The 72089-nt window shown below is 38.2% G+C and overlaps 2 protein-coding genes across 2 annotated transcripts; both read left to right on the top strand.

Annotated features, from left to right (window-relative positions):
- The first annotated feature begins 20417 nt into the window (after positions 1-20417).
- Positions 20418-50157, top strand: LOC145135540 (protein PHOSPHATE STARVATION RESPONSE 3-like). Its single transcript, XM_079069803.1, has 6 exons — positions 20418-20545; positions 20706-20782; positions 20967-21006; positions 21415-21472; positions 48733-48802; positions 49638-50157. Exons 1-6 carry the CDS (start codon positions 20440-20442, stop codon positions 50040-50042), a joined length of 756 nt encoding a protein of 251 aa, XP_078925929.1. The 5' UTR covers positions 20418-20439; the 3' UTR covers positions 50043-50157.
- An 8159-nt stretch (positions 50158-58316) lies between these two features.
- Positions 58317-60608, top strand: LOC145139549 (heat shock 70 kDa protein 1-like). Its single transcript, XM_079073337.1, has 2 exons — positions 58317-58515; positions 58966-60608. Exons 1-2 carry the CDS (start codon positions 58317-58319, stop codon positions 60606-60608), a joined length of 1842 nt encoding a protein of 613 aa, XP_078929463.1.
- Positions 60609-72089: the final 11481 nt, after the last annotated feature.

Genomic DNA, 72089 nt, shown 5'->3' with positions numbered 1-72089 from the left:
AAATGTAAAGTTTAAGGTTGAACGCAGTTCCAAATCATCCCCCAAACAGTACAAAAAAATTTCTGACTTGCTATATTTTCAGATTAGATTATGACATAAACAAGTAGATAAATACCAGTGTTTGAATCTAAACTTACAATTGCAATACTTGGACATGAAATGGGCCTTTCATAATGCCACGATCCAAACCAAATAGTCCCTCATACTTTCTTTAAAATACCATTTTCAGAGAGCGTAATCATATGTAAATTCTCTTAAACTGTCTAATAGATGAGTTGTAATTTGGCTTACTAAAAACATCAGTTTTCACTGTGGTGCCCAAATCAGTGGACTATAACTCAGGGACATAATCGTTAAGCAACTAATATTGTGTTGAGTAATCCCCAATGACATACTTTTTATCTTTTTCCTTAGCCCGAAACATCTTATGAACAAAAATACCTATTGCGTATTAATATTGATACTCTTCTTATAAAGCTCTAACTGAAACTATGGGGGTTAATTCAACTTGTATGGTAATTTGTTTTGATATGAAAGTTGATGGGCAAGCTCTAAGCTTTCTTGACTGCAAGAAGGTGTGGTTGCACTTGTCGCTTTTCACAAACTAGTTTCCATCTTTAGCTTACCTAGAAGCATACAGTTGGCAAGTGAAAATAGATAAGGAATTAACTACTTTTTTCCTTGCTTTTATTTTCTTTATCTATCCCACCTACCATGCTTGGACCACTTGACCCATTAACCACACTTGATCCAATATCATTGACTCCAGGTACAACACATTTCCAATAATCCTTTAATCTTGCTACGCCATTCTTTTTTAAAAAACCAAATTCCTCCTTGTTTTAAGTGTATGCTCATCCACCTTGGTTTTAATATCTTCTTTGATTGGAACATTTTTCCAACATAAAAACTGATTTTGTAAACCTCTCTATGCGAGCATGATTTTTCCTTTACTATATCTCTTGAAAATACTCTTATATTCTTTTTATTATCTGAATCTTCTCCCAAGGACTCACATTTGTCACGACCAATTATTTCGACATCTTCCCTTTCATCATACTTATCCTCTCCAAATTCATCATGTAATCCAAAGCCTAGGCACTCAAAATCTTCATAAATATTCATTCAAAAAGTAGACATGTCAACATTGATGTCATCAACTTCATTATCCTTTTCAAATATATCACTAACACTATCATTTGAGTGAACCTCTTGTGAGTTTGTTTGTTATGATTGTCTTTCTTATGAGTTTCTATCTTTTGTTTTCCATCTTCTAAGTTTCCATCATGTTGATCATAATGCATTGTTGTAACGTTTTTTTCCTGTTGTTTTCATTTTCATGAAACCCAAAAAATGATTCAGTTTCCTCATATTCTGGTAATTGTATACCAATCCCACCTTCACATATTATTGTTACATTCATCGAACCATTCATGAATATCCATTGGTACAACCCTTATTTCTCTATCAACACCATGTTATTATGGTACTACTCCACTAACCTCACCTCCCCTATTTCAGTAACCAATATACATTGTCCTAAGCAAATAATGCTTCAATATTCATCTTCAACCTCTTAAAACATGGCCTAGTACCGTGACTTGGCATCCAAAATTCTTGTTCTCCTTATTTATGGTGAAAATGATTTTGACGCACCTCCAAATACCACTAATGGAAATGATGAACTACCATGTTGTTGTTCATGTTGGTGTTCATTGACAAGATCATTAATAACTAATATTTCTTGTTCTTATTGTTGGAAATTAGTGTCTAATGTCATAACTAAATTGATATATAACGTTGGGAATAATAACAAAGATTGTTTTTGGTTGCCCTCAAGAGCTAAAATAGCTAGAAAGGATTTAAGAGAATGAGATGAATTGTTTATTAATTTATCATAACTTGATAAATTAATTAGAAACTTGTTAAAATTAATTTAAATTAGTTAGGAATTAATAAGAATTAATCAGAAATTGATTAAATGTGTATGGACTGAATGTTAATTGTTCAAAAGTTAAGCAAAATGAAATTTTTTGAACCCCTTAAGGGGGTGGATGGTTTTGGAGCTCTAGAAGGGTTCTAGAATCGATCCTAATAGCTGATAGGGATAAAGATTTGAATCTAAATTAAATTTGATTATTTAATTGATTCAATCTGCTTTGTTTGCAAGTTACCTCAGCTATAAATAGACCTTAGATCCTTGAGAATTTCGTTCCTAACCGTTCCAAGAGTGAGAATTTTGTTCTCATGGTTCTCTCTCCTCTCTCCTAAATATTCTAGGGTTTTAGTCTTTTAGGTGTGAGCCATTAGAGACATTCCTACTTTGGGTTCTAGTCCTTCCAGGTGATTGCAAAGAGTTCGAGATCTAAAAGTGGTCAAAGGACATTATACGCCCAGACCTGGACACGACGTGCTTTCTGCTAATTAACAAATTTGGGGTTTTAATGTTATATTTTTGAATTTATGATTTATCTCTAGTTTAAGTTATTGTCTTAATCTGCTTAAAACGGAATAAATAAAATAGGAGGATAAATATGCCTAAGTGATTTGAATTTATAGATTATATCTATATCAATTTAGATTATATATATATATATATATATATATATATATATATATATATATATATATATATATATATCATCTAAATTGATGTAGATATAATTAGTTTAAAATTAATTAATTTGTAACGATCAAATTTTCAAAAGAAAATTTTCATTTTTAATTATCCAAAACACATCTTCATCATCCACAAAAACCAGTTACAATTGTTTTCAAAAGCATGTCAATTACAACTTTATTTCAAAATATCAGAATGTCCCATAGAATGCCCGAGTGAGAGTGCACGCCGCGTCATCAAGCCTTGCCCTTGGGCTCGGATGTACCTGAAACAAATCCACAAACTGTAAGCTAATGCTTAGTGAGTTCCCCAGAGCATACCCACAGATAAACCACATACAACATATCAAACTAGGTATAACAGCTACACATATCACATAAGCCATGCATACAACAGATAGGGATGCCGTGGGCTCGTCCCTAGGGTCTAACTCTAGAATGCCATGGGCTCTGCAGATGGTCTTACACCTAAGTTCCGTGGGCTCTCCCATGGTCTTTGATAGGAAATCCACGGGCTCTCCACATGGTCTTACATCCAAGTGTCATGGGCTCTCCCATGGTCTTCCATACAAACATACCACATATACCACTAACATACTTCCTAGCTCATATCAACTAACATGTCACATAATACAATCTCAGCTAGGATACTACATATCATAAAATGGGCCGGCCTTGGTGCCTTAGATCCATTGGTATGGTGAGGAGACTCACCTCTGTCCGAAGAATCCGAAAGTTGCTCTCCTAGCAGTCCGTAACCACCCGCACTGAACAATGATAGCATTATTTAATGTTAGGATCAAACCCCATCTAAGTGGAGAACCCAAATCCCCACGTCCCTCCATAATGGCCGAAAAGTCTTCCTTAGTTAATGGGCCCAAATTCCATATCCAAAATCATTAATGGACCTCATGGCCCAATAAAGCCCAACCATAACATCCATGGGCCAAAACAGATAAACTGACCCACTAACCCCAAAACGTGGCCAGGCCTAATGAATAATTGAGGCCCAAAGCTCAAAGGCCCAAAACAAATCCAAGTCCAACTGTTGTGCGTACGCTTGGCGTACCACCCTGGTACGCACAACGTACTGAGTCCTTGAGCAGTACGCGCGACGTACACTAACTTACGCCCAACGTACAAACAGATTAAGCACTTCCTTCCATTAAGTTCTTAATACTCGATGTTCTAACGTCCAAAACCAGATCTGAGCTCATTAAGATGTCCTAGGGCATAAAGTTGGTAACTTTATGCCCTTGCATGCTCTATGGGACTTAAAAAATTCATTCTTCACATTAGAACTTCATATAAGGCTCCAAACTCTTGCATGGAGTTTAGATACTCCCCAAGCTAGCACCTTTATGCATCTAGAATGCTTACAAGGCTCAGATCTAACCATTTCAGCCTCTAGAGTTGCTCAACTCTCAAGAGGAGGTCCAAAACCAAAAAAAGGGACCATAAAGAAAACCCTAACTAGATCTAAAGAATAAGAAGGCAAGATAAGAGCTTTATACCTCCAGATAGGGATGAGATTTAGAACCGGAAAACCGGATCGGAACCGGAATCGGACCGGAACCGGAACCGTTAGAACCGGAATATGTAAAACCGATTCGGGTCCCGGGTTTAAAGAATGGCTCTATCCGGGTTCCGGGTAATCCGGGTTTCGGGTCCTTCGGGTCCGGGTAAATCGGGTTTAAGAACCGGAACCGTGTTAGGAACCGAAACTGGTTTTAAGGGCCGGAACCGGTTTCTATGAAAAGTTTAAAACATGCATATGTCATTTGTTTGAAGTCGGATTGGCATGAGGTTTTTTCCATAGTATAGTTTATAATTTTAACATGATTTTTGACTATAATTTTGTCATTTTTGGGTTTATATTCATTGACTTATAGTCTCTCAAATTCGGGATATCAAAGCTGAAAATTTTATGTTTTTCAGCTTTTTTTTGTATTCTGTGATAGTTTTAAAACATGCATATCTCATTCGAAAGTCTGATTGGCATGAAGTTTTTTCCATAGTATAGTTTATAGTTTGTACATGATTTTAGACTATAATTCTGTCATTTTTGGGTTTATATTCATTGACTTATAGTCTCTTAAAGTCGGGATATCAAAGCTGGAAATTTTATGTTTTTCAGCTTTTTTTATATTCTGTGATAGTTTTAAAACATGCATATCTCATTCGTTTGAAGTCGGATTGGCATGAGGTTTTTTCCAGAGTGTAGTTTATAGTTTGTACATGATTTTAGACTATAATTTTGTTATTTTTGGGTGTTTATTCATTGACTTATAGTCTCTCAAAGTCGGGATATCAAAGCTGAAATTTTTATGTTTTTCAGCTTTCTTTGTATTTTGTGATAGATTTAAAACATGCATATCTAATTCGTTTGAAGTCGGAATAGCATGCGGTTTTTTCCAAAGTGTAGTATAGAGTTTGTACATGATTTTAGACTATAATTTTGTCATTTTTGGTTTCATATTCATTGATTTATAGTCTTCTAAAGTTGGGATATCAAAACTGCGAATTTTTTTTTCTCAGCTTTATTTTTGTATTTTGTGAAATTTTAAAACATGCATTCGACCCACTTTACCCCGTTCCCCGGGTTTTTCGGTTTTAGACCCACTTTACCCGGTTCCATTCGACCCACTTTGATATTTCCGGGTTTTCCGGTTCTAGACCCACTTTACCCGGTACCTTACCCGGAACCGAACCGTAATCGGTTCCTATATACCGGTCCGGTTTCCGGTCCTAAAAAATCTCGTTAACCGGTTCCCGGGTTTTCCGGGTCCGGGTCTACCGGTCCGGGTTTGGACCCACTCTCATCCCTACCTCCAGAAGCTCCTCAAGGTGAACTAGATGCAGATTCTTGAAGCCCAAAGCCACTCCAAGCTTGCTTTAGCAACTCCTCCTTCTTGAATGGACACTAAAATGGTCACAAATGCACTCTTTAAGCTCAAAATACACTCTCTACTGGTTTTAGGGTTTTCAGAGACGTTTGAAGGTGAAAGAGGCTGATTAGGGTGAGGCTTAAATGAGATAAGGATGCTTATATAGGGCTCAAGTCCGAAAATTAGGGTTTGGACATCCGTTACGTACGCCCAGTGTACGTGCTGCCCCTCCGTGATCATTAATACATAGTACGCTAAGCGTACCCATGAGTACGCCCAGCGTACTTAAGGGACTACTTATGCAACATTTTAAAGTTTCAAGGGATTCAAAGGAAATACCTGGTTTGGAGTGTTACAACTCTCCCCCACTTGAACTAGACTTTGTCCTCGAAGTCCGTAGATAAAAACAGATCGGGGTAATGCTCCCGCATCTCCTCCTCCGGCTCCCATGTCCATTCGGAGCCCTTCCGGTGCTGCCATTTCACCTTTACAAGCTTCACTTCCTTATTCCGAAGACCCTTGGTCTTGCTATCCAAAATTGCAACTGGCCTCTCAATGTAGTTCAGGCTCTCGTCCACCTGAATGTCGTCCAGAGAGACGACCGCAGCCTTGTCCGTGATACACTTCCGAAGCTATGACACATGGAAAGTGTTGTGAATCTGGCTAAGCTCATCCGGTAGCTCCAAGCGATATGCTACCTTGCCCACCCGGGCTGTAATCCTGAAAGGCCTATATATCGTGGCCCTAACTTGCCCCTCTTTCGAAACCTGATGACCCCCTTCCAGGGAGACACTTTCAATAACACGAAATCCTCCACCTGGAACTCAAGATCTGATCGCCTCCGGTCAGCATAACTTTTCTGACGGATCTGTGCGACTCGCAGTCGTTCGCGTACCTACTGAATCAGTCCGGTAGTGTGACAACCCGAAATTTCTATCTTGTAAAGTCAACCAATTCAATCAAAATTCAGAATTGTATCTGTTACCTTTTAGCCTTGCTAAGGGTTATTCTATGAGTTTTTAAGCCTTGTACACTTAGGATTAGATACTAAGAAGTGTGAGTAATGGATCTATGGAATGCATTCGAGCCAAGAACATCAACAAGGGGTGTTCACGACCACAAACTAGGTTCACGGCCGTGAACCCATGTTTGGCCGTGAACCCCTCACTACACATATAGATTTCCTTCATGTTTCTTGGTTTCTCACATCTTTCAACCAAGAACTCTCAAACTCTCTCAAGTATCATCAATGGAAACCTCCCTTTCTCTTCAAAAACGTAAGTGATTCATCCCGATTTACTAGTTAATCTTCAAATACAAGTTGTAGCACCCGATTCCTGGTATGTATTTAATTAAAGAAATTCATGTGTTTTCTCTGGGACTCGACGAGTTGGTGGCCCAACTCGTCGAGTAGAGTCGTGATCTGCGGGAGTTTAAGTGACCTACTCGACGAGTCGGGAGACCGACTCGGTGAGTAGGCACTGTTTGAGTGAAACCCTAAATTTGAGGGTTTGCACCCTATTTAAACACCTTATCTCAGCCTCCATCGTCCCTTATACTCCCAGAGGACATCATATCGAAACCCTAGCCGTTTTTGAGTGCTCTAAGGCCATTTTGGTGCTTTTTGGTGGGTTGTGAAGCTTGAGAAGAGGGAAGGAACTTGTGAGACCAAGGGGAAACAAGAAGATCCAAAGTTTGAAGCTCATTTTCAGCTTATTGGAGGTATGAAGCTGAACCTTTGTCTATATATCTTGATTTTTTTGGGTCTTTTCCTTCATCTTTCTAAGCCCTAGAGAGGTTGTATTCGGGATTTAGTGTTGGAAGTCAGTGTATGCTTTAGATCCAGGTCTATTGGGGGGTTTTATGGCACAAAGGCGCCCACTTTGTTGCCATGAACACCCCATGCACTTTGGAGGCCATCTTTTATGGCTTTTTGGGCCAAAGATCCCTTGCATGTGTACCAAGTTTGGAACTTTATGTGTAAAATGGACATTAGGAGGCCAGATCTATGGTTTTGATGTGTTAAGACCTATTTAAATCGACTGTATAGTGTTGGTCAAGGATGGACTCGACGAGTTGTTCTTGGAACTCGGCGAGTCGCGATGTAGTTGACCACCAAATCCTTTCTGTGGATGGACCAGTTGTTAGGGAGGAAGTCCCTTAGTTGTTTAGACGCGTAAAGGGACCTGGGAATCATAAGACTCGGCGAGTGTATGAACAGACTCGGCGAGTCCAAGACAATCTCCCAATCTTTGAAGATGACTCGACGAGTTGTTCATACAACTCGGCGAGTCATAGGCTAGACGCATTCTTATGAGGGAGATGAACTCGACGAGTTCAAGGTCGAACTCGGCGAGTCGGATGAAGATGGCCTCGATGGTATGATTGAAGAAGAACCCGTCGAGTTCTTGCTAGACTCGACGAGTTGAGTCGGGGATTGGTTCGAGTTAGAGGGATATGGACTCGACGAGTTGGTTGACCAACTCGGCGAGTCAGGTCAACTGGATGTTGACTTTGACCAACGTGGACTTTGACTGAATTGAGTTGACCCTGGTTTTGGATTGCATGTTCGAATTGATGATTTAGAAGGGTTGCCATGTAGGGATTGAGGAGTCAAAGGGAGTCGACTTTCACGCCGAGGACATTTCAGACACTACACGACATCGAGGTGAGTTACCTTCCAGTAGCGGTGGGTCTACGATCACAATGCCGACCCACCAGTAGGAGTTGTATGTTGGATGATTGTCTTTGTGATATTCATCTGGGTTTGCTACTATCTGATATGTTTATGTGCTAGCATGATATGTTATATGTGATAGTGGTAATAGGGGGGATATAGTCCCCAAGTTCGGTCGTTAGGACCGAAGGGTAGGTCGGGCACCCCAGAATTGTCTGACAATATGTTTATGCTATGATATTATGTGGTAGTAGTAGGAGGTGAAATAGTCCTAGTATGTCGGTCGTAAGGACCGACGGGTAAGTCAAGCACCCCAAAATGGCTTGACCTAGGTAAGTCAAGCACCCCAAAATGGCTTGACCTGGGTAAGTCAAGCACCCCAGAATGGCTTGACCTGGGTAGTCAGGCACCCCAGAATTGCCTGACAGTATGTTATTGTATGATGTGTGGTATGATGGGGGAACTTACTAAGCTTCGTGCTTACAGTTGTCAGTTTTGTTTCAGGTACCTCTTCAGCGAAGGGGAAGGAGCCGGCGCGATAGCGACACATCACACACACGCATGATTTCCGCACTATGAGATTTCTTGGGATTGTACTCTGATTTTTTATTACTATGGATGATATGGTTTTGAGACACGTTGTTACAGTTTTATAAATTGATTTGACGTTGGTGATGTTTTTGGTAAACTATTTTATGAGTTACTTAATTAAAAATGAAATTTTTGGCCTTGAAAATTGGGATGTTACACAAGTGAAACCCTTTGATAACATCCTTGAATTCATCACTTTTCCTTCAAGATCTTCAAATCACCATCTTCTTCACCAAGAACATCAAGAACACATACTTGTTCTTGGGTCGTGAACACCTTAAAGGCTTCCAATAAGTAAGTATCTTATTCATATACTTGTTGTCCATTAGAAGCACTTGAATCCCCAATGAAACAAACACCTAAATGCATGAATCTTCAAGAGTTCACGGCCGTGAACCCTTCATTGGGCCGTGAACCCTTCATAAATGCAAGTATGGCTGTGAACCCTCCTTCCATGGCCGTAAACCCTTCTTAAGACCAAGCTTGGGCCGTGAATAGTTCAAGTGTTCTTGGCCGTGAACACTCCTAAGGCCGTGAACACTTCCTTGTGTGGCCGTGAACTCCCTTCAATCAATCATATGTGATTGTAACACTTCATTGCAAGTGTTTCCTAATTCCTAAGGTTGTTTACCTTAGCATGTTAGTTGTTATATACACTAATTATATACATATATATATATATATATATATATATATATATATATATGTATATATATATATATATATATATATATATATATATGTGTGTGTGTGTGTGTCATTATATGCTTAATAGGATCCGTTTGTGCTCAAGACTTCACTTGACATTCTTAGCATCCTATATCGATCTTTCATTCGAATCACTCACTACAAGTGAGTTCATACCCCTAAATTTACCTTTTAATGATTTTAAATGCTTTTATGGGGGGGGGGGATACAAGTAGAAAAAAATATAGTTGTATAATCAATCACATATGATTTATAACTATCAAACCAAGAGATTCCTTATACTTCAAAACTGTGTTACCAAACAAACTGTTTCAAATCCTTTTATAAACTGACATCAAGTCATCAATAATCATTCAAATGGTTAAAACTTTTTATACGACAAACTCTTTACATATTTTACAAAACTCTTTTAAACTTATATATTGTCAAAATCATGTCTATATAGATATAGTTATATAAATAAGGTTTAAAGGGCTTAGGACTGATAATTCGCTTTATTTCCTTTTCCTTGTTTGGATGTGGACTTAGGGTATCGGTTGTTTTTCCGAATGTCGTTTAAATCTTAGTTATATATTACGTATATGTATGTAGATATAAAAGTACTTCCAATCAGTTCAATACCTTTGGGTAGCAAAGGTGTACAAACATGATCAGTCATTCAATTACAGAGCTTACTAGTAAACTATAATAGGTATAGTTTAGAAGATTACCACTTAATATTTCTAGAACAATGAAACTTACATGAGTTAGTTCTTACATGAGTCAGTTCATACATGAGTCAGTTCAAACATACTATAACTAGAACTGGAAGAAACATACTATAACTAGAACAGGAAGAAACATACTATAACTAGAACAGAAAGGAGCATACAATAACAAGAACAGAAAGGAACATACATCCTTTTATAAGAACAAGATAACATTAATGTGAGACCACTACTTCACGGCATAGCAATATACTTGTTATGTCGCGTTTTGTAACCAGAGTCTCCTGGAGGGAGAGCGGGCATTGTGTGTATAGATCTATACAGGACTGACAATCCCACATCCCAACTGTTAGCTACAGTCCGGCAGACAAGCCAAGGGGTGACAAATGTCACATCAGTTTCGACGCCAGCAGGTCGTCGTGTTAAATACTCGTCAATCAGTATGGTTATAACCACATCATATTTTAACCTTAATTAACAAATTGATTTTAAGGTAGTTAGTGCTTCAGTAGTTACTTTGTACAACATTACTATACACTTTCATTTTCCCATTACATTCATATAGTGATATTCTCACATAAAAGATAATGTAAGCTATTTTCTAGTAATGATAGTCATAAACTTGGGAAAACACTCACTTTTACAAAAGAACAAACATACAAAACAGTCGAGTCTTGGTAGAAGACTACTTTACATTTTAGTAGAAAATATAGGATGTTCTAGGAAGTATACAACACTTTTACATCAAACACTTACAAACACTTACATCAAACACTTACAAACATTTTCATCAAACTTATGAACTCACCAGCTTTAATGCTGATCTACTCTTTCAAAATAACTTGTATTCTCAGGTCACCAGTAGACAGGTACACTGGACCAGGTTTTGAGAAGACGGAGCATGTTCAAGACTCGTCTTTTATTTTGATATATATATTTTTGGTGTCTTACAAATACATTTAGAACACACTTGTATTAATTATATTATTAATGCAATGGATGATGTTGTTGCTTGTTTTACTATTGTGCATTGTTATGATTCTGAACATGACGTCCTCCGCCCCCGAACGTTTCCGTCGTTCTGGTTTGGGGGTGTGGCAGGTAGTCTTGAGCACCACCTCAGTGCTCCCCATGACTCGGTGTCAAACCTCATCCCAACAAACCGGAGTCCTACATCTCCTGCCATACAACATCTCAAATGGAGGTCGGTCGATACTGGCATGGTAACTGTTATTGTATGAAAACTCTGTCAGTGGAAGGTACGTATCCCAGATCCCTCCAAAATCCAACACACATGCTCGTAGCATATCCTCCAGTGTCTGGATCGTTCTCTTGCTCTGGCCATCTGTCTGAGGGTGGTACGCTGTACTAAAATGCAACTGAGTGCCCAGTTCCTTGTGGAACTTCTTCCAGAACCTGGATGTAAACTGAACATCCCTATCAGAGACTACCGATACTGGTACCCCGTGTCTAGCCACCACCTCTCGTACACAAATATCCGTCAAATTCTCAGCGGATATACTCTCAGAGGTCGGAATAAAGTGGGCACTCTTCATCAGTCTATCTATGATCACCCATATGGCGTCCACACCTCTTGCCGTCCTCGGTAACTTCGTAATGAAGTCCATAGTGATATCTTCCCACTTCCACATGAGAATGGGTAGTGGCTGAACCTTACCATGAGGCCACTGATGCTCGGCCTTGACCTTCCTGCAGGTCAAGCACCGCTCCACAAACCAGGCGATCTCCCGCTTCATGCAGGGCCACCAGTAACTCAGTCTCAAATCTCTATACATTTTTGTAGTCCCTGGATGTATAGAGAACTTGGACTTATGCGCCTCCTCCAATATCTTCTGCCTCACTCCTCCAGTCACCAGTACCCATACTCGGCCACACTGTGTCAACAGGCCACGACTATCCTTAACAAACAAAGGATATTGCCCCCAAATCCGCTCTATCTTCCAGTTCTCCTTCTTTACCCCCTCGACCTGAGCCTACTTGATCATGTCCAACAATGGAGAGATCACGGTCATCCTCAAACAAACGTTCCTAATCGGAGAACCTGCCGCCTTGCGGCTCAAGGCATCGGCCACCATGTTGGCCTTCCCGGGATGGTATAAGATCTCACAATCATAGTCCTTCAGCACATCCAACCACCTCCTCTGTCGCATGTTGAGGTTAGATACTTTAAACTCTTGTGATCAGTGTAGATGGTGCACCTCACTCCATACAATTAGTGCCTCGAAATCTTGAGGGCAAACACCACTGCCCCCAATTCCAGGTCGTGAGTGGGGTAATTTGCCTCATGAGGCTTAAAATGCCTCGAGGCGTAAGTTATCACATGCCCCCTCTGCATCAACATTGCACCTAATAACCCTGAAATTGATGCGTCACAGTACACTACCAAATCATCTAACCCCTCGGGTAGTACTAGAATCGGAGCCTCGTATAACCTCCGTCTCAGGGTCTCAAAAGCCAACTGCTGATCCGTACCCCATCGAAATGTCACATTCTTCTTGGTCAAGTGGGTCAAGGGCACGTCAATCTTGGATAAATACTGGATGACTCTCCGATAATAGCCCGCTAGACCCAAGAAGCTACGGATCTCAGAAGCATTCTTCGGTACTTCCCACTGCATCACTGCCTCAACCTTCGTTGGATCAACCGAAATACCCTCCTGGTTGATGATGTGCCCCAAAAACTGTACCTCCCGCAGCCAAAAATCACACTTGAAGAACTTGGCATACAACCTCTCCTCCTTCAGGGTCTCCAATACCTCCTTCAGATGCTGCTCATGCTACTCCTTGGTCTTAGAGTAGATCAGGATATCATCAATAAAAACGATCACTGACCGATCCAGCATCGGTCTGCACACCCTGTTCATGAGATCCATGAACACTGTTGGGGCATTGGTGGGCCCAAATGACATCACCACAAACTCATAATGCTCATACCGAGGCCTGAAAGTTGTATTCGATATATCCTCATCCCGAATCCTCATCTGATGGTATCCCAACTGAAGATCAATCTTGGAAAACCAAGACGCACCCTGTAGCTGATCGAACAAATCATCGATCCTCGGTAGCGGGTAACGGTTCTTCACCGTTAGTTTGTTTAGCTCTCGATAATCAATGCACATCCTGTGTGATCCATCCTTATTTTTCACGAACAGGATCGGAGCTCCCCACGGGGAACTACTCGGACGGATAAACCCCCAGTCTAGCAGTTGCTGAAGCTGCGTAGATAGCTCCTGCATCTCGGGCGGTGCTAGCCGGTATGGTGCCTTCGCTATCGGAGCGGCACCCGACACCAAATCAATACGAAACTCAAACTGCCTCTCCGGAGGCACTCCTGGTAACTCTTCGGGAAAAACATCCCGAAATTCCTGTACAACCGGCACACTGCCCATATCTGTTGTGGTCTCAACCCTCGTGTCCGAGATATAAGCCATAAATCCCATACATCCTTGCTGCAAAAATCTCCTTGCCCTTGCAGCCGAACAGAGGGTCGGCCCCTGCGAGGCCCTCTCACCATGTATGACTAGTTCTCCCCCACTTGGGGTTCGAACCCTCACTAACTGGCGCTCACAGTCGATCAGGGCCCCATTGGCTCCAACCAATCCATCCCGACAATCACTTTCAGCCCTCGCAATGGTATCGGAACCAAATCAACGTGAAACCTCTCTCCAAGCACATTCAGGACACAGTCCTGATACACCCTCACAGCACTCACGGTGCGGTCGTCAGCAATCTCTACCTCAAGCATGGAATCCAAAGTTCCCGGCGCATCCTGAAACTTCTTGCTAAGTGCAAGAGACACGAACGATCGGGTAGCGCCCGAATCAAACAAAACATGAGCCGACATACCATTGACCAAAAAGGTCCCTATACATAAACACAATGCACATATAAGCAATACAAATAAATAGAGAGCAGAGAAGAATAAATACATACCAGCCATGACGTCTGGCTCTGCCCGAGCCTCCTCGGTAGTCAGCTGAAAAGCGCGGCTCCTCACCGCTGGAGCATCCGCCTTAGCAGGGCGGCCATCTATGATCCTCATCGTGGCAGGAGCAGGCGCCACCACTGCTCCTCCCCCTCCCTGCAACCTCGGACAATCGGTCTTTTTATGGCCACTCTGGTTGCAGTGGAAACATATCAAGCCCTTCTTGGGGCAATCTCTGATCACGTGGCCCGATTGGCCACAAGCATAGCATCCCGAGCCTGCCACCTGACAAGCCCCACTGTGCGGTTTACCGCACTTGGCACACCGGCCACGGCCCTTCTGGCCCCTGTTGGAAGTGTCTGAGGTCTTAGGCTTTTTAGCCTGACCCACTGCCGCCTGTGCCTGCTCAGGCTTCCGCTTGGTGCGGAAGTCCAACTCTATTTCCGGCTCACGGGCCTTCTCCACCATCTCGTTCAGGGTTTTGCACCTTGTAAAGCTCACAAACTCCCGGATATCATCCCTCAGCATGGAATGATATCTCGTCCGCCTCATATCCTCATCTGTAGCGTACTGTGGGATCAAAAAAGTTCGTTCCCGAAACTTGGCGGTGATCTCTGCCACAGTCTCGGTGGTCTGCTGAAGGTCATGAAACTCCCTCACAAGTCGTTGCACCTCAATAGGTGGTGCAAACTCCGCATCGAATCGCCGAACAAACTCGGCCCACGTCATCCCAGCCACACCGACTGCTCCCACATGGCTGGTCACCTCTCCCCACCAATCTCAGGCTTTGTCTCTCAGCATACATGAAACAAAACCCACCTTTGCCGCATCAGGGCAAGAACTCGTGCGTTGGGCGTTCTTAATATACGCCACCCAGCGTCAGCTAACAATGGGATCCCTGACCCCGAAAAACTCTGGCGCTCCACACACCTTGAACTCCCGGAACGAGGGAGTTCGGGCCCCGACCTGGCCCGCAGCAATCTTGGCTCTGAATGACCTGAGCCTCTCCTCCATAATCTCCATAATCCCCTCCTTGACCGTCCCAAAGATCACTGGGGTGGCGTCAAGGATGCCCTTCGTAACCTCGGCTGCAATGATCTCGCGCAGCCTCTCGTCAATCGGGTCAGTACCGCTGCCTGATCCGGATCCTGATCCCCCTGTCCCGAATCGTGTCACCACCATGTTGAACTGAAATGTCATAAACCATAATAATTAGGTCATATATATAGGGGATCTTCCCACTCCGGTCCTCTTTAGAGCTGTCAGATCTGGCATTGGTTCGGGTACAGGTCCTATGCTTTCAGTAGTACGGGACCAATACTACCTTCCACACCTACATGTACCTTTACTCAAGGCTCTACCTGATAACTCCAATTTGTCCTACAATAAACCATATCCCACAGACTACCGCATATCTCAAATCCCAGGCTGTTCTAAGATTTTCTCTACTCACAACAATCAGACCAATCATAACATGTTGCCTTTATGCATGCAAATTATACACAGAAAAGGATCAAATAGACTTTCGAATAAAAGATTCTTCCCTAGGACCACAACCAGACAAGGAACATGAAATAAGGCCAAGTCAATCATTCTAAGGCTATAAGCTCCTAACCGTATACAATTTTAAAAGCATACACATAGCAAGTTCCATACGATTATCATAGCTCAAATATCAGTATAACATGGCTAACATAGTGGGGAACTACTTACTTGGCTCGGCTGATCACGCGTGCTGCACTCTCCTATTTTCCAGTTTCAAAAGTTTTTAACTTTTATTTTTGAAAACAATTTTACCATATCCTTAGTTTGAGTCCTGACACACCTAAGAGTGTGCCCGAATCCCTCAAACCAAGGCTCTGATACCAACTTGTAACGATCAATTTTTCAAAAGAAAATTTTCATTTTTAATTATCCAAAACACATTTTCATCATCCACAAAAACCAATTACAATTGTTTTCAAAACTATGTAAATTACAACTTTATTTCAAAATATCAGAATGTCCCATAAAATGCCCGAGTGAGAGTGCACGCCGCGCCATCAAGCCTTGCCCTTGCCCTTGGTCTCAGATGTACTTGAAACAAATCCACAAACTGTAAGCTAATGCTTAGTGAGTTACCCAGAGCATACCCACACATGAACCACATACAACATATCATACTAGCTATAACAACTACACATATCACATAAGCCATGAATACAACAGATAGGGATGCCGTGGGCTCGTCCGCAGGGTCTTACTCCAAAATGCCATGGGCTCCCCACATGGTATTACACCTAAGTGCCATGGGCTTTCCCATGGTCTTTGATAGGAAAGCCATGGGCTCTCCACATGGTCTTACATCCAAGTGCCATGGGCTCTCCCACGGTTTTCCATACAAACATACCACATATACCAATAGCATACTTCCTAGCTCATACCAACTAACATGTCACATAATACAATCTCAACTAGGATACTACATATCATAAAATGGGCCGACCTTGGTGCCTTAGACCCATTGGTATGATGAGGAGACTCACCTCTGTCCGAAGAATCCGAAAGCTGCTCTCCTAACAGTCTGTAACCACCCGCACTGAACAATGATAGCATTATTTAATGTTAGGATCCAACCCCATCTAAGTGGAGAACCCAAATCCCCAAGTCCCCCCATAATGGACGGAAAGTCTTCCTTAGTTAATGGGCCCAAAGTCCTTATCCAAAATCATTAATGGGCCTCATGGCCCAATAAAGCCCAACCATAACATCCATGACCCAAAACAGATAAACTGACCCACTAACCCCAAAACGTGACCAAGCCCAAAGCTCAAAGGCCCAAAACAAATCCAAGTCCAACTGTTGTGCGTACGCTTGGCGTATCACCCTGGTATGCACAACGTACTGATTCCTTGAGCAGTACACGCGGCGTACACTAACTTACGCCCAACGTACAAACAAATTTAAGCACTTCCTTCCATTAAGTGCTTAATACTTGATGTTCTAACATCCAAAACCAAATCTGAGCTCATTAAGACGTCCTAGGGCATAAAGGATCACTAAAATAAATTAGGATTGACGACGTCCTTGGTGTGTTGACGACATCCCTCTACACATCGCAAAACCAAATATGGATCTTAGCCTTAGTAAATAATAAATTAGGATTGAAATAACTATTTAAAGGATCAATAAAATAAACAAGAATGGAATTAAAATTAAATGATGTCTATAAGATAATCCACTAAAATCTATTACTATTAAACATCTAAAAGGATTAGCTAGAATGATGATCAAATTCGTATTTTTGGAATAGTTCTCATTTACGAATAGAAAGATCATGTTTTGGATAAAACTCTTCCCGACCATTACATTTCTAAACTGTTAAGAACAGTTATCGTATAAACATAATGAAGTGAAATGAAATTTCATTTAGTTAGGAGTTGACTATGGGTATCAACTAGCTAACATGTATATATAATCATTTCACTCTGTTTTTAATATGAACAACTTATAAATTTCCATTAAGGAGTTGAATGGATGTAAAGACCCTTTGAGACCCACATAGCCGATCATAGAAACTCCAACTTCAAATATTCCCATATTCATTATCATGAATAAAAGTATCAAAAAGAAAGAAAGTTAGTTGTCTATCTAAGAGCATTGAATATTTTTAGCTATTTTTAGGATGACTTTACAACTGTTATCCATCATGGTACTTAAATTTCGACTACTTGGGGGCGTGCCATTTTTTCAATATACCTGATAGTGTTGGACTACAAACCCTGTGGTTTACACCTTACTTGTTTACTTCTTTTATATATATATATATATATATATATATATATATATATATATATATATATATATATATATATATAGAGAGAGAGAGAGAGAGAGGTAAGTTATATTAAGAACACGAAAAAGCTTGAGAACGCGAGAACAAATCTGAACCATTAAAATATTATGATCAAAGGCTATTATCAGATGGGTTAATTATGTAAATTCCAAACCTCATTAGACTAATTTGTAAACTTTAAAATCTAATTAAGGGAATATTAGCAATTTTGTTTTTATTTATTTACTTAAAATCAATAAATATCCCTAAATTTATGCAAAGTTTTTATACTGGAACGTTTTTACTTTTGTCTCTCTTTATTTATCGGTTTCAAAGCCCTAATCCCAATTTCCACCATTGTCGTTCTAGAGAATCCAGGAAGGGTTATAGATTGTGCAAGACAGAAGGAGAGAAAGAGAGGATTGTGAGATGGAGATGGTATTTTGGTGGCAGCAGAGGCCGACAAGGGCAATCAGCGTTTCGGAAAACTACTTCAGCGACATCAAAAGCCGACAAGTGACGTAGAGGTGGTGGTGCCAGCCACTGGTGGTCGGAATTTGGTTGGATAACAACTGGTAGTCGGAATTTTGGTGGCAGCCATTGCTTCTGATACATCAAGGTACATCCTTTTCTTCCCCGTATCTTAAAAGTGTGTTTTTCCAAAGCATGTGTATAGATGATGACTAACTGATTAATGGGGGTGTTCAGATCTGCCATTAAACGTTTTACTATGACTTCAGTTTTTGTGCTGATAGATAATAAAAAAAGTTACTATAATTTTGAGATGTTGATTATTTAGGATCCAAATTCTCAGATTTTAAGAACAAAAAAATGTGGAATTACTAAGCTATCACAGTCCTTAATCAACTAGTTGTCTTATTATGATTTTGATTTTTGAATCTTTATTTTTTTCATGAATAAAACAACGTGACATTACTAGATGAATCAATAATTCACACATAAACATAACATTTCTGGAACTATTATCTCGCACACAAGCATCCATGTGGAACCATTTAGGTCGCACATAATTTTTAGTAAGTATATCACAGGAAAAGCCCGAAGGAAGCAATTCTCAACCAATGAATCATTCTATTTTTTTTAATTCATCCTTGATTAAACTTATCATAATTTTTTTTTTGCATTGTTGCTTGAGGTGTCTATTTTTATATACAATTTGGGTTTTAATTATTGATGAATAGATGACATCACTTCTTATTCATTGATGATTATAAGATATGTTAAACTTAATATCATTAAGTTTTTTTCATATTTTTTTGATTTATTTTCTGTTTAACCTCATCAAGTTTTTTCGTATTTTTTTGATTTATTAATGTTATTGACATTTTGTTTTTGTATTTGACATTGCACAGAGAAATTAGATGAAATCCATCTCCAAAGGACCGTTGAATTGCTAACCAAGAAACAAAAGTGGAGATATCATTTTATTTATGATTAATAAAAATTGTTATCTCCAAATTATAATTTATTCATTTAAGATTACAACCTTATTCATTTATGATTACAAATATATTTTTATTCACATATGATATAAATATTTTGATTAATAAATTAGCAAAAAAAGAAAAAAGTAAAAAAAAAAAACATTGACGTTTTAATTTTATAAACCAATTGATAAAAAATATTTTTTTATCTTTCACTAATAAAAAAAACAATTCATACCTTTTTTTAGGTAACTACAATTATTATCACTAAATTTAAGGAAATTATGATTAAATTTTAATTTGTGAAAATTTAAAGTTAATACACATTTACAAATTTAGGCTTGTAAAACGATTGGTCTAGAATTGTTCTTGTGTTCTCAACTTTTTTCTGTTCTCGATATAACTTCTCCTAATATATATATATATATATATATATATATATATATATATATATATATATATATATATATATATATAATTTGTTTTCATAACTTTATTTTTATATGTTTTTTTTCCCACAACCTTTATAATAACCTCATTTTTTTATTTTGGTTTATACATTTTTTTCACAATTCGTTTTTATAATTTAATTTTTACTTCGTTTTTACATATTTGTTTTATGACAATTCGGTTTACTTTATTTTTAGATATTTTTTGATAATTCATTTAAAAAAAGCGATTGTTCATTTGTAACCAAACCAAAACTACCCATCTTGGGGCTGTGGCCTCTTTCCCAAAAAAAAAATTACCATTATAATCTAATTTTGCCACTCAAAAAGAACGCATAGTATATGCCGAAACTCATAGTATATGCCGAAACTCACGCAAACGTTATATAGATCTCCCCTCCTAGGCTCCTAATTTCTTAATTTCTTTCCTTAGCACGCATCGCCAGTTGACTTTTATTGTTTTCTTGGAAACATCTCGATCTTGTAGTGTATCTGTCTTCGCTTCGTCCCTTTATTAAACTATCCTGAAGTTGTCTTTTCCTTTTGTGCAATCCCCGAAACGGGTTAGCTCCAAAGGAAAACGTATTATCGAAGAGATGGGTACAAATCGCTCTGATGGTGCGGGGAAGGAACGATTGAAATGGACCCAAGAACTTCATGATCTGTTCGAAAAGGCAGTCAATCAGCTTGGAGGCCCTGATAGTAAGTATTGAGAACTCTAGGAAGTATAAATAATGTTTGCATGCGAAGGGATCTCTGTTGCTAAATGGTTTTAATGTTTGCATGCGAAGGGATCTCTGTTGCTAAATGGTTTTCAGTAGAATCTTGTAGTGATATTGTTTGATCATATACTATTTTGTAGGGGCAACACCAAAGGGTATACTGAAGACAATGGGAGTAACAGGACTTACAATCTACCATGTCAAAAGTCATTTACAAGTAAATTATCTCTATCCAATTTTGTTTCTCTACCCTTATCTTTCTAGCAGCTCTCTTTACGTTCATTGATGCATATTTAAACAAACATTAAATCCGCGTGTGAGATTATAACTTAAGAACTTTAGATTATTTTACAATAAATAAGTGAACAAAAAGGTTAATACAATCTTTATTTGTCTTGCAGAAGTACAGGATGTCCAAATTCATCCCTGAATCATCCAAAGGCAAGTTTAACTGGTTAAACCACTCCAACCATCAAACGAAACCAACGACCCACAGTTGATGCTACAACTGAAATGACTGGCCGTGATTAAGAGAAAAAAAAACATAATTATGATACAAGAAATAGAATTGAGAACAACTCCTTTTGAATAAAAATGAAGACAGATAATCAAGCCAAAGAGTTCCAAAAAATGTTATGTCGATCCCTTTTTGTTATTTTTAAAAGAGGATTTACTTTAACAACAGAACTATGACAATACCATCACCATTTTCTTCCATTATCTCTAAAATAACACCATTTTGGTTCGGAATAAACTTGATATATATAAAAACTGATAGGATGAAATGAATTTGCATGTCCATACACCTCCTCGGTTACTTACGTTCTATACACAACTATATGCATGCAGGAGATAAATTTGAGGATAGAAACATATCAGAAATTTTTCCGAACTTCAGCAAAACGTCGTGAGTTTTCCTATATACTCTCTCTCTCTCTCTCTCTCTCTCTCTCTCTCTCTCTCTCATTACTGGAAAATAGACTTTTAGCGACATAGCCAAATGACAGATTGACAATAGATTTGGTCATCCAGTCAACGGATTTGGAGATGTCTATGTATTTATGTATATATGTGTATGCATGGAAGCTCGGGAGTCATTCAAGTGACAACTTCGGTGGACCAAGATTTTATAACTTGTGTATGCTTGCTAAGTATGTTTTTTAACAACAAGCCGATATACTGAGAGCATCTAGCGATATGATAGGGTAAAATTGCAAGACATCCAACATAGGGTCCATACACTAATTCTCCCAAACAAGATTACTGATGCTTTGGTTTTACATTTAATTCAAGTGAATGCATAAGATTTAATATCAATAACAATAGAATTGACAAAAATAGCCTTGCTATCAAACACAACTTGATTCCTGCATCCCCAAAGAACCGACAAGTAAGCCTTCATAAGAGTATCGAACATAGAAGAAAGTTGTCCCAGTAAGCCTCCTAACAGCAATACCATCAGTCCAATCCTCCAACATGGGCAATGAATCAGGAAAAAACCACCATCGATTGTGTATCCATCACCATTTGAGTAAATAGGAGGGGTTGAAAGGTCTAAGAGTCCCAATGTCCAAACCGCAAACTCCTTCCAACTTAGGACCTTTTTCCAAGCCACCTAAACAATCTTTTTACCACCACCCCAAAAACATGTACTTCTTATACTCTCAAGTTTCTTGATGATATTAAAAGGCGCCTTGAACAAAGATAAGATATAGCTACCAAGACTCCCACATACGGATTTGCAATGAATTAGGTGTTGTTTGTTTTTTCGAAACGAAAAAGCCTAAAGTCTGCGGACTACCTCTGCAACCCTCTGTAGCAGAAGAGGTGGACCAAACGACTGCTGTATTTAATAAAAAGTTTGTTTGTTTTTTAACGTCTGCAGACTGCTGCAGTAAGTTAAAGTAAGGTGTGAAGAGGTTTGAAGCAGTTGGTCTAGAGCTGCGCCACGCAACACACGCGCAATAGTTTTTAAGTCAGAAGTCTTCTGAAAAACAAACAACTGTGAAGGGCCAATTGTTGCATGTGTGCTACACGGCGCATCAATAAGTGGTCTGAAGTGATTTTTTTAGAAAAAACAAACAACACCTTAGATGTTGACCACTAGAAAGGCTTCTAGTCTTCCAAACCAAGAGCTTCCTTTGGAGTTTGTCAATGATTGGTCTCCAGCTTGCAAGCTGAGACATTTGAGAATCTATGAGTCTGAATCTTGGTTGTTCTCCCAATCCACAATGAATGAGTCTGTTTGAGGTCACATAGAGATTTGTGTGCCTACAATAATTCCTATTCTTCTAACTTTTGTTAACACAACCAAATAGACTGCTAATTTTATTTGTCTTGAGAATTTTGCTATTCATTATTCCATCTTGTCTTCCTCTACCCACACCTTTAGCATTTTGTCAATGTAATATTCCTCATCTGATAACTCTTCCAGATTAGAGTCCATATTTAATGTCCTCGTCGATCTGTGTTGGTGTGATCGAGTTTAACTGCTTTTGTTCAAAATAGAAAATCGAGCATGTCTTATCTTGATTTCTAGAATCACTGTTTTCTTGTGTATTTAGGTTGATATCCATACACTTCGTAGGAGAGTTCTCATCCAAATTGTGTTGATCAACTTCCAAAGATTGTATAGGCTGAATATATAATTTTTTTGGGGGTTGAAGGACACTTTTATTCAGAATCGGAACAAAAGGATGAGCTTACACGGTCAATATTACAAGGAAAGAAAACAACAATCTAATACTTATACCCACTCTAATTATTACTCTTTATCTCTCTCTATTTTTGTGGTGCTCTACAGATGAAGTTGGAGCCTTTATTTATATCTAAACCAACCACTAAAGTTATTGTAGTTATTTATTGTGTTCACCATATGAAATGAAAAAGCTGCCATTTGTAGTTCTTATTGTCAACATAGATGGTGGTGCAGCTACCCATGTCATGTTTAAACCTAAGTCATGTTTACACTTAGATTCTCTCCCTTAAGCCAAACTTGGCTCGAGATTCGTCATGCCGATCATGTTTCACATTTCACCATGTTTCACATATGCCAAAGGCTTTGTAAAGATATCTACCCGTTGATCCTTCGAATTGATATATTCCACTCCAATTTGCCCACGTTCAACACATTCTCGTATGAAGCGATAAAGAATGTCAATGTGTTTGCTTTAACCATGAAATGCGAGATTTTTCATCAATGCAATTGCTGACTTATTTTAGACATATAGGGTGATAGGCATGATATGATGTCCGCTGAGCTCCTTTACGAGATTAGCAAGCCAAATGGCTTGACATGTTGTTGTTGTAGCTTCCGTAAACTTGACTTCACACGTGGTCAAAGAAACAGTCTTTTGCTTTTGGGATTGCCAAGTGATTGCATTTCTTCTTAGATAGAAAACCATACCATTTGTGATCTTGCTATCAACAAGGTCACCTCCAACATTACTATCGGTAAAACAACCAAGTCTTCCATTTCACAACCCGTTCCTTAGTTGAGTGCATAGTCAATGGCTCCTTTCACATATCGTAAGATGTGTTTTACAACTTAGAAATGCAAAGTGGTCGGTTTTCCATGAAACGACTTGCAATTCCAACTGAAAATGACAAGTCTGATCGAGTATGAGTCAAGTACCTCAAACAATGTAACGTCCTAAAATTTAAGACTAAAAATTTTGATTTTTAAATTAATAAAATCATTATCCAAAACATCATCATAAAAACCACGGTGAATCAGAGTGTATCAATAACATCCAAATACTTCGGCGTAATATAGAAATGCGGAACGATGTGGTGTGTGCACTGCAATCATCCAGGCTCTTCCCCTTCGAACCAGATGTACCTGAAACATAAAATGAAAACCGTAAGCACAAAGCTTAGTGAGTTCCCTAAAATACCACATACCATACATATCAAACATATAGTGGGCCTTGCCCGTCATCGGGCCCCACAAGGTATCAGGACCCGCCCGACATCGAGCCCCGCTCGGTAAACAGATATGTCAGTCGTCAGGCCCTGCCCGGTATACATATAACATATAAACACATAATCATACATACATATGCAATAATCACAAAGATAATTAGCATCCAGGATAGTCATTAGGCCCTGCCCGGTAAACATATAAACACATATCACATGCAAGAGTCATGCAGACAACTAGCATCCTAAACATACAAACCATGGCCGTCATTGGTGCCTTCGACCCGCTAAACACAATGAGGAAACTCACCTCTAGCTGTTGAAACTCCCAAATAAATCTCGGTCTGCTGGTCCGGTAAATCCCCGTGCTAAAATCAAGAAATAATATCCAATTAATAATTGGATCTCGACCCATAATCAAGAATCTAAGCTACTTGTCTAATATCCAAGGTAAAAGACCATTTTACACTTTTTCTCACTTGGACCAAAACTAAGGCCCAACCCATTGCTTAAAAGGCCTAAATTCCCAAATGGCAACCCAAAGCCTAATATGGCCCAATCTTTCAAATTGGGCCCAAAACCCCATCACGGGCCTAAATCCAAGAGAGCCCAATATACCAGCAAAAACCCAAATCAGAAGCCTAATGGCCCAACAAGGCCTAACCTTAGAACTCCAAAGCATGACCTAATTCTGAGAACATCAAGTCCAAGAGTCCATCTACTGAGTACGTGGGGCGTACTAAGCTCGTACGCTTAGCGTACTCCTTCCGGGGCCAGTACGCGCAACGTACCAACTAGGTACGCCCAGCGTACTCCCTAAAATACCAATCCACTCCATTTTAAGCACTTAATCAGTTAAGACCTCTTGCCAAACTCTTAGATCTGATTCTAGAGGGTAACTTATCACGTAAAGTTAGCTACTTTACACCCATGCATGGCTTAATGGGACTCAAGGCTCAAATAGAGCTTAATAAAGATCTTAATATTTGCATGGACCAAAATCCTCCATAAAGTTTGCATTTTTATGAACAAGGGACCTCATTGGATCTAAAATCTAACATCCATGGCTTCTGGAGTAGATCAACGCTCATCTTTAACTCAAAAGACTTCAAACTGCATGAATAACACCATAAAATGGATCTAGCATAAAGGACCTTCGAGATGAGAGCTTTTTACCTCAAAATGCTTGCTAAGGTGAAGATAACTCTGGATTTACAAGCTCAAGCTATTCCCAAGCACCCTCCAAGTGTTCCTCTTCTTCTTCTTCACCACAAAACACTAACAAAATTACTTTCTAGCTCAAATCTCACCACATATACTTATGGTTTCGATATTAGGGCATAGGGTGATGCAGGATGGTCAGTAAATGTCCAAGAGGTGCTATAAGTTGATTAAATAGGGTGCAAACCCTAAAAATTAGGGTTTGACCCTGCACCACGTACGCTATGTGTACTCCATCTACGCCCCACATACATGGGTGAAACCCGCAATCAGCTAATGGCTAGTACGCTAAGCATACTTATAGAGTACGCCCCATATACTAGTTACGGACCAAAATGTTAACAATTTTGCATTAAGGGCTAAAAAGGAAACTTACCAAAACTCGAATGTTACAAACAACCTATCACTCGCCTATATTTGTCTAGGTCAACTTTTTCACCATCTTCACCCTTTTTGACCTTCAACATAGGTTCCTATAATACCAATAAAAATCATGATAAATTCAAACTTTTTAAAACCAAGCCAAGTTCACAAATTGTTTACAAACATATTTTTCAAACATTTTTAACATCAGAGTCTCCCAAAATCATAAGACAAAACATGAGGATGTGTATGGTCATGCCTTCTCCTTCGCGCGGTCATCTGAAATACCTGAAACATAACCCAAAACTGTAAGCTAACGCTTAGTGAGATCCCCCAAAGTACTACCACACAACATAATAACAAACAACATGCAAACCGAGCCTTCAGCATGACTGGACTGCCTCGACGGGCCTACAAACTATTTGGACCACTCACGGAACCTTCAGCATGTCTAGACCGCCTCATCGGGCCTTCAGCCTATTTGGACCATTCTTCGGGCCTTCGGCCTGACTGGTCCGCCTTACAGGCCTTCAGTCTATCCAAGCCACCCTGGGTCTCTTGGCCTTCAGTCTACACTAGTCCGCCTCAACCCAACCACACACAACATGTCAACATATACATAATAGATAAACATACATACATATAACCAATCAACAGAAAATAGACAGATCCTACAGATCATTAAGCATAACATCATCTTATATACCATGATACCGATCTAACAAATCACTACAACATAATAACATACTATCACATATTAGGATATCTAATCCAATGGGTCGGCCTTGGTGCCTTCGACCCGCAAGTACAGTGAGGAAAACTCACCTTGCAAACTGGAAAAAGTTGATGAGGTCCCGACTCCGAATCTCAACTCTCTAACCAACACCTATTCCGACCAAATGACCAATCTCCATCAAAACTCCAAAATACCCAAAATACCCTTAAGGTCAAATTTGGTCAAACTTGGTCAAAGTCAGAGCCAAATTCAAATGGTCAAACCAACTAGTTCAACTGAGTCAACCTAATCGCGTCAACTCGACCGAGTCAACTGAGGGTGCATACGTGGGGCGTACTCCGGAGGTACGCTCGGCGTACACACAGCCTTGCAGTTGACCACCACCAGGGTGGTTGACTGAGTACACGGGGTGTACTCTGAGTACGCGGGGCGTACCCTCGCAAATCCCAAACTCCATTAAAAGCTTAATGGCTTAAGCTCTTACGTCCATAATTCAGATCCATGGCTAAAATCCTCTTAGGAGTCATAAAGTCTCCAACATTATGACCTAGCATGTCTAACAAGTGCTTAACACAAGGTCTTATTCCATTAATACCCTCTAAGTGAGCACAATTAACCATTTGAAACCGATTTTTATGACTTAAGACCCCTCATTGGGTCTGAAAGGACAGTTTAAAGGTCAAGAACATGCCATGTTCAAGATCTAACCTTTTGGGACAAAAAACTCCATAAAGACATCCGAAACTAGATCTATATGCTAGAGGAATAAAGTTACAAGGTTTTTACCTTTGAATGGTTGCAAATGATGTAGAAATCCCAGATCCAAGTGTTCCGCTCCTTCCATATGAGCTTGGCTTCCTTCCTTCTTCTTCTAAGGCACCAAAAACACACTTCTTAGCTCAAAAAGGCTCTTTAAGGTGAAACTAGGGTTGCATAAATGTATGAGAGGGATGGAGGAGGTTAAGATGAATGAAATGAGGCTATAAGAGTGCTTAAATACGAGACACACCCTAAAAATTAGGGTTTCTTTAACTGGAAAGTACGCCCAGTGTACACTGATGTACGCCCAACATATTAGGGCGCGCCCTAGTACGCTCACCGCACACCACGTACGCATGGTGTACTCTGAAGGCCATAATTACAACAATGCCATTAGGGCTCCTTTGCACATTTTATTGAACTTAGGGACCAAAATGCAACATGATAAAATTATAGGGTTGAAATTTGAAGTACCTTATCATCGGGATGTTACAATTCACCCCCACTTGATCTAGATTTTGTCCTCGAAGTGTGTTGCGGCGAATAACTCAGGATAATGCCCCCGCATCTCAGCCTCCGGCTCTCAAGATCACTCGGAGCCTCTCTGATGTTACCACTGCACCTTTACTAAAGGTATCTCCTTGTTGCGTAGGACCTTCTTCTTTCTCTCCAAAATAGCCACCACCTCTCAACATAGTCAGGCGCTCATCGAACTGAATATCGTCCAAGGAAATCACTGCCTCATCATCCAATACGCATTTTCGCAACTGCGAAACATGGAAGGTGTTGTAATCTGACTAAGCTCCTCAGCTAGATCCAACCTGTAAGCAACCTTGTCAACCCTGATAATCACTCGAAAAGGTTAAATATACCGGGCAACCAACTTCCCCCTCTTCTTGAAGCGTATCACACCTTTCCAAGTTGAGACCTTCAGTAATACCATATCACCAACCTGAAACTCCAACTCAGATCAGCGTCGGTCGGTATATCTTTTCTGCCGACTCTGTGTTGTTTGCAGGCTCTGCCTTATCTGCTAGATAAGCTCAATGGTCTGAAGGACTACCTCGATACTTCCCATAACCCTGTGACCAACCTCCCCCCAACAAACCGGGGTGCGACATCTCCGACCATACAAGAGCTCAAAAGGCTGAGCACCAATGCTTGTGTTGGAGTGATAACTGTTATTGTAGGAGAACTCTGCAATAGGTAGGTAGGAATCCCAACTCGTGGAACTTCTGCCAGAATCGGGAGGTAATTCGAACATCTCGATCAGAAATAATGGAAACCACAACCCCATGGCGAGCGAAAATCTCTCGGACATAAACATCGGCCAAATTTTCGGCCGAAGAGCTCTCCCGAATAGCCAAAAAGTGGGCACTCTTGGTCAATCGATCCACGATGACCCATATAGCATCAAAACCCTTTGCTGTCTTCGGGAACTTGGTAATAAAATCCATGGTGATCTGCTCCCATTTGCACATGGAAACCTCCAGAGGCTGCAGCTTGCCATGCGGCCTCTGATGCTCAGCCTTGACCAATCTGCAGGTCAAGCACCTCTTGAGATACTAGGCGATCTCCCTCTTCATACACAACCACCAATAACTCAATCTCAAATCCGGATACATCTTTGTGGCCCCCGGGTGAATAGAAAATGAAACTTATGAGCCTCCTCCAACACAATCTGTCTGATCACACCCGAAACTGGAACCCAAACCCGACCACACCGGGTCAAAAACCCTCGACTATCTGTGACAAACCGGTCGATTTCGCCCTTAATCCTTTCATGTTTCCAGTTATCTTTTCGAATTCCCTCAACCCGAGCCTCTCTGATCAATCCCAAAAAGCAGGGAACCAACAGATATCCTCATACACACCTCCCCAACCGAAGACACAACCGACTTGCGGCTCAATGCATCCGCTACCACATTTGCTTTACCCAGATGGTAAAGGATCCCGCAGTCATAATACATGACCACATCCAGCCACATGTCCTGCCTCATGTTCAAGTTCGACTGATCCATCAGATATCTTAAACTCTTGTGGTCCATGTAGACACTACAACGGACCCAATATAGTTAATGTCTCCAAATCTTGAGGGCAAACACCACCGCCCCCAACTCCAGGTCATACGTAGGATATCGCTTCTCATGCGGATTCAGCTGCCGCGAAGCATAAGCAGTCACCCATCCTCTATGCCTAAGGACCACTCCCAAACCGGTGAATAATGCATCACAGAACACCACAAAATCCTCTACTCTCTCCAGAAGGGTCAACACCTGGGCCTCGCATAACCTCTGCCGAAGAGTCTCAAATGTCGCCTGGTGATCGGGGCCCCATCAGAAATCCACCCCCTTCCTCGTCAAATGAGTGAGGGGTACCACAATCTTGGAGAAGTCCTGAATAAACCTGCGATAGTACCCTGCCAAACCCAAGAAACTCCTGATCTCAAAGGGAGATTTAGGAACCTCCCATTGCATCACAACCTCAATCTTGGCCGGATCGACCAAAATCTCATCCTGGTTAACGAGATGCCCCAGGAACTGGACCTCTCGTAACCAGAAGTCAGACTTTGAGAACTTGGCATACATCCGTTCCCGTCTCAAAACCCACAGAAGCTCTCGAAGGTGCTCCTCGTGCTGCTCTCTGGTCTTGGAATCAATAAACATAATGACGGATCGGTCGAGCATCGGCCTGCATACCCGATTCATAAAATCCATAAACACAACAGGCGCATTGGTGAGCCCAAATAGCATCACGACGAACTCGTAATGCCTATACTGAGTCTAAAATGCGGTCTTCCCCACGTCCTCCTCTCTCTCACTCTCACCTGATGATACACAGACCTCGGATCTATCTTTGAGAACCAAGATGCACCCTACAACTGATCAAAGAGGTCATCAATCCACGGAAGGGGATAACATTTCTTCATCTTTAACTTGTTCAACTCTCGGTAATCAATGCACATCCAGTGTGAACTATCCTTCTTCTTGACGAACAGTATCGGCGCTCCCCACGAAGAACTGCTCGGTCTGATGATCTGCTAGCCTAGCAGCTCCTACAGCTGAGATGGCAACTCTTGCATCTCAGGAAGTGCCAAGTTGTATGGAGCCTTGGCAATCGGGGATGCACCTGGCACAAGGTTAATCCGGAACTCAACCTGCCTCTCAGGAGGCCCACCGGACAACTCCTCCAGGAAAACATCAACAAACTCTCTGACAACTGGTACCTCTGGTAATAAAGTCTGCTCCCTAATCCGAGTATCAACCACATAAGACAAATAGCCAGCACACCCGTGTTGAATGTACTGTCGAGCCCTGGCTGCCGAACAAAACCTTGAATCAATCCTAGTGCCCTCCCCGTAGATAACAAGTTCTCCCCCACTTGGGGTTCGAACCACCACTCGTTGGCCCTCACAGTCAATCATGTCACCAAACCTGCTCAACCAGTCCATACTCACTATTACGCATACATCGCCCATGGGAATAGGGATCAAATCAATCAGATAGGGCACCCCGAAGATCTCCAATACATAACCCTGATATATCGCAGATGCACAAAACCCGTGTTCGTTGGCGATCGAAAGCTGCAACCGACACTCTAACTCCCCAATAGGCATATCAAACTCCCCATTGAATGATCGAGACACAAAAGACTGACTCGCGCTTGAGTCAAATAACACAAGAGCAGGCAAAGAGTTCACTAAGAACGTACCTATTAGGAGTATAAACATGAGTACAACATAAAATGCAATCAACAGAACAATAAATAGAAACATAATAGTCACGAAATTTGGAGATGCTATGGCCTCCTCGGAAGTGAGCTGAAAACCATGACTTCGAGCCCTCGGGGGCTCTGCCCTCCACTGGCATCCATCGGTGATCCTCAAAGTAGCTGGTGTTGGGGCCTACACCGGCTTGTCGGAGAGAAATGGACAGTTGAACTTCATATGGCCAACCTGATCACAGTGGTAGCAAATCCTGGTACTCAGAATTGGGGCCAGCTAGCGACAGTACTTCGCATAATGCCCCTCTTTGCCATATTTGTGTCATGCACTGGAAGATAGACAAGCCCCCTCATGAACCTTGCCGCACTTCCCACAAGTACGACCCCTATGACCCCCAGATCTAGTATTAGCACCCTTAAACCACTTCGGCACTGGCTGTGACTGTGTCAGGGTGTGTCTCTACTCCCACTTCTGGAGCTCCATCTCAATCTCACGTTTCCCGGCGGCCTCCTGCAACTCCGGCAGTGAACCATAACGCTAAGTGGATACAAACTGCCTGATGTCCGTCTTGAGCATGCTCAAGTAATGCGTCATCTAAGCTTGCTCATAAGCAGCAAAATCAGGACAAAACATGTCCCTCTCCATGAACATCTTGGTGGTCTCCGTCACCGACTCAGTCCCCTGTCTCAAGTCCAAGTGCTCCTAGGCCAACCTCTCACGCTCCACCAGTGGAACATATATAGAACCAAACATCTCAGAGAACTGCTCGCAGGTCACATCATCCCTCTACTCAGGAGAATACAAGCTAGTAACAAGTCTCCACTAATCCTTCGCACCGGACTTGAGAAGGTTCAGAGCACACTTGACCTTCTGGTCAGCTGGGCAAGAGCAAGTGAAAAAACATCCCTCCATTTCAGACAGCCACCTCATAACTATGATCGGGTCTTGAAATCCATCAAATATTGTGGGCATCGTGTTGTCGAAGCCCCGATACTGGAAGGCTCTACCAGCGCTAATCCCAGCAGCAGTAGCCTCAGAAAGTGCAACATATCACTCATCAATTTACACCACCATCGCGGTCTTGATAGACCCAAAGTCCCAAACATCTCTGGTAATTGTACCTGAAAGAGGGAAACAACCTCCTCCTGCATGATCTCCCTAACCCGCTCCTCGGTCAGAGCTGGCATATCCTGGCCCCCCGCTACCGATCCTGATCCGGATCCTGCCTCAAATCGTCTCGTCATCACCATACTGAAAATAAACCAGGGAGATATCAGATAAAACACATATCATAACAGGGGAACCAACCCCCAACATATCCCTAGGGGTTGTGACTTTACTGCTACGCGTACGGGTCCTGTGCTTCCAGTAGTACGGGCCCATACTACCTTCTGCACCTACCCGTATTCGTCTCAGGGAATCATCACAACAACCCCAACCACACATGCTAGCATACACATACACTCAATCCTCACTTCCTAGAGGAAGGCTAAGCACCACACAACTGGCCGCCAGACCCCACATAACTCATCCATGAAACTTCCACCAATTGTAAATCACTCGTGTATACTAGTCATGCCTCTGCCTTCCCGCGGTCATCTGAAGTACCTGAAACATAACCCAAAACTGTAAGCCAACGCTTAGTGAGATCCCCCAAAGTACCACCACAGAACATAATAACAAACAACATGCAAACCGAGCCTTCAGCATAACTGGACCGCCTCGACGGGCCTACAGACTATCTGGACCACTCACGAAACCTTCAGCATGACTGGACCGCCTCACCGGGCCTTCAACCTATTTGGACCATTCTTCGGGCCTTCGGCCTGACTAGTTCGCCTCACAGGCCTTCAGTCTATCCGGGCCGCCCTGGGTCTCTTGGCCTTCAGTCTACACTAGTCTGCCTCAACCCAACTACACACAACATGTCGACATATGTATAATAGATAAACATACATACATATAACCAACCAACAAACAATAGACATATCTTACAGATCACTAAGTATAACATCATCCTATATACCATGATACCGATCTAACAGATCACTACAACATAATAACATACTATCACATATTAAGATATCTAATCCAATGGGCCGGACGCGGTGCCTTCGACCCGCAAGTACAGTGAGGAAAACTCACCTCGCAAACTGGACAAAGTTGATGAGGTCCCAACTCCGAATCTTAACTCTCTAACCAACACCTATTCCGACCAAATGACCAATCTCCATCAAAACTCCAAAATACCCAAAATACCCTTAAGTTCAAATTTGGTAAAACTTGGTCAAAGTCAAAGTCAAAGTCAAATGGTCAAACCAACTAGGTCAATTAAGTCAACCCAGCCGAGTCAACCCAACCGAGTCAAATCGACTGAGTTAACTCAGGGTGCGTCTATGTGGCGTACTCCAGAGGTGCGCTGGGCGTACACGCAACCTTGAAGTTGACCACAATCGGGGTGGTTAACCGAGTACGTAGGGCGTACTTCGAGTACGCGGGGGGTACCCTCGTAAGTCCCAAACTCCATTAAGAGCTTAATGGCTTAAGCTCTTATGTCCATAATTCAGATCTATGGCTAAAATTCTTCTAGGAGTCATAAAATTTCCAACTTTATGACCTAGCATGTTCAATAAGTACTTAACACAAGGTCTTATTCAATTAAGACCATTTAAATGATGAATGAAGCACAACTAACCATTTGGAACCCATTTTTTATGACTTAAGACCCCCCTTGGGTTTGAAAGAACAGTTCAAAGGTCAAGAACTTGCCATGTTCAAGAGCTAACCATTTGGGACCAAAAAGCTCCATAAAGACATCCGAAACGAGATCTATATGCTATAGGAATAAAGTTGCAAGCTTTTTACCTTAGAATGGTTGCAAATAATGTAGAAATACCAGATCCATGTGTTCCAATCCTTCAAGATGAGCTTGGCTTCCTTCCTTCTTCTTCTAAGGCATAAAAACACACTTCTAAACTCAAAAAGGCTCCTCAAGGTGAAACTATGGTTGTACAAACGTATGAGAGGGATGGAGGCAGTTAAGGTGAAAGAACCCTTTCTAAACTTTCGTATTTCTGAAAGACCCAAACTTTCAGACTCGACAATTGTTACTCCAAAACATGGTACATGCATATTTATAAATAATATTTTACATTGATAATGTGATTACAAAAGACTAGATACAAACCGACTAAGTTTTAGTATATTACATAACTACCCAGGATATTATAAATTTTATACAAACATAAACCGAAATACAAAAGTAATAGTAAAAACTATTCTACATCTTTCGACAGTATATAACCATACTGGTTACTTATCTCTTGCAATTGTTAAACACTGAGAGGGGTAAGCGGTGACGCTTAGTGAGTTCAATAATAGATACAATATAACGTTATGCCATATATATACTTCAATATGGCAGAAGCAAAGAGGAACAAGCCACAACAAATGCATATGTGAATCATGAGACAAACTTTCCATATCAATCAATGATTTGATTCAAAGATATACGATCAATGAGACATGACAATTTCTATACTTGATATACACCAATAAAGCTTCGGCCCAAATGGCACAGAAAACATACACTTTCTGATTTAAACATTTCGGTAGATTTCAGGCTTATAGCCCTGTCTAACCATCTGTCAATGCCATAAAATAGAATTCATTCTCTTACGGAGACATGTTCTACATGACCAAAGGCTACATACCAGTACCAATGTGAATCTAAGTCCTTTCACTGATCACATGGTCAAAGGTATTACTTTGCTATTAAAAATAGCGAATAAAAATAACACGGGAAAATAACCCGGAATAATAACACCGAAAAGCACATAGCACATATAACACATAACATACAATTGTTCCTATATATTAAACTCACCTAGAAATAACCGGGGGTAAAAATAGTAAATTGGGCAGCACTTCGGCTCTAAATATAACTTCCTTCGTTGCAAACCCGGAGATTTATTGAAAACCGAGCTCTGCGAAGGTAGAGCTTCAAAATCGAAAAGATAAATTTTTCGGGCTTCTCGGGCACTTCGGGGCGTGTTTCGGGCGTTGGAAATAATATCGGGGCTTCGGGGGAAGTCAAAATAATAAAAATACTAAAAAGGGGGTGAAAAATGGCTAATTTCCCATTTTACTCGGGAGGGTTCGCAACCCTCCTATTTATAGGGTGAGATCCGAAGTCGGCCGATCAGAAGGGCGAGTCAGCAGCAGCGAGGGAGAGACACGCGTCGGACACATTGCAGGCCTCGGACGCGACACCTGTGCGAGCTCGGACGCGACACGGGGCGAGGCGGTGTCGGACGCCGGTTGGCTGCGACTTCGGTTGAATCCGGAAGCGACACGCGGCTACTGTTCATGCGAGGTCACGTGGCCGACACTTTTCATGCGAAAATTCTCGAAAATTGTGCCCCAATCTTCTAAAATCCATTACTTTCTCATACGGACTCCGTTTTTGATGTTCTTTGTATGCACACGTAGGGAAAATTATGCTCTACCACTTTCCTTTAGACTTCGTCGGCTAATTTTGAATTTATTTTTAATATTATTATTTTTAACAGACCGGGACAGGAAAATCCGTTAAAAATTCATAACTTCTTCATCCGACGTCCGTTTTCGTCAGTCTTTTTACCGTTGTACTACTATTGACGAGATCTTCAATTCTCGTTTAGGTTGTTTTGGCTAAAAATCACTCGATCTAAAATTCAAGTTTTTAGCTGTCTACTGCTAAGCTGAAACTTAGAAAAATCATAACTTCCTCATACGAATTCAGATTTTGGCGTTCTTTTTATCAAAATTCTCGGTTTAACAAATACTACGACTTTCCTTTAGATCACTAAGGTTAAAAAGTAGTTTATCAAAAACTCACTTTTTACGTCATTCGGCGCCGTGCCGGTTTTGTCGCGGATCTTCGATTGGTCATAACTTCTTCGTTATAACTCGGATTTCATAAGACTTCCAATATTTTCTGATTGATTCTAAACATACTTTTACTTCTTTTCTAGTAAAAACTATCCGTTAGAACTCAATACTCATAATTATATAATATTTCATAATATCATTTACTTAAAACACGATTTCACAACGTGTATGTTACAAATACCTCCTCCTTTTGACGATTTCGTCCCCGGAATCATAACGATAAAAACAAATGGGGATATTTCGCTCTTATCTCATTCTTATTCTCCCAAGTATAATTTGGGCCTCGATGGTGTTTCCACTTGACAAGCACCAACTCCACTTCTTTATTACGTAGATTAGTCGTTCATTCGTTTACGATCTTTTCAGGTTTTTCTACATATCTTAACTTATTATCCAATTTATCTTAGGATAACGGAATTGTTTCATCATATACGCTCAAGCATTTGCACAGATAACTCACATGAAATACATCATGAATAACAGCCAAATCTTCAAGCAATTCCAAGCGGTATGCTTGTTTACCAATCCTCTGGATGATTTTGAAAAGACCAACAAATCTAGGACTTAGTTTTCCTTTCTTTCTCAAATTTCATAATACCTTTCCACGGGGTTACCTTCAGTATCACCCACTTGGAATTCTATGGGTCATCTTCTCTTTTCTGTATAGGACTTCTGTCGATCCTGAGCCGCTTTCATTCTTTCTCGTACAATTTGAATCTTGTCGGTGGTGTCTTGAATCATTTTAGGGCCTCCAAGGATCTTCTGTCCTATGTCTCGCCAACATAATGGCGTACGACATTTATGACCATATAATGCTTCATATGGTGGAATTTTGATTGAAGCGTGGTAATTGTTATTATACGAAAATTCGATAAGAGGTAAGTACTTATCCCAGTTACCACCAAACTCCAAGACACATGCACGAAGCATATCTTCTACAGTTTGGATTGTTCTCTCCGTCTGACCATCTGTCTGGGGATGATAAGCTGTGCTGAGAGCAACACGAGATCCCAATTCACGTTGCATACTCGCCCAAAAGTGAGAAGTGAAGCGAGTATCACGATCAGAAATAATCTTTAGTGGCACACCATGTCTCGCCACAACTTCGTCTAAGTAAACTTGTGCGTATTTCTCCATTGGAGCCGTTTCACGTATGTCGAGAAAATATGCACTCTTAGTTAGCCGGTCGACAATTATCCAAATGTTATTATTCTATATAGCAGTCTTTGGAAATTTGAGCAGCATTAGGTATAAGATCAATTCGGAATTCTACTTGCCTATTCGGGGGTAGTTCAGGCAATTCGTCGGGGAAAACATCAGGGTATTCATTAATGACAGGATTAGTAATTACAGTATTCTTCCCCTCTTTTGAGATATCAACTGTATAAGTCGGATAAGTAGAACATCCCTTCGATATAAATTTATGAGTTTTTAAGAAAGAAATTATTATTTTCACCATAGACATAAATAGAATCTTCCCTTTCGATAGGGATGAGTACTATCTTTTCGTAGAACACGAATTTTGCGCGGTTCTTTGACAACCGATCTATGCCAAGAATAATATCAAATTTGGGCAAGGAGATAGGAATTAGGTTAGCAAGAAGATTATAACCTTCAATTCCTATGACACTATCTCTATACACTTTATCAGCAAGTAATGATATACTTCCTATGTTATCTATATGAAATGATTGGACAAATGCGTAACAAGCTATTTGAAAAGAATATTCGAATTCTCGAGACACAAAAGAATATGAGGCATTAGAATCAAATAAGATGTGTACAGGTATAAATTTGACGAGAAATGTCTCAGTCACAATATTCAGGTTCTCGCGTGCCTCTTCTACGGTAATCTGGAATACACAACTTTTAGCTTTTGGCACCTCCTCCTTTTTAGTTGGAGTACTCTTTGATTGTTGAACGGAAACTTGACTCCCCGCCATTTGACTATTAAGAGTAGGGCAGAAACATTTCTTGTGGCCAGTAACACCACATAGCAAGTCACATCTCTAGCTAATGATTGCTCAATCCTTTAATGAAGATCGTTATATTTCTATCGACTACCTCGACTATCTACTTCTTTAGTATTCCTACTAAAGTTTCGTCACTATACAAGACATGGTTCTCTGAACCAATCAACTCCTTTCGCGGATTTATACTAATCAGACTCGATTCTTTATGACCACTAAGATTCGAATGGAAATCGTCTCCTTTGTCATCACCGAAACAAAGGTAATGACATACTTGAACAAGAACGGAATCAATTATTAGCTTCTTGGTAACCTTGTGACTTTCCCTGATCCAAGTGTGAGTCCTGTGCTTCCAGTAGTATATAGGCCTCTACTACTATTCACACCTACTCATATTCGTCCCAAGTATTGTCTTGCAGTTTCCAAGTCATCATTCAAAATCACAAAGCAACTTATCACACATGAACGTGTTCAAACAAGTACTTATGACAATTTCTCCTAGACTCAATTAGGGATTTCACATTTCTATCAAACATATCTTAGATTTCCTATACTCGCCTTCTAAGATTCTTCTCATACATATGCTCAATTTAGTATATCCTAATACTTTTTCATAGGTCGATAGAAATTTTACTTCCATTTCTTCATATAAATTCTTTCTCGGGTAGTATCTACTCTGCAAGATACACTATACCAGAATTTACTCTAGCAGCGTGGAGACAAACGGTTTTCAACTACTTGCATCATCTTCTAACTAATGTAATTCACCATGCACATTTGTTCATTTCATTATCCTTCCATGACATCATCATTACTGTATCTGAGTAAGTCTTCTTCTCATGAGTGTATCTTTTAAGTCTACTTCATATGAATCTATCCTAGGAAATCCGCATTATAGCTGCATCTCAGCATGTTCTACTAGCTTCAACTTGATTCTCTGTCATTCCTAACTACAACATCTCTTCTCATATAATAATATGAGTGTATATCTTCTTCAACTAAGTACTCTACCTTACTCTAACAAGTAAGCCACTCAGCCTTTTCACAACCAAATAACCTATTTCACCATCCTACTCATGTATGTTAAAGTCGGCTTAACACACAATGAAATTTCCATCAGGATGTGATAAAAGTCAATCATCACTCAGTATTATTAAATACTAAGTCTGAACATCTTGTATAGGGTTACTACTCGAACTACATACTACATCACAAAGTCTTGGCCTATTGAGTCTGAAAACTTCATTAGCCTTTCCTTTGATCTTCATTTAATTCTTCTAAATCTTATACCACATTAATTTCAATACTGTCGAAGTATTTATCACTAACTTCGGTTCTTCCGACTCTATAAACAATCATTGCTTCAATATGGACAGCGGTGGAACAACTTCATGGATTTGTACCAACACATTTATCTTGCCCAAACGTGTTTCAAACGCACATCTTTCTGCCAAAGATGTTATTATACATCAAACATACTTTAAATGTGTAATACCACTCTATTGGTATTAATACACTATTTACGATAACACTTCATATTTATTATTTTACGATATCCCGCGATCGTTTATTTATAAACTTATCGATGTCAACTATCATAAGTCTCTTTTTATTACTTCGAAAAGTTTCTTATCAGTTATAACACGGAAATTTTAGAATCTGGAATACTTAAAATTTATTCTTCCAGACCAAGGTCGGCAACAGACCTTAAACTCTCTCAAGTAAGAGCAATATAAGCAAGCAACCTAAGGCATGCTATATTCATTTATCATTTAGCACATATTAGAATATAAGGCATATCTCCTCTTAATATTCTAGTGCTTGTGTCCATTAGGTATTCAACCTAAAGTATACTAGATACATATCGTATCATCTTCACTTAACAATCCATGTTTAAATCTAGAAATTCTCAAAATTCCTAGTTCACATAAACTAATTCTCTAAAAATTTTGAAGTAACTTAATATCTTAGAATACTAGGGTTTATCACTACCCAATACCCCACTTAAGTATTTCCTATGGTTTGTATCCATATATTTACAATGATTCAGTTCATATATTGAACTTCCAATAGTTTAATTCTAAATACCAATCCATGGAATTTAGTTCACTTAAACCACAGCTCTGATACCATGAGTGAAAGAACCCCTTTCTAAACTTTCGTATTTCTGAAAGACCCAAACTTTCAGATTCGACAATTGTTACTCCAAAACATGCTACATGCATATTTATAAATAATATTTTACATTGATAATGTGATTACAAAAGGCTGGATACAAACCGACTAAGTTTTAGTATATTACATAACTACCCAGGATATTGTAAATTTTATACAAACATAAACCGAAATACAAAAGTAATAGTAAAAACTATTCTACATCTTTCGACAATATATAACCATACTGGTTACTTATCTCCTGCAATTGTTAAACACTGAGAGGGGTAAGCGGTGACGCTTAGTGAGTTCAATAATAGATACAATATAACGTTATGCCATATATATACTTCAATATGGCAGAAGCAAAGAGGAACAAGCAACAATAAAGGCATATGTGAATCATGAGACAAACTTTCCATATCAATCAATGATTTGATTCAAAGATATACGATCAATGAGACATGACAATTTCTATACTTGATATACACCAATAAAGCTTCGGCCCAAATGGCACAGAAGACATACACTTTCTGATTTAAACATTTCGGTAGATTTCAGGCTTATAGTCCTGTCTAACCATCTGTCAATGCCATAAAATAGAATTCATTCTCTTACGGAGACATGTTCTACATGGCCAAAGGCTACATACCAGTACCAATGTGAATCTAAGTCCTTTCACTGATCACATGGTCAAAGGTATTACTTTGCTATTAAAAATAGCGAATAAAAATAACACGGGAAAATAACCCGGAATAATAACACCGAAAAGCACATAGCACATATAACACATAACATACAATTGTTCATATATATTAAACTCACCTTGAAATAACCGGGGGTAAAAATAGTAAATTGGGCAGCACTTCGGCTTTAAATATAACTTCCTTCGTTGAAAACCGGGAGATTTATTGAAAACCGGGCTCTGCGAAGGTAGAGCTTCAAAACCGAAAAGATAAAATTTTCGGGTTTCTCGGACACTTCGGGGCGTGTTTCGGGCGTTGGAAATAATATCGGGGCTTCGGGGGAAGTCAAAATAATAAAAATATTAAAAAGGGGGTGAAAAATGGCTAATTTCCCATTTTACTCGGGAGGGTTCGCAGCCCTCCTATTTATAGGGTGAGATCCGAAGTCGGCCGATCAGAAGGGCGAGTCAGCAGCAGCGAGGGAGAGACACGCGTCGGACACATTGCAGGCCACAGACGCGACACCTGTGCGAGCTCGGACGTGACACGGGGCGAGGCGGTGTCGGATGCCGGTTGGCTGCGACTTCGGTTGAATCCGGAAGCGACACGCGGCTACTGTTCATGCGAGGTCACGTGGCCGACACTATTCATGCGAAAATTCTCGAAAATTGTGCCCCAATCTTCTAAAATCCATAACTTTCTCATACAGACTCCGTTTTTGATGTTCTTTATATGCACGCGTAGGGAAAAGTATGCTCTACCACTTTCGTTTAGACTTCGTCGGCTAATTTTGAATTTATTTTTAATATTATTATTTTTAACAGACCGGGACAGGAAAATCCGTTAAAAATTCATAACTTCTTCATCCGACATCCATTTTCGTCAGTCTTTTTACCGTTGTACTACTATTGACGAGATCTTCAATTCTCGTTTAGGTTGTTTTGGCTAAAAATCACTCGATCTAAAATTCAAGTTTTTAGCTGTCTACTGCTAAGCTGAAACTTAGAAAAATCATAACTTCCTCATACGAATTCAGATTTTGGCGTTCTTTTTATCAAAATTCTCGGTTTAACAAATACTACGACTTTCCTTTAGATCACTAAGGTTAAAAAGTAGTTTATCAAAAACTCACTTTTTACGTCATTCGGCGCCGTGCCGGTTTTGTCGCGGATCTTCGATTGGTCATAACTTCTTCGTTATAACTCGGATTTCGATGAGGTTTTCGCCTAAATGTTTCTAACGAGATTCTTTACAACTTTCAATAATAAAATTTTACTTATTTCAAATTTTATGTTTTCGTTAAATTTCGATATTTGTCTTTTAATTGCAATCTCATAAGACTTCCAATATTTTCTGATTGATTCTAAACATAGTTTTACTTCTTTTCTAGTAAAAACTATCCGTTAGAACTCAATACTCATAATTATATAATATTTCATAATATCATTTACTTAAAACACGATTTCAAAACGTGTATGTTACATAAGGTGAATGAAATAACGCTATAAGAGTGCTTAAATACGAGACACACCCTAAAAATTAGGGTTTTCTTAACTGGAAAGTACGCCCAGCGTACTAGGGCGCGCCCTAGTACACTCAGTGTACACCATGTACGCAAGGTGTACTCTAAAGGCCATAATTGCAACAATTCCATTAGGACTCCTTTGCACACTTTCCTGAACTTAGGGACCTAAATGCAACATAATAAGATGATAGGGTTAAAATTTGAAGTACCTTATCTTCAGGATGTTACAATTCCATTGGTGACATTTCCGGATTGCACTCTAGCAACCCATATTAATCTAAAATCTTCTTTGCATAAGCCAGTTGTCGCAAAGATATTCCCCACTTCTTTTGTGAATCTTTGATTCCAAGGTAGTAAGAAAGTAATACCAAGTCACTCATTTCAAATTCTTTCTTCATTTATTCCTTGAATTACAAAATGTCATTGGTGTTCAACGTTATAATAAAGAAGTCATCTACATAGACACCAACAATAAGAATTTTGTCTTTCGAGTTCCTTTTGTAAACAACTAGGTCTTGTGAAATTTTTGTAAAACCAATCCTTTTTAGGCTTTTATCCAAACGAATGTTCCAAGCTTAAGGAGCTTGTCGTAGACCATAAAGATCTTTGTAGAGCTTGAACACCTTTTGACTATGTTCTTTATCAACATATCCTTTTGGTCGGGTTACATAAACCTCGCGTATGAGATTTCCATTGAGAAAAGCCAACTTCACATTGAGATGGTAGACAACCCACCCATGTTGAGATGCTAAGGAAATGATGAGCCTGACAGTTTCAAGTCATACTACCGGTGCAAAAACCTCATCAAAGTCGACTCCTTGCTTTTGTACAAAACCTTTGAAGACCCAAGTTGTCTTTCTTCACTTTGAAGACCCATTTAAACCAATTGCTTTATGACCTGGTGGAAAATCGGTAAGTTGCCATGTCTTGTTCTTCTCGATTGCATCCAACTTTGTTTGCATAGTCTCCTTCCATGCTTTAGAGGTTATCGCCTCTTTAAAATTCAGGGGTTGATTCACTACAATCATCAACAATTCTCCTGGTTCATGTAACATATTTTTGGCTTCCGAATAGATATTTGTTAGTGAATATAACCCCCTAGGCCCAATCTCACTAGAAGGGATTTCCATACGGGTTGAGGCTGAAAAAATCGGGGCTAAAACAGAAGTATTTGGGGCTGATTTGGGCTGATCAAATACACCATATGGTTCTCTAATTTTGATAGCATCGATTTCGGGGTTGTCTAGTTGATATAGGTTGGTTTCAGGGTTGTTTTGGGGTATTTCAAGGTGTATTTGAGGTTGTGGTTCAATTATTGTAAAGGTCTTACGATTTGCCATATCTTCTTCTTTGTTTTTATACTAATTTCATTATTCTTTTTCTTCAAAACAACATCGCGACTAACTTGCAACTTCCGGTCTTGCTGTTAAAATAAACGGTTTCCTTTAGTTCCATCTTCTACAACTAAATAAACCATCTTTTTTACTTTGATCATCAAGCTTCTTTAATTAACCACCTACAAGTTTAGCAAAAGAAGCACAACCAAAAACTTTTAGATGTTCAAGGTTGGGCTTTTTGCTATACCAAGCTTCATAAGGCGTCATGTCAGAAGTTCTTTTTTAGTAGGAAGTTGAGAAGATAAACGACATGTCTAGCCGATTCTCCCCAAAACTCTCCTGGGACATATCTTCCTTTGAGAAGACTTCTTTCCATGTTCATAACAGACTTATTTCTCCTTTCTACAACTTCAATTTGTTGAGGCGAATATGGTGTCGTAAAATGTATTTGAATACCATTTTCTTCTAAAAAAATGAGAATTTTTTTGAAGTGAACTCTCCCCCTCGTCCATTCGGAGTGAGTTCATTTGATAACTCTAATTCTTTTCAACCATCAACTTGAACCTTTTGATAGCGCTCAAGGCTTCAAGCTTCCCTGATAGTATGTAAACCCATATCCACAAGCTAAAATCGTCTACTAAAAGGAGAAAATATTTACTCCCTCCAATAGATGTAGGTGTGATTGGACCACACAAGTACGTATGAAAAAGTTGTAGAGGTTTTTGAGCTCGAATAGTCGCATGATATGGGAAAGGAATTCAGGTTTGTTTAGTAAGAACACACCCTTCACATACTTGGTTTGGGTGCTCAATCTTTGGGACTTCAGTTGCCATATTCTTTTCGGATAACTTCTTTAAGGCGAGAAAGTTAACATAACTGAGTCTAGAACACCATATCCAAGTTGGTTCGTATTTTGTTGCTAAAAGATAAGTCGATCTACTGGTCCTTAAATGAGTTTCATATAACCGGATTGGGGATCATTTAACTCTCAAAAGTAGAGTTTTGTTTCTGTCAAACAATATCAGATCCAACGGCCATCCATTATGAATCAACTCCCTTCCTCCGTTATTTGTCCAAGGACTAATAATATTGTATTTTAGACATGGAATGAAATATACCTCGTTAAGGAGTCTTTGGTCACCATTTTTTCTATCAAATAAAATCAAACCTTTTCCCAAAATAGTGACGGGTGAACCATCCTCAAAACTCACATTACCCGTAATGTGCTCATCTAGCTCGCGGAACTTTGAGTGGTCTCCAGTCATATGATTAGTAGCACCGTTGTCGAGATACCAAACTTGACTCGACTTTCTCCCCATGTAAGAAGATTAACACAAATCTTCTCTCTTAGAGACACATTTTTGTGTGTATATTCTTGTGAGACTGCCACCATCAAAATTGGATCTTCTTCATTGGCTTGAATGAGGTTCACCTCTTCACCTCGATTCTTGTTCGAGCACTCCGACGCATAGTAACTAAATTATTCACAAGAAAAACATTTGATTTTACGAGGAGGATTGTGGCCATTCCAGTTTGTATTGGACTCACGAACACCTCCTCGCCTACGATCACGACCTCAGCCTCATCCCCAGCCTCGGTTACCATGTCCTCCTCGTCCCTTTGAAGTGTTTGACATGTTTCTATCGCCAGCTTGCTTGGAACGAGATAACCACTTGGAATGTGTAAGCAATAGAGAAGGTCCTATTTCTTTTTCTCCATAACTTCAAATTTTCTCTTCATGGATCTTGAGACGACCCACAACCTCTTTGATCGTCATATTTTTAAGATCTTCGAATTTCTTGATAGATGTTACGATTTGTATAAATTGTATCGGTATGGATCAAAGGAACTTCTTCACCACCATAATTTCCTCGAACTTTTCATCTACAGATTAAATACTATTCACAATAGTATTCGATCTCATGGAAAAATCATCCATCGATTCACTGTCTTTTATCCACACCACCTCAAAGTCACTTCTCAAGGTTGAGCTTTGGCTTCCTTGACCCGATTTGCTCGCATGTACATCGTCTTAAGCATTTACCATGCTTCTTTGGATGTATCCTTCTCAGCTAACATCAGAAGTACATCCTCTAGAATTACTTGATAAATAGATGCAAGAACCATCCGATCTTTATGTGTGTCCCTTTCTACATTTTGAATTACATCCCATACTCCTTCTGCTTGTAACTTCACTCACATTTTTATAGCCCACACTGCATAGTTCATCTTCGTGAGCATTGGATAGTGTAACATAACATTAGCATTTTTCCCAGTCCTTTGAACATTTTCAACTTCGGGTTGAGAAGACGATGAGGTTGGTGTAGTCATTCTTGGCATCTACTTGGGCATACACAACCTTGTAACTTTTTTCTAAAAGTATGGGGATCAATATGAACTTTTTAGAAGTTCATGGGGGCCAAAAATAACTTTTATAGAAGTAAAAGGGGTAAAATGATTTTTTTCTAAAAAACGAGGATAAAAAATGTAATTTTTGTAAAAAGTAGGGGCCAAACTGCAATTTCTAGAAGTTTGGTCAGCTGCCGACGTCCCTACTGATGTCAGCCTTCTTCTCCGGCGAGTTCTCCGGCAGACTGGTTTTTTCGGCCAACTTTCCAGTGATACTTTGACCAACTTTGACTGACGATTTAGAGACCTTCTGATGGTCGATGAATTCAATATATATATATATATATATATATATATATATATATATATATATATATATATATATATATATATATATATAGATTTTTAGAACCGTCAAAATGAGACCTTTCCCACGGTGTACACAAAAACCATATATGGGACAAAAAAAATTTGACCAAAAAACTGAGAACGAGCCCTTGGAGCTTAACAAAGCTTTGATACCACTTTTTGGGGTTGAAAGACACTTTTATTCAAACCAAAACAAAAGGAGGAGCTTACACGCTTAATATTACAAGGAAAGAAAACAACCCTCTAATACTAATACTTACTCCAAGTATTACTCTCTACCTCTCTATGTTTTTGTGGTGCTCTATAAGTGAAGTTAGAGCCTTTGTTTATACCTAAACGAACCACTAAAATTATTGTAGTTATTTATTATGTTCACCGTATGAAATGAAGAAGTTGCCATTTGTAGATCTTATTGTCAATATAGATGCTTGTACACCTACCCATGTTAGGTTTACACCCAAGTCAGGTTTACACTCACATAATTAGAATAAGATATGCCAGATTGAAATGCCTCATTATCATTCACAACTGGATCTAACTCCAAGAACTCCAGGACCTTATTACCAGATGATTCACCCTGATTAGAATTATCTATTAATTGACGTTTATCATGCACCCCATGCTTGTGTTACTCCCACCAAGCATGTATGTGTGGCACCCAAATTCTCCATTATTCATCCATGGAAACCTCATCACCATTAGTGTAGCCACTACTTCCTTCATCGGTAACACCTCATCATTAACTAGATCAATGTGGTCATCTTCCTCATAGATAAAATTCTCATTTTGGTTATTAGATTTGGAGTCCCATTTCTATCAATCTTCAGAATGAAATCTAAATAGTCACCCACCTCCTCGATGACCATAAACATGTGTAACACTCCATTGATTTACATATCGACCTTCCTTCTAATCTAGTTAAGTTCAGAAGTCAATATGCCAACTCTCACCATGTCATGATTTCTCATATCCCTGGAGTGACATGTTGGATTAATCACTTCCCCTAAAGCCTTTTCATTTTATAAAATGCCTAACCAAATTCCAACCTTTGGCACCATGCCAATTATTAAAAAAATGGCAACCTGAGCAAGTTCAAGTTCCCACCAATACACTATGGACAAAAATGCCTTCTCCATTGCTTTATCCTTGAATGCAAGATACACTATAAGCCCTCCACTATAGCTTAGCTTCACATACTATAGTCCTTGTGTCATGTCAAATAAGTGAATATTATTAAGCATGACGTAGTTCCTTTGTTCCTTACTTCCTCATTAATCAATGTGTTCTCCATGTATGTTTTATATAATTAGATGTATTAAGGATGATGCATGGGATATCATCGTCGTTCTCTACTTCATTATTTTCATTCCCTTCAGTTTTTCATCCACCTATTTGACACTCATGTCTGAAATAGCCTCATCATAAGATATGATAACATTCTTTTCATCATTGCTAGCCATTGTACTACGTAATAATAGGTGTGCAACTTTAGCCTTATTTGACATATTCCCTTTCCATGTATTATGAGCATCCACCTTTCTCCTATTCTGCAAGGTTAACCTAAAGGCAAACGTGTCACATCCTAATGTTGTTCAGTTGACTTTCAAGCCTCCCAAGGTGTGTAACATCAAGAAATCTAACAAAATTAAACTTTTTTCCTACCCGGTTTCTCTTACTAGAGATAAAGACATCTGCAATGTCACCATGATTATTGAACAATCTCTATAGTTCTTCCTCAAATTTGTCTCTAGGAAAGTTCATAAATACAAATGTCGAGGTTTTTCCACCAATTAAATATGGTACCTCTCTTAGTGGCTTCATTCTTGCCCTTACACCCCCAATTACTCCTTACATTTGTCTTTAATTCATTAGCTCATGCAACCTGCCTTTTTTTAAAGGGAAGCTAATTTTCTTTATTAAGTATTTAATATTAGTTATTGATTCTATTTTTATTATATTTGTTGACTATGAAAAATAGGATTAGAAGAAAAATTCAGGCATGTGCATATATTGTCCTGTCGCTAAGGGATGGGATGCCTTTGAAAATTGATCACCATGAAAAAACACAAATGCATATTTACGAAATTCTATTCATCTAACAAGCATCTCCTTCATGTTTAGGGGCCTCCAGCTAAACGAAGCATTAGAGATGCAAATGGAAGTCCAAAGACGTTTGAACGATCAACTTGAGGTAAGCTTGTTAGAGGTTATACATTCAAATCCCTTGTTTCCATGTATTTAGAAAATTATTATGGGATTACAAACCCTTTTATGGGTCATTGGTAGTAGGTTACTAATAGTTTTGTCATGATTTGTGTCGTTATGATAGTTTTGAGATCTAGTGGATCTAAAATATATGACAAGAAATCCTAGTACAGACTATCAAACTAAAGTTTAATGAGAAAGATCATCCTAAAGAATATAAGGGTGTGTGATTGCACATAGCTAAAAAAACAGATGCCTCCTTTTACAAGGAAAATTTGTTGTAACGTGTTGGCTAGACCTTTGTTAACCTATACTACTAGTCTTCAAGCCCTTATAGTAACAAATTTTCGCCAAACTTCACTGATTGGGTTTCATGTATATAAAAATATATTTCAAGAAACTACGTTCTTCTTATTCAAGAAATATATATATATATATATATATATATATATATATATATATATATATATATATATATATATATATATATATATATATATATATATATATATAACGAAACTATAAATTAAGTGTAGTTTATTTGATTAGAATTTTGATTTTCACATTACTGGCTTGAGTTCATCCTAACAATGTCTTATTGTTTTCAAAATTTTATTTAAATTCGTTGTGATTCATTTATATATCAATCTAGTTTTTATACATAAATTTCAGTTATTTGTTTTTCTAAAATATAAACTAAAACTAAGTGTTCATGTACATTTTGATAACTTTAAGTGGTCATGTTTGTGTTTGGAGAAGGCCCCAAATATGTTTGGACCGCCCTCCAAGTAATATTTCATTATTCTTTTGTTTTTTTATAGGTTCAAAAGAGTCTGAAGGTCAAAATTGAAGCACAATCGAGATTTTTAGAGAGAGTTGCACAAGAATACAAAACAAGGCCAACCATTGTCAAATCCAGAAAACCAATCTCGATTATATCTCTTCCTTCCCTTTGTGATGAGTTTGAATCCATCATCAAGGATTTTGATTCTGATTCTGAAGGCGACACATGCCATATGATCAGGTCTAGCCTAGAATCTCCACCTACAAAGAGGGCCAGGGTTGTGTTTATCGATGATGATGTAATGTCTCCAGAGATATTTGACCTAAACTCTAGCAATTACACTCAAAACATCCCCCAACTTCCAAAAGGCAACACATTTCCATGGAGTATAGCCTTTTGCCACTCACCCCTAATTCCAGCTTCACATAGTTCTTTTCGTTGAAAGTTGTATGCATGTTGGATCGTATTGTACTTGAAATAAAATATATATGTTCATCTTGGTGCCTAAGAAATGCTTGATTTAACCATCATGATGAGGAGTCATGCTTATGTACATGATACACTATCTATAATAATATATGTTGGTGCTTTGTAATCTCAGGAGATCATGTTTTTTTTCTTTGTTTCTATGTTGGTTTGTTTTATACTATGCTATGCTTGCTTTTTGGGTAAGGATACATTATGAGTAAGAAGACTCGCACCTTAGTTACATTATATCTATAATTAAAAGTACTACGTACCTATACTACATCTCACAAATATTTTAGCCCTTTAGCCATCTTGTATTTTGTATATATTGATTATCAATGGAATATATATTTCACAAGACACTTATCGTTCAATATGGTATCACATCGATCCTCCTAAATCCTTGCTTCCCTTTCCTTAAATGTGCCTTTCCCTACCTTTGTCTACCTCTTCTTTGGCTTTTAATGACCATTGATGAACATTCCCCTCATTTCTTATCTAATACCCTTACAACATCACTGTGTTGAGTATGAATCCACAGAAATGTTGAGTGTGAATCCACAGAAAAGCTGGTCAAAAATGGCAGGAACAATGTGAAGTTGTGAAGCCACAATTGTTGAATGAAGACCCAGTTGTGTTTTTTGACTACTTCTGATTTCCATCTCTATATAAGAGATTATTCTGTATTTGTAAAACTCGTATCTAGTGTAACAAAGAAAGAGTGCAGATTAGCACCAAGAAATGTAAATTCCTAGTTACCGGTGGACGTAGGTCAGAGAAGGACCGAACCACGTTAAATCCCTCATGTTCATCCTTGTGTTCTTGTTTTTCGTGAGCTGTGTGTGTGTTTAGAGTCGTGTGTTAAGTGTCTCGATCCTAACAAGTGGTATCAGAGCAAGGTTGTAGCTCCAGAAGGTGATTTTAAGTTTTTGGTCGAAATTTTTTTTCGTCAAAAACGATTTTGGTGTATACCGTTGGAAAGGTCTCGTTCCGAAGATTCCTAATATATTTTTTTCTGAATTTTTTGACCACCGGAAGACGTCCAAATCGCCGGTCAAAGGTTACCAGAATAGTGACCGGAAAAACCAGTTTGGCCGGAGAAGACGACACTGTAGACCGGAGTTCCGCCGGAGAAGACGACACTGTAGACCGGAGATCTGCCGGAGAAGACGACATTGTAGCAACACTGTAGCAACACTGTAGCAGATTTGAAAAATTGCAGTTTAGCCCCTGAACTTTCAGAAAATTGCAGTTTAGCCCCTGAACTTTCAGAAAATTGCAGTTTAGCCCCTAATTTTTCAGAAAATGGCAGAAAGCAGTAAGCTTCAGATTGAGAAGTTTGATGGGAAAGATTTTGGTTGGTGGAAGATGCAAATTGAAGATTTGCTCGTACATAAAGACTTGGACGCAGTTTTAGGTGAAAAACCGGAGGCGATCACACAAGCAAACTGGGAGACTTTGGATAAGAAGGCCAAGACATTTATTAGACTGACTTTGTCAAAGGATGTTGCCTTCAACATTTTGAAGGAGACCTCGGCAAAGGGAATCATGGAGGCATTGTCTAATATGTACGAGAAGCCGTCGGCAGCAAATAAAGTCTTCCTGATTCGGGAACTAGTCAACACGAGGATGAGGGAAGGAAGTTCAATTACAGTACACATCAACAATTTGAACTCGGTTTTATCCAGACTTGGGTCAGTGGGAATAAAATTTGAGGACGAAGTTCAAGCTTTACTACTGTTATCATCATTACCTGACAGTTTGTCCGGAACAGTTACAGTCGTTACTAGTTCCGCAGGATCGAAAGAGCTCACTTTTGAGGGAATTCGGGATTTAATTCTAGGCGAAGACGTCAGACGAAGAAATTCCAGGGAATCATCAAGTGAACAATTGAATGCGGTCAGAGGTAGAAGAAATAACAGAGGTAGTGGGAGCGGGAACAGGAGAAAGAGTCAGTCGAGGACTCGAAATGATGTGACTTGTTGGAACTGTAAAGAGGTTGGACATTTAAGGAATCAATGTCCAAAAGACAAGAAAGAAGTTAACGTTGCAGTAGACCATTCAGATGATGATGTTTTGATCTGTAGTGTGGAGAGCAATGTGGATTCCTGGGTTATGGATTCGGGTGCTTCATTTCACGCTACCCACAGCCGTGAAGCACTGCGGAATCTGAAAGAAGGGGATTTTGGTAAGGTAAGACTGGCGAACGATGAGGTTCTTGATGTGACGAGCATAGGTGACTTAGATCTGAAGACTCCAGTCGGTCCATGGACTTTGAAGGATGTCCGGGTAATTCCAAGTCTGAAGAAACAGTTGATTTCTGTTGGGCAGTTGGATGAACAGGGACACGAGGTTAAGTTCAGGAATGGGCAGTGGAAGGTTGTCAAAAGAAATCTTGTGATAGCTCGTGGACATAAGAGGGGTTCATTATATATGGTCAGTTTACCGTCTGAGGGAGTAACCGTCCCAGTTCAGAAGAAAAACAAAATCCGGTTCATAGAGTCTCGTGGACAGAAGAAGGTTTGCTTTGCAGATGACAAACCCAGAGTCACAGGTCAGATTCAGGTTGAACGTGTTTTGGAACGGTTCAGAAAAACCAGTCAAGGGCATTCATAGCAGTAGGAGCATGGGCTTTGTTTCAGCTAGAATACCCAGAACACAGTGGGTTAAGAGAACCAGTATTCCATCTGTAAAAGTCTCTCCAGATTATCTGCTTCACATGGAGAGTGTCGTTTGTTCTCAGGATGTTCCAGGATCGGGCAGTTCATTTCAGTGGGAGCCGATGGAGACAGAGAACAGGTCAGTGGCAGACTTAGCCATGACTGATGTGTTGGAGCTAACGAAAGCTTCAACTGGCCTTCAGGTTAATTGAAGAGAAGGCCAGGGTAACTAGGAAGGAGTTAAGATCAAATACAGATGCACAGTTGAAGCACAGGTGAAGATTGTTCCGTGGCTTCAAGTGGGAGATTGTTGAGTATGAATCCACAGAAATGTTGAGTGTGAATCCACAGAAATGTTGAGTGTGAATCCACAGAAAAGCTGGTCAAAAATGGCAGGAACAATGTGAAGTTGTGAAGCCACAATTGTTGAATGAAGACCCAGTTGTGTTTTTTGACTACTTCTGATTTCCATCTCTATATAAGAGATTATTCTGTATTTGTAAAACTCGTATCTAGTGTAACAAAGAAAGAGTGCAGATTAGCACCAAGAAATGTAAATTCCTAGTTACCGGTGGACGTAGGTCAGAGAATGACCGAACCACGTTAAATCTCTCATGTTCATCCTTGTGTTCTTGTTTTTCGTGAGCTGTGTGTGTGTTTAGAGTCGTGTGTTAAGTGTCTCGATTCTAACACACTGATATCAAGGCATTCATTCCTTTGTTCTTGATATTAAACACCTTAACTACAACGATTAGAGAAAAAACTTTAAGTCCCATTGTATTGGATTTAGAGTAATCGATCACATTAGTGGCCTGGCGCTCATACTTCAAAAATCGTCAACCACGAGTGAACCAATATTTATTCCATTGTCAAAGTATATATTTATGGTACGACTTTATAGCTAGTTCCTTCTCCAAATGATGTTTACAAGAAATACCACAACACAAAAACATATAAATCAACTAGGAATATATGTTAATTTCACCATATATAAGAAATATGCTAAGTCTATTCAACTTGATATTGATTTCTGTAACATCAACATTAATAATTCATCAATCACTACAAATTATGCCAGAATCATAGGGGATGGGGATACTCCTCGATCCTAAACCAACCTCACCTGATAGTAATATATAATATATTCAAATATTATTCATATGAGACGTATTAAAATTAGTGTAATACTTTATATAAAATAAATAAATATATAGTACAATCAAAGGAAAAAGTTGGAAAGTCCACACATTAGTAAGTGACACTTTAGTCTTTCATTATTTATTTTTGTCCAAAGTGTGCCCATGAACAAATTTTTTAGACAAAATTTCATATTTGGTCCCTGTGGTTTGCAAAATATCTCATTTTGAGGACTTTCATGGAAAACGTCGCTCCACTGTCCATGTGGTTTGCAAAATTACATGGAAGGTCCTCCTGCCGTTAAATTTAACTTTTCAACTGTTAGATTTTATTGAAAAATACTATTTTACCCTTGGACCAAATTTGCAATATACATACAAACCTCAATGACCATTTGCATAATTTTGTAATATATATATATATATATATATATATATATATATATATATATATATATATATAATTTCAACAATTTGATAACTTTATTTATAATCTTTTTAACATTTTGTTTTCTATTTTTATTTTATAATTTTAGTTTTTATGGTTTTTTTAATGTTTTTATTTATTTTGATTCAAGTAAATAAAGTTAAATTCGATAAACCATGTCGAAACCGTTTTTTCTTTAATTTTTCTTATTTGTGAATCGTTTAAGAAAAAATTTAGAAAAACTTTAAATAACTATAAATAACTATATATATATATATATATATATATATATATATATATATATATATATATATAAAATTTATATTTATAAATTATATATATACAAAATTTTAAATTTACAAAATTATTCAAATTGTCCTTGAGGTTTGTAGTATATTGCAAATTTGGTACAAGGGTAAAATAATCTTTTTCATTAAAATCTAACAGCTGAAAAGTTAGATTTAACAGCATTAGGACCTTTTCATCTAATTTTGCAAACCACAGGGACCAGTGGCGTGACGTTTTCCATGAAAGTCCTCAAAGTGAGATATTTTGCAAACTATAAGGACCAATTATAAAATTTTGTCAATTTTTGTTTCATATTTAGTTATATCAGTTTTACCGATAGATATAGAGTTGGCTATTATTAATATACTATATTAATTCATAACACAGTTATCAACAATGTACTTTGTCTTTTAAGATAATGGTCACCATATTTCTAAAGTTCCGATATTGGTCACCATGTTTGTGTATATTTGCACTTTTGCTCATCATGTTTGTGCATATCTGAATATTGGCCACCATATTTCTCAAGTTCCGATATTGACAAAATTGCAAAAATGGTCCCTATGGTTGGCAAAATTCTATGTTTTTGGTCCAAAACGAAACGTTGGTGCACCACTGGTCCAAAATTGGATATTTTTATTGGTTTTGGTCCCTATCAACATGAAAAGACTATAATACCCCTTATATTTGTTTTTTAATTATTCTATATTTATTTAACTGTTTTTAATTAAACAAAAATAAAAAAAGGGGCCACCTCTGCTTCTTTCTTTGCCTTCTTCGGAAACCCCTATTCGCTTCTACAACCTTTTCCCCCTCCTTAGTTCAACTCCACTACCACCTCCCTATTGTCTATCTTTCCTAATTCAAGAAACCAAATTTGGAAACAAAAGTAGGATTGTTTGTCTGGTGGTTTATTTTTCTAAGAAATGGGTCCTGATTTTGGTTAAGATTTGAAGAATATTTCTGGATTTAAAGTTTATTTTTTTCATTTGTTCACTCTGGTTGTTCCCCCATATCTGTTCATCTTGTTCCTTTTCTAGATCACAATAAATTTGTGTTAAATACATCATCACTATATATCTCTCTATAATTTTTGTTCGAGATGAAGATATGAAAAGAACACCATCCTGATGTTTTTCAGTTTCTATAACCTCAAGAGAAGAAGGAAGTCGGCGACGACCATAATTGGCGGTGGGAGGTGGGGCTTCTGTCATCGTCGGAGGCAAGGTCGGTGCCTTGGCTTCACCTCGTCCGAATTGTTCTAACTCTTCTTCTTTCTTGGCCTTCTTCGGAAAGCATTGGACTTGCACTTTATCAAAACGCAGCTCACCCCTTCCAATTGAAGCCATCGTCGGAGCTAGGACCTTCACTTTATGTGTTGTCGTCTGCTGTATCCGGCCACCAAATTGTTGTTATATGATTTCCTCCGCCACTAGCATTAAATTAAAGACTATCACAACTTCCTTAGCCCCTTAATTTATGTATCAGGCAAGCCACAAGAATCCATATCCCTTTCCTTTCCTATATCTCTCCTTTTCTACTCCATTATCGACTTTTGATTTTGGTTTCTGAAAAAAATATTAGAAACAATTTTTGGATTTGATTTTTGTGGAGAATTCGATATGGGGACTTTAGTTTTTGGATTTGATTTGGGGATTTAAGTTTATCTGGGGTGGCTAGTGTCTTAAAGGTTAGACAATGGGAGGTGGGGTGAGAAATTGGCAGTTTAGGCTGTGGGAGGTGGGTTGTTGTCGTCGCTGGAGTCAAGGTCGTAGGTGGAGGAAAAAATTGCAAAAGGGGCAGATCCGACGGTGGTGGTGGTCCGGTGACATGTAGAAGGCGGTGGTTCGGCGGCGGTGGTGGTCCGTCGGCAGTAGTGGTGTCAAGAAATGAAGTGTGAGAGGGAAGTGGAGTCAATGTAAGAAGTGAGAGATGTAGGGGGTGGGGTGGGTTGGGTTTTTTTTTTTGTATTTATTTTTAACTAAAATAATAAGAAAACAATTAAAAAAATTAAACAAAAGTTATATAAGGGTATATTCGTCATTTCAGGTGGGGTCTGGACCAAAACCACATTAAAATGTGAAACATGGGGACCAAAACCGCACAAAGAATTCAAAATTGGACCAGTGGTGCACCAACGTTTCGTTTTGGACCAAAAGCACAGAATTTTGCCAAACACAGGGACCATTTTTGCAATTTTGTCTTCCGATATTAGTCATCATGTTTGTGTATATTTGCACTCTTGCCCACCATGTTTGTGCATATATGTTTTTTTATTTCTACCGTCTTTATTGCCGAATAGAATGTCTACATATGTATTTATTTCATTTTCTACTATTTTCACACGTTCTTTTCCGTTTATCGTTTCTCCTTTTTATTTATTCGTTTCCAGTTTTACCTTTCCAATCCCAAAAAATTACACTACATTCACCGTTAAAAACAAATACAGTAGATAGAAAATAAAATCAACACTAAACTATACCACTCAGGGACGGACCCAGGATTTCGTAGTAGGTGTTGCCGGTAGCATATTTTTCGTTTTGCGTAGTGGCACAAATGTAGAAAAACCGAAAAATTTGAAAAATTTTACACTATATCTGAAAAAATAAGGGGTTGTCGGTGCCACTATGGGCACCATAGTGGAACCGTCCCTAATACCACTAACATCTACCACCACACAAAAACAAAAACCATTAAAATAATAAAACGGTGCATAGAATTCATAAACAATTTTATAGAAACAAATTTTAAAAAATCACAATATTAAGATAAATGATCCTCACCGGTTATGAAAAGTGATAAAAAATTGTAGATAAAAACAAACAAAAAAATACCTACAATCATAGTGACTGCATCACCTACAATAATACAAACCGCAACAAATTAGATAACAATATAAACACATCGAAAAAAAATATCAACAAAAAAAAAATGTGACCCGTAGTTTACTACAGGATCACACACTAGTTCGTGTATTACTTTACCAGTACATGTATTTTTTTTGAGTTAGACTTTGATATATGCAAATTAGATCAAACCATAACCATAAATTTTGTAATTTACTCTCTAGATTATATATTTAGCTGTGGGGATTTGCATACCTTTCGACTTTCGTCAATTTGAGAATATTTGGGTTGGTTTATTTTGGAACTAGTTTATAACCCGTAGGAACCACGATTACAAAATAAATTAAATTTTCATAGTAAAAATTCAAAAAAAAATTATCAATTACTTTAAATAAATCATTAATTATGAGATATACCAAATTTTTAAAGTTATTATAACTTCAAATTTAACATATAATTAGAAAAAGTAAATTTGAATTTTGAAGTGTTGCCTAATATATCTCTTTGACATGTGACATAATATTAATGAATAGTTCTATTAGAGTGACACATGTCAAATGAAGATTAAAAATATTCATTTATTAGAATAGGGATTAGATGACTATATTAGATTCTTGTATGTAAAGAGTTTCAACCGGATATACTTGTACATTTATTTACAAATTTTTAGCACTCTGGATAGGTCCTTAATTGGATATACTTGTAAATTTAAAGTTACCGGAGCTCCGGATAAGTCGTTAAATATCTTTATTGTAAAGATTTAAAAGATTTGATATGTTGACGTAGGAAATTGAAACGACAAAGGTAGATTATAAAGACTTAACTTCTGGCATTCAATCAGCCCTTCCGGATTTCAGTTGCGCTCTTTATACGATTTGAACTCCGAGCGATATGACGGTGACAGTCGGAATTGATCTCGGAACAACGTACTCATGTGTTGCTGTTTGGAGACACAACCGTGTAGAAATCATTCCCAATGAACAAGGAAACAGAACTACACCTTCTTGTGTTGCGTTCACCGACTCCGAAAGGTTTATCGGTGATGCCGCGAAGAATCAGATAGCAATGAATCCGGTCAATACCATATTTGGTGAGTCCATAATGAACATGTGATACGGTTTCTGTATTTTTCTTAGCCTGTTCTTCTCTGATACATTTTCTTCTTATTGTGATTCTTTGTGAAATTAGACTATACACCATATTTTTTATTCGTTACCTTTTTATGCATGCAATATAAGTTTTACCAAGTTTTTAATCGCGCATGCATCTCTTTTTATCATATAGTGTATAAATTCTATAAGGGTTTGAGAAGAGATTGACGGGTGATGACTTATGCATTTGCTTTGTTCCACTATGCTTTTTGAAAGGATGACTTACTTTATCAGAATTAGGTGGTGCGATGATGACACTATGCGTCTGTTTTCTATGTTTAATTTGTGTAATGTGTGTTGTTCACAAATATTTGAACAGTTGGTGTAGCTTTCAAAGATTTAGGATTAAAGATGATAATGTGGTTGCTTATAACGTGTTTACTTTTCAGATGCTAAGCGTTTTATTGGAAGGAGATTCAGTGATGACATGGTTCAGGCTGACAAGAGTTTGTATCCTTTCAAGATCACTGGAGGACTCAATGACAAGCCTGTGATTTTAGTTACATACAAAGGTGAAGAGAAAAAATTCTCAGCTGAAGAAATTTCATCAATGGTTCTTGCCAAGATGAAGGAGACATCTGAAGCTTATCTTGGCGTCACTGTTAAAAATGCAGTGATAACAGTCCCAGCTTATTTTAATGATTGCCAGCGACAAGCAACCAAAGATGCTGGAACTGTAGCTGGCCTGAAAATTTTGCGAATGATCAATGAGCCTACAGCAGCTGCAATTGCGTATGGTTTAGAGAACAAAGCTGGTATAACTGATGAGACAAATGCTCTTATCTTTGATTTGGGTGGTGGAACATTTGATGTCTCTCTTGTAAACATTGGAGAAGGTATTTTTGAGGTTAAAGCTACTGCTGGGGATAGCCGTTTGGGTGGTGAAGATTTTGATAATGCAATGGTTACCCATTTTGTTGGGGAGTTTAAGAGGAAACATAAGAAGGACATAAGTCAGAACCCTAGGGCTTTAGGGAGATTGAGGGTTGCATGTGAGAGAGCAAAGAGGATTCTCTCTTCGGCAACTCAAACTTCAGTTGATATTGATTGCTTGTATGAGGGTGAAGATTTTTCTTGCTTAATAACTCGAGCAAAATTTGAAGAGATAAATATGGATTTTTTCAAGAAGTGCATGACAACTGTTGAAGCATGTTTGAGCGATGCAAACATGGATAAAAACAGTGTAAATGAGGTGGTTCTTGTGGGTGGCTCAACAAGGATCCCCAAGATACAAGAAATGTTGCAGGAATTCTTTAATGGAATGGAGCTATGCAAGAGCATCAATGCAGATGAGGCTATTGCATATGGTGCAGCAATTCTTGGAGCTAAGTTAAGTGGTGATGGTGATGAAATGGTGCGAGATTTGCAGCTGGTGGATGTAACTTCTCTCTCACTTGGCATTCAAACAGTTGGTGAAATCATGACTGTTTTGATCCCAAGGAACACTCCAATGCCTACGAAGGTGGAAAAGACTTTTTCTACCACATCTGACAACCAAACTTGTGTTTTAGTCCAGGTATATCAGGGTGAGAGGGCAAAGTCTAAAGACAACTGTTTATTGGGTGAGTTTGAGCTTTCTGGCATACCAATGGCTCCTAGGTGTGTACCACGTATCAATGTTTGCTTTGACATTGATGACAATGGTATACTGAATGTGTCGGCTGAAGAAACAGCAAGTGGTCAGAGCAACAAGATTGCAATCATCAATGATGATGGGAAATTGTCAAAGGAGGAGATTGAAAAGATGGTGAAAGATGCTGAGAGATTCCGAGCTGAAGACCAAGAGCATAGGAAGAAGGTAGATGCATACAATGCTTTGGAGAGATATGCTTACTGTATGAAAAATAAAATCAGGGATCCATCAGTTGTTTCTAGGATGCGGCGTGAAGACTTGAAGAAAATGGAGGCTGCAATTGAGCAGGCCGTATTATGGCTTGATGCAAATGAGGATGGTGAGGTCGCTGTGCTTATGGAGAAGAAAAAAGCATTGGAAAGAGTATGCGACCCCCTCATAGTTGAGTTATATGAGTAGTGGTAAAGGATGCTACAGCATTATTTGAGATTTATGTTTTGATGGGTATGAAGGTTTATTTACTTGCATTTAATAACATAATCAGATACATTTTTTGGTTTTTGGTCAGGTGATTTTGTCATTTCACGTTCTGTATGTATATGGATTCTTGTTCTATCACTGGTGATGCATCTCTTGGTGTCATATCCTGAACACTGGACTCAATTCAATATTTGTCAATGGATGCGTCTCAAAGTATTTGGTTCATTAAGAGCTTTTCGTACACATCCTACAATGTATGGCTTCCCTTTGTCTCGAAGAACATAGAAGTATGTTGAGGTTATTAGCGCTATTGGGTTTTTAAGTTGCATATTCTTAAAATCAGTAAGTTAGTTGTTATTAATTATTGGCAACAGAAACTCCATTGTCTATATTTATAAAAATGGTAAAATTCATTGTGAAATGGCACATTTTGGGTTTGAAAATGAAAATGCATCCGAGCAACTTTGTTCCAACTCACATCATGAAGTCCTTGGGGAATATGTATGACTCCTTGAGAGAGCTGTTCGGCGAATTAATTTACGTCGTAAAACTGTAGATGATTTGTTCCTAGTACGGAGTATTATTTTATGTGTGAGTACTGCTTATAATTTGGAATATTTTATGATAAAGTTTTTATTCCATTCAAAAGTGTTTAAATACAACATACGGCTAAGCTATCGGGCTAACAATGTACATACAAAGAATTGTGCTTATACAACATAACAATATACAACACATTAACGCACTAATATCCACCCACGGTTAGGGGTGACAAATCGGGTAACCGTGTCGTGTTTTTATCTAACACGACACGACAAAGTTTTATGTAACACGAACATGATACGACACGATATCATATTTTTTTTAACTAATACGAAAGCAAACAAACTAAAAAGCGACAAACACGACACAACAAATACAACATAAAATAACAATTCGTTTATTTAATTAATAATTAATCATATAAAAAACAACAAACACGAAAAAACACGACAAATAGATGCTATATCGTGTCAATTTCGTGTTGAACTTTGAACACGAACACGACACGACACAACATCGTGTTTTTTACACTTGAAACGAACAAGAATTCAAATTTCAGTTTCATCCCAATTTCGTTTCGTGTCATGTATTTTTATGGTGTTGGGTCATAAATTGTCATCCCTACCCACAGTTTGATCGATCAGGAGCTCGAGAGCGATCGTTGAACTATTTCATTTATAAAATTGGAGAAGAGTGATGTCAAAAGTCCCATTGTGAAAATATCATGTATTGGAGAGCTGAAGGTACATGAAGAAATCAAAGTTGACCGGTAGCCACCTTGTCTTGTATAAAGTGGATGTTGATTCCAATATGCTTCGTTCTTTGATGGTGGACGGGGTTTTGGAGAGGTAGAACACACTAATGTTATCGTTGTAGATAATAGTGGCTTTCCCATGATGAGAGTGAATCTCCCGAAGAAGGTTGTGAATCCAGCAAGCTTCAACGATGACATTGGCAGCTTCTCAATATTCGGCTTCGACACTTGATCAAGAGACAATCAAATATTGTTTGGAGGACCACAGAATATGGTTATCGCGAAGGGAGACACAATAACCACTAGTAGGACAGCGTGTAGAGGAACATCATCCCCAATTGGCATCAGGCTACGTAGTAGATCTACTGTGCGAGAGACGTGAATCTGAATGATGAAATCTAAAGTCACGCGGACGTAATGTAGAATGTGTTTGAGGGGATGAAATATCAGATAATGTATTATTGTATAGCACAATATATCATTGTATTGCCCGATTTTTATTATGTATAAATACCCGAAAGTGCTCATTTTCTTCTCAATCCTCTCGTCGACCATCCTTGACGTCGTTTATGTGTCCATCGTACAATACTTCACTTTGTTGCATGCGTGTCGTTGCCATTCTCCACTCATTCTTCTTCTTCTTCCTAATCAATCCTCTTCATTTTTTCCAGCCATGGGCGATGCATCTTCTTCTTCTTCTTTCCACATGAAACCCTACGAGATCACTAACATCAAGACCTTTGTTCCTCTGTTTTGGACTTGAACGAGTTGAACTATGATTCATGGTGAAAGTTTTTCGAGACAAATTACATGACTTATGGTGTTGTGGGTCATTTAACCAACGTCACTATTCGAGGTGACCCTACTGATTCTGAATGGCAAATGATGGACAACTTGGTCCAAATGTGGATATATGGGACGATCACTCAACCGTTGTGCAATATGATTCTCAAGAAAGGCTCACATACAACTTGGAAAGCTATTGAAGACTAGTTTAGGGACAACAAGGACGCCTGAACTTGCTAATGAAATTCACGCCACCACTCTCAAAGATCGCTTTATCTCAGAGTATTGTTCTAAGATCAAAGTGCTATCAGACCTTTTAGCCAATATTGGATCAGTGGTTGCCGAAAAAACTCTTGTGACATACCTCCTCAATGGGCTATCACTAAAATATGAATACATTGCTATTATGATCTACCACAAGTTACTATGTCCCACATTTTCTACAGGTTAGGTCAATGCTCCTTTTTGAGGAGAAAAGGTTTGGACGCAATCCCATGTCCAAATATAACCTTCAATCCCTATGTGACCTAAATTGGACCATTTCTATGAAGGATAAATTTTGATGCTCCTTATTTCTAATAGGGATTGGGTTTTGTTCTGATACCCTCAACGGCTAACATTTTCTGCTCTATGTGGTTATTAAAGAAGAAATACAAGACAAACAGTTCTCTTCATAGGTACAAAACTCGATTGGTAGTAAATAGGAAGAGCCAATGACCCATGGTTGGACGTCAATAATGATTTCTTCCACGATCAACTTAATGAGATAGTATACATGCACCAACCTCTAGGATTACATGATTTTGATCAACTAGACCATGTCTACCTTCTCTAGAAATCTGTTTGTGGCCTCTAGCAGGCTCATCGAGCCTAGTTTCATCAATTGCTAGCTTCATCACTTAGCTTCGATTCACACACACCAAATTTGATTCCTCACCGTTCATATTAAAACAGGGAGACGCCACAACCTATCTACTATTATATATTGATGAGGTTATCATGGCTGCATCTACACATGCTCTGTTGCATCACATCATTTCGTCGATGTCTTATGGGTTCGTTATGATATCATCGGGCTTTCTTACTTTCTAGGGATTGTTGTGACCCGAGATTATTCAAGAATTTTCTTATCTCAGTATAAGTATGCCTTAGAGTTATTTGAGCATGCTTATATGTCTTACTGCCATCCCTAAAGGACTCATATTGATACTCGGGCGAAACTTGATCTTATCGGTCAACCAGTGCTTGTTCCAACTCTATATCGGAACTTTTTCGGAGGCCTCTAGTATTTGACATTCACTCGTCCACACATTGCCTTTTGCAGTTCAATAAATATGTCTTTACATTCACGACCCACGAGAGCCTCAATATCATGCTCTCAATCATAGTTTACATTATGTTCGCGGTACGCTTGACTACGACCTTCAACTACACCCATCGACCACATCTAGTTTAATAGCTTATTCTGATGCCGATTAGGAGGAGGTGCCCCGCCACTCGCAAATCTACTAACGGCTATTACGTTTATCTTGGTGATAACCTTGTCTCCTAGTCATCGAACAGATAAGCCACCATTTCTCATTCCTATGCCGATGACGCATACAGAGGTGTAACTAGTGTTGTTGGAGAAACACATTGGCCTCGAAGCCTACTTCGCGAGCTTCACTGTCCTCTTTTGAAGACCACTATTGTCTACTGCGACAATGTCAATATGAGTTATCTATCGATTAATCTTGCCCAACACCAACCGACAAAGCATATAGAGATACACATTCACTTTGTCCATGATAAGGTTACTACTGGGCAACTATGAGAAAAATATTAAACAATACTCATATCCAACGATGTATCATAAAAATATATTCTTTTTTAACTAAGTTGTTTTTGTCTATGTTGATGGTTTCATCTACAACTATGAGATGATACTTATATCCTCCAGTTCATCATTGCTCAATCACTTTTTCAGCTCGAGGATGATAGAACGTTGATGGAGCATGTAACATTCATGGATGATAGAATTCTGAATTAAGTACATTATAAACTACATCTTTCCTTCTCATACGTTAGTATTCATCCTAAACATATAAACATATGTCTCATACGATAGTATTCATCCTAAACACATAAACATATGGCAATACGTGAGAACCACACACTCGAAATGTGTTGTTGTATAACGAACATAATTAGACAACATAATGAATCACCAACAAATGAAAGGAGACCAGTGATCTCACAAACACTAAATATAATCTATATAACCGTTAAATAATTGAATATAACCTCATGACTTGACTGCGATGAACATTTATGTATGTATGGTGGAACGAAATATCGGGAATGTGTAAAAATGATTCCTCACATGTTTAACAAATATTATTTGGTTTAGAAAATTGAAACTAATTTAAATTAACCACACAAAAAGTAATTTGTTTTCACTATCATGGATTCTACGTGTCAAAAAAAACATTCATGTCTTGTTGCAAGTTCGCAAATACTATTTAAGGACGTAATTTATAATTATTTTGTTACAATATGAAAAAATGGTTGAACTTATATTATTTTTTTTGGTGATTTTTTATTTTTCTATTTCTTTATTTTATTGGATCTGGACTGGTAACGCATTTGTTAAGTTGTTACTTGTTAACAGGCTGAATCAAAGTGCAGTCACAATGGTCCGAAGCCCAACAAGTTGCAGCTGTTAGCCTGGTAGGGCTTTATTAGCTGATGTATATATACATATATAAAGTTTCATTTCAATATACAACTACTTCTCATTTCTCAACCTCCGCAATTTTTCCATCTATGCAAGTTTTGATTTTTTTTTTTGTATATTGTTGAATCCTCTTCTTCTTGATCCAGATTTTTGTAATTATTTAGCTCAGGCATTTTGACCAATTGGTTTTTATTCATCTTTTCGCATCATTGTTTATTCGAATCTTTAACTGCCTCAGGTAATTTGCTTTACTTGTTGATCAAAGGTGTAAATCTGATTTTATATGCTCTGATCTGCAAGGTTTTTTTTTTTTTTTTTTTTTTTTTTTTTTTTTTTTTTTCAAAAATGTTGTCTCAATCTTCTTCATACTGTTAAGATATCTGAACACTATATTGGGAGTTTTCTTTTAGATATACATGGAAGAGTGTTAGAACTCATGGATTTCTTTTTTAGGTGTGTTAGAACACTGGATCTTGAGATTCATATGTTATCTGGCTTGTTCTAGTGTTCTCACACTCCTAAATAAGAATGCCTTGGGTGAAACCTGGAGTATTACTGGACATATTGAAAGGTAAATGTTGGGATGCTTGAATCTTGAAAGCCTGGTTTACAGTTTCCTTAACTCATCTTACATTAAATTTTTTTTTTTTTTTTTTTTAAAAATTTTTCTTTTTTAATGGGACTGATTACATAAAAGCATTTTAATTTAATATTTTTTCGGTTTAAGCACTGGAAATGCCATGAAGGCAGCCAAAAATGTATTGTTGTTGGGTATATCAAGGTTCAGTCTCCCATTCATATTTCTTCGACCAATCTCTTCCAATTCACATCTTTGTTGAAAACACACAAGGTTGTTAAATGAGTATCATAATTACGATTACAAGGGATATAAAACCTAGCTAAATAGAACTAATGACATAAATAACCCATAACTCTATATAATTACAAGACTAATCCTTAAGTATGTGAGAATACTAGAGTTATGCTCTAACGCCCCCTCAAACTCAAGTGGGGAAGGAATGATCCAACTTTGGAAACTCGAAACTAAAATGGATTAAGCAAATATGTTTTGGTAAAGATGTCTTCAAGTTGATCAAATGGGTTAGGAATTGCTTCCTTTATGATGGTTGTGAGTAGGGGTGGCAACTCCTACTATCGTAACGTGTTTTTCTGTCTGACACAACACGACAATGTTTTATGTAACACGGACACGACACGATGTCGTGTTTTTTTTAACTAACACGAAAACGAACAAAATAAAAAACGATAAACACGACACGAAAAATATATCATATACTAAAAACTAGTTTATTTAATGAATACTTTATCAAATATAACACGACAAATACGAAAAACACGATAAAGAATTGCTAAATCGTGTTAGTTTCTTGTCGAATTTTGAACACGAACACGACATGACACGACATCGTGTTTTTCACAGTTAACACGAACACGACACGAACACGAATTCAAATTTCAGTTTCATCCCAATTTCGTTTCGTGTCGTGTATTTTTATCGTGTCGTGTCATAAATTGACACCTCTAGTTGTGAGAAAGCATTGAGAAAATGATTTTTTTTTAAAGAGTTTGAATTAATTTTTGTGGTATGAAATTCAATAAATAATAAGTTGTTTTTAAAAAAATGTTTTTCTTAATTTATACTTGTCTTAAAAGGTATTTGACTTTACAACAAAAAAATTATAGAGTTTTGAAAAGTTAAAAATATAAACTTATTGAAATCTTGATCTATCTTCTTCATAATTCAATAGTAGTTGATGAACTTCTCATCTTACTTGATGATAAGCCTAAATAGTACTCATTGTAGTTGATAAGTGGTAAATGGTACTTATTGGTCATTGCAGTTGATAAGCCCTAAATGGTATTCATTGTGGTTGATAAATGTATGATGGAATTTAAATTTGATATTAGGCAAATTAGGTGCAAATCTTAATAAAAACTAATATTTGGTTGGTGAGGTCTTCAGACTAGGGATGTATACGAGCTGAGTGATGCTTAACACTAATCGATGAGTGATGCTTAACACTAATAGAGTTAGGTTCGTTTGAAACTATATAAGCTTGAGCTCATTTAGAGTCTGGAGACTTGAGCTTGTAAAGCATACATGAAGCTCATGATCGGCTTTTTAATGCTCATTTGTCTATAAAGCTCTTTAAAGATCGGTCCATTCCGTTATTTTCATATTTTATTAATATATAAGTAATTCATAATAATATATAGGGAAAACTCAATAAACGTCTTTATATTTTGGCATCATAATCGGTTTAGTCATTGTATGTTTTTTTATTCACTTAAGTCCCAAAAATTGAAAATGGTATTCAATTTGACAATTTTACTCGGTCAACAGATCATCGCACTTTCAAAAGTTACCTATTTTATAATAACAAAAAGACATTTAAAACACAATCTATTCATATATTTTGTATCAAATATTATATATCAAAAACAAAAATATTTAAGGTCAAAATTGAAGAATAAATACTTTAAAAGTGAAAAATGGACAACAAATATGAGATTGATGTAGTATTTTATAGTAAAGGTATTTTTATATATTTATGTATATAAATGTGTTTGTATACAAACATATTTGTATAAAAATGTGTTTGTATACATTAAAAAAAACATGTTTGTATAAAAACGTGTTTGTATACATAAATATATACACATACGTTTACTATGAAATAAGACTTTGTATACATTTTTTTATGAAATACCAATTTTATAAAAATTATTTAAGGTATATATGAGTATAATAACGTATTTTATATAAGTGTATTTCACGTATTTTCCCATAACTATGTTTTTATAAATAAGTATTTAAAATAAAATAATGATTTTATAAATACACATTTTGCATAAAACAATGTTTAAAAAAAGGTTTTTATATAGGTATTTTGCATATAAAAATGTTTTTGAAAAAAAAAATTATACAGAAAAAGAAGGTTTTTATGTGAAACATATGTTTGTTTTTTTTTTGTATAAAAAGATTTTATACAACAAAAAAATATATTTGCTTTTTTTTGTAAAAAAATATAAAAAAATAAATTTAGGATGAAATCGTAACAAAATTTTGAAATCTGGGCCAAAAGTTTAATTTTGGACCAAATTTGTTATAAAATTTAAAATTTAGGCCAAAAGTGTAATTTTTCAAAATGGGATGACTTGTTGACCAGGTAAAAGGATCAAATTGAATACAATTTCCAGTTTTGGGCTTTAATTGAATAAAAAAAACATATAAGAAGTAAATCGATTATAAGGCAAAAACATAAGGACTTTTATGGAGTTTTCCCTAATATATAAAATAAAAGTATATTATAAAAAATGTCATTCAAGCTTGCAAGCTAAAACAAGCCCTTAACTGGAGGCTCGAGACCGAGCTTGTTTATTTAATGGATTTTATTCTAAGAGCTCGGGTTCATTTAGGGATGAGAATTTGGTCCGAAAACTTAAATCGAACTGAAACCCGAATCGAACTGACCCAAATTAGGCTCAAATAAGCAATTCAATTCGGGTTTCGCTTACCTATATTATGCCTATTTGGTTCTTGGGTTATTCGGTTCGGGTTACCCGAATTAGAGCTTATTCGGTTCAAAATACCTGAACCGAATAAGCATTCCTTGTCCCCTTTCTCTGATCGACAGAAATCAAAATCATGATTTACACTTCTGTCCTCGTCGTTCATAATAGAAAAAACCCTACGCTCGTCCTCTTCGTTTCAAAATCGACCAATCTTCTCAACTATTTCCAATCTTGAAATCACTTTTGTCGACCATTCCTCTTGTTTCAGACTTTCAAAAATCGACCCTTCCTATTACATCTAAGGATTCACGAATTTCTACTTTTTCTAGTCATGGAAATTTTGGTTCCAACTCAAGAAACTCAAGTAAGCAATTAATTCTCATTATGTTAATCTACTATGTAAATGTTATTTTTTCAATGTGTTATTGTGTTATGTTAGTCTTTGAATGTTTTATATTGATACATAAAGTACATTGTTATTCTCTTATTCGGGTTATTCGAGTTATAAAATCCTAATACAGTTTATTCGGTTTGTTTTGGTTATATTAGGTCCCTAATCATCTTGTACATCTTTATTCGGGTAATAATCGAACCGACTGATTAATACCCGAACCGAACCTGTATTGGTTAATCAGTTCGGTTTTCGGTTCATGCAATTACCCTTATTCGGTTTTCGGGTTATTCGGGTTCGGGTCGGTTCGGTCCGGTTCCGAACCGAGTAACATCCCTAGGTTCATTAAGGCTAAAACCATTTCGAGCTTTTAACAAGTTGTACACGGGTAGCTCACGAGTAGCTTGTCTTGTTTACATCACTACTTTGGACCGAGGAAGATTGGTTCAAGAAAGGAAGCCGATGATGATTCCTAGATCCCTAATATCATGTTAACAAACATATGTAAGCATGAGACGAAGCCTGGAGATACCATGAAAACTGCTACACATAGCATGCATATATGGGTTTTACCTGTATTAATGCGGATAAATATTTAACACTTAATGGTACATGCAAGCTAAAGATCTAAGTCATAACACTATTGATGTAACATTCTATTGAATAACAAAACCCTAGGTAATTTCGAAATCAACATAAAAGGGTTTAGGATTACATACCTTATTGTTATTATAGCAAATAACAATTATCATTATCTTGTTGAAGCTTTGGAAGCAAGTACCACAAATGTCGCGTCTCTGATGGTTCACACCCAAGCTAGCAAGAAGGAAATTATAGAGAGAGGAGGAAGGAGAGAAAAATTTCGGCCTAGCTTTGGAATCATGGAGTGGCCGAAATTCTAAGGGGTTAGGTTCCTTGTATAGTGCAACAAGGAAACCCTAGATAAGCCTAAAACCAATATAATAATATTATCTTGAATTGGTAATTATCTAACTTTCTAATTATCCTCCAATGATAATTCTAGATCTCTAAAACCCTCCTTAAAACCATCCATAGCTCTAGTGAGGTTCTAGAATGCCTCTTGCTCAACTATTGAACAATTACACTTTAACCCCTGTACTTTTAATTAATTCCATTAATCCCAAAATTAATTCCAATTAATTCCTGATTAATTATTAATTAACTATTACTATTTCTAATTAATATATTATTCTCATAATATATTAATAAATTACTTATTTCAATTTATTAATCAAACAATAAATCAACCTCTCTCTCCAAAAACCATCATGTCCAGTTGCTAGGTTTGAGGGCAACCCATAAGGACTGTGCTACTATCAATTCAAGTACATACCAATTATAGTTATGGGCTTAGACACCTAATCGAACATATATCACAAATAATCAAATACGATAAGGGATATAAAACCTAGATAAATAGAACTAATGACATATAAATAACCCTAATTCTAGATAATTACAAGAGAAACCCCTAAAGTATACGGGAACAAAAAAATATGCACTAACAAATAGAGATGTCAATAGGGATCCCAATCCATATCCTCATCCCCTCATCTTCATTGCAATCTTCATCTTTATCCTCATCTACATGGAATATAAATGGATCCCCATCCCTACCCCCAATGGGGAGTGGGGATCGCCAACAGCGAATCATATAATTATTTTTCTATTTGAAAATACTTATATTGATGTATTTACCCTTCTTATTTTGTTTTTCATTTTTCTTTTAATACAATAGTTAAAAAAAGACAAAAATAAAAAAATAAACACCACCTCAACCATCGCCCCTAAGAGTTTCGATCTGAAAACCCTTGTCCTTGAAAAAGTCGAATTCAACACTACCGTTGTTTTCTAATCAACTTATTCATCGCCGCCACTATCATAACTCGCCACCAGTAGAAACCCTAACCTTGTTACAACATTGTGTGGAAGGGAGGACGACAGATCCATAGATTCATCAACATGCCATATCCGACGCCACTATAAACCCTAGAAACTCAAAAACACCACCGCTCCAAGAAAATGGCGACGATCCTACAACATACCCGTTCGATCTTGTACCCTGACAATCCTAGGGATTCTAGCGAAAAAGATCTGAGAAGGGGGGCGACCGTCGAAGGATGAATCGAGAAGACGGATGAACCGAGTCGGGTTTGATAGAAATCAAGAGATCGTTTATTGGATCTGAGAAATTGTTTTTCTGGCGAACTAGAAACCCTCTGAAGGACAATGTAAATCTGCAACGTCGCAAATGGTGGTGGTCTGAATGTCGATATGTCTCTTTCCTTTCCGGCAAGTCATCGAGCTACATATCCGAACTCCGAAGAAGACCACTACTAGTAAAGACGTTTGAACGTCGCCTAGGGGTGGTTTCCGATGATGGCGACAACAACGGTAGTGGTCTTCGACGATAGAGACGGTGGTTTCCGACGACAATGACAATTTTCGGTGAATCAGTAGGAAGAGAGAGAGAGAAAGAGAGAGGGAGAGAGACCGAGACCCGAGGAATGTTGGTTGAGGTGGTGTTTTTTTTTGAAGAAATTACTGAAATGGTCCCTGTGGTTTGTCAAAATTTTGTGTTCGGTCCTTATCTTTTATTTTGCACTCGGACCGTCCATATGTTTTGATTTTTTTACGGTGTAAGTCCCTGCCTGATAGGAAATGACCATAATACCCTTAATATTTTCTTTTTAGTTTTTTAGTTTTTTTTAT

This window comes from Lactuca virosa, chromosome 9, assembly GCF_052849685.1.
Source record: "Lactuca virosa cultivar CGN04683 chromosome 9, Lactuca_virosa_CGN04683_v6, whole genome shotgun sequence".
Classification (NCBI taxonomy): Eukaryota; Viridiplantae; Streptophyta; class Magnoliopsida; order Asterales; family Asteraceae; genus Lactuca; species Lactuca virosa.
The sequence above is the reverse complement of the archived record's forward strand: the minus strand, read 5'-3'. Positions and strand labels throughout refer to the sequence as shown.

Bases quoted from the DNA above. Each gene is read 5' to 3' on its own strand.
- LOC145135540 (XM_079069803.1), top strand. From the start codon at position 20,440: ATGGGTACAAATCGCTCTGATGGTGCGGGGAAGGAACGATTGAAATGG. The intron at 20,783-20,966 runs GTAAATTATCTC...TTTGTCTTGCAG, and splicing joins ATGTCAAAAGTCATTTACAA to AAGTACAGGATGTCCAAATT. The intron at 21,473-48,732 runs GTGAGTTTTCCT...CTTCATGTTTAG, and splicing joins CCGAACTTCAGCAAAACGTC to GGGCCTCCAGCTAAACGAAG.
- LOC145139549 (XM_079073337.1), top strand. From the start codon at position 58,317: ATGACGGTGACAGTCGGAATTGATCTCGGAACAACGTACTCATGTGTT. The intron at 58,516-58,965 runs GTGAGTCCATAA...TTTACTTTTCAG, and splicing joins TCCGGTCAATACCATATTTG to ATGCTAAGCGTTTTATTGGA.